At 43.1% G+C, this 72089-nt stretch overlaps 1 protein-coding gene and 1 pseudogene across 2 annotated transcripts; both read left to right on the forward strand.

Moving 5' to 3' along the window:
- Nucleotides 1-5457: 5457 nt before the first annotated feature.
- LOC139390196 (nucleolar protein 6-like) lies at nucleotides 5458-28346 on the forward strand (annotated as a pseudogene).
- A 9595-nt stretch (nucleotides 28347-37941) lies between these two features.
- On the forward strand, nucleotides 37942-51236 carry LOC139389406 (aquaporin-3-like). 2 transcript variants are annotated; one of them, XM_071136142.1, is made up of 7 exons: nucleotides 37958-38144; nucleotides 41851-41974; nucleotides 44652-44778; nucleotides 44966-45103; nucleotides 45255-45370; nucleotides 45476-45693; nucleotides 45964-51236. In XM_071136142.1, the coding sequence occupies exons 2-7, from the start codon at nucleotides 41963-41965 to the stop codon at nucleotides 46151-46153; spliced, it is 801 nt and encodes a 266-aa protein (XP_070992243.1). In that variant the 5' UTR covers nucleotides 37958-38144; nucleotides 41851-41962; the 3' UTR covers nucleotides 46154-51236. The 2 variants fall into 2 exon arrangements, with proteins under 2 accessions (XP_070992242.1, XP_070992243.1); XM_071136141.1 differs by lacking the exon at nucleotides 41851-41974 and having other exon boundaries at nucleotides 37942-38144.
- Nucleotides 51237-72089: the final 20853 nt, after the last annotated feature.

Raw genomic sequence — 72089 nt, forward strand, 5'->3', positions numbered from 1 at the left:
CACTCTGCTTGAGCATTACGGTTCCCACTTTGTCTGGTATTTTGTCACCGTGCCAGCGGTTCACGTTGGCTGGCATGCTGAGTAAAAGTCCGTGTGAATCTCCTTTGGCAGGTTTGGAGAGAAGGTCCCAATACCACTATGTTTTCTTAACCTGTTGCATTATGTGTTTTATGGCGTTTTGTTGCATTATGTGTTTTATGGCCGCGGGCCCAGGAGGAGCCTCGGCAGTTGCCTCTCAAACTTGTTTTCTTGCTGGACATTCAAAGCCTCTATGGCCTGTCCTGTGACACTTGAAGCATAAGCCCTCCTTAAAGCAGTACAACTGAGTTGAATGGTCTGAGGCCTTACAAATTCTTCAGGGACCAGCAGCTGTATTCGTTTGTGGCGTTCTGGCTGAAGTTCTACTTTGATTCTGTTCCTGGGTTGACAGGAGCTTTTCCTGAAGAGAAATCACTTTGTTCAATGGAGCCTGATCACTGTTAATGGGTGTAGCTGAATTATCATGACCGACTGCTTGTTGTTGAGTCATACACCAAGCATCGGGCGTCATCACAACTTCTACCTTGGCAGTACATTGCGCCCTGTGTCTGGCTGACTGTTTGTCTCTGTGATGGCTGTCAATCATTGCCTGCAAATCTCCAAAGGTCCAATTTTCAATAGGCCTGCACCTAAGAGCGGCATATAATGCTGGATCAGGGCAGTGCTCTTTGCAAGCACTCATTGGCAAGGTCAATTGCTTTGTTCAGTCTAACCCAATAATCCAAGCAGCTCTCTGACTGTCTTGGTAAGGTTTCATAGAAGTATCCTAATGGAATCGTTGACGAGATTGCTTCTCCAAAGTGCTGCCTCAAGATATTGTATATGGCTTCAGGGACTCTGCTTATGTCAACAAGAGGGTTTCCACAGAGCCCAATTCTGACTGTCTTTAGCCCGCCCCAAAGGTCTATCCTGTATCTCTTGCCCCTGTTCTGATATACTGCATCCCTTATTTTTCAAGTAAGCTTGCATAAGTTCTTGCCATTCAGTCACTGTTCACCGGTCTGTGCTATCACCCCGGAAGTGGGGTGGTTCTCTGACGTCTGACTTCAGAATTAGTATTTCTACTATTGGTTGGGGAGGGGGAGTGCTTGCACCAGCCCTTGCTAGACTAATTTCACTGCCCAGTTGTTTGACTAACTCTGCTAGGGCTTGCAATTGGGTTCGGTTTTCATTTTCACCCTCTATGGCTTTCTGGGACTCTTCACTGTTATCGTTGCCTGGTTGGCTACTGCTAACATGCTCTGGTTGGCTACTGCTAACACTTGGCACTCTAGTATCGATTGCTGGGTATCTAAGAGGACTGGCTCTAGAACTATGTTCCACCATACTGGCCAACTGAGCTCCCCGCCCCACCCCAGTGGCAATACCTTGTGGACCTCTCACAGTAACACCAGCCGGAGTAACATGCACATTGTTATCACCAACACCTGATATGTCTTCTCTCTCCTGTTCTGTAATCTCATACAATCTCATACAATTGAGGTGTCCAAAGTTCACCTTGCCCTCAAATGTTCTAAACGTGTGATGTCGATCCAGTTCTGTGTAGGGGTCCCCCGGCGATCTGCTGCAGCTGATCTGTTGATCCGGGTCACGGCACCAATCTGTCGCGGGTTTCTTATGTACCACAGGAGAACCAAGAAATGAAGAGCGACACCACGGCTGTCTTTTAGGCTTTTATGTTGATCTGCAATAGTATTGTGAAAAGACAGGACAGGAACACATCAGTCTCCAATGCACCATCTGACAAGTTGTTCTTTCTCTCGCAGTGTTTTCTCGGACTCACACAATCACACTCATACATAAAGCCATAATGTATACTATAAAATAATAACCAGTCCTTAATACAGAGAATGAATAATCTTAAATCTTAGACAATAGGACTATACCTGCAATAGTATTGTGAAAAGACAGGACAGGAACACAGTCTCCAATGCACCACCTGGCAAGATGTTCTACACAGGAGCATGAAGCATCCTGTCTCACATCCCCAATACATTGCTAGGTGCTTTCAGTGTTGACAGTACCAAAATACAACAACTCATGTACAAAAGGCTGCAACATAAACAAGTTACAACGTGAAATCGCCTCTATTCCATTCAGACTGTGGGGGACCAAACTACATCTCCCATAATGCAATGCCAGCACCAGTCGGCAGCTCAGCTAACCATCTGAATCACAGAAAGGCATGCTAGCTAGCAACAGCAGCACTTTTAACACTCTGTAAACTATATGAATAACAACAATAAAACTCTGAAAGTTACATGTTTCAATAGTCTCACACTCCCTTATAACAATATCTACTGCATTAACCTTGGGATGTTTAATTTATTTCACGTTATGGACTTCTACAGAGGAGTAATCTGCAACATATACCTTTCTCTCTCAGTGTTTTCTCGGACTGAGGAGATCGGGAGCTACGGGCAGTACCAGGGTGTTAGTAGGTGACACAAGCTACTGTAGCTGCCTACCTAACATCAACAGGCAGCACCAGTAGCGCAACAATTAAAAATAGACACCAAAAGAAAAGTTCCTGGCGATCATAGCGATCTGACTCCCTTCTGTCTGAACTTGGAATATTCCTGTTTGCGGGCTTTGGCCACTGACCTTCAACCTGGTTGTTCTGTTCTGCGTTGTGTACTATTCTAATCATTTGAAGTTTGATGGAATAACCATTTTAACTCTACTACATATGTTCAGGCATGCATGATCAAATCAAATGTTATCCGTCATGTACACAGTTTACTGACGGTATAAAAGGTCCAGTGAAATGCTTGCGTTCTAGCTCCATCAACACTTCAGTGCAATGTCAATCAAAAATAACAAGTCATTAAATGAAGTTGGTATGCACAGTATAAATTATGAATGTGCTATATCAAATATGACTTTGTTACAAATGTAAAGTTAGTGTCTTGGTCGAACAGTTGAATAAATATTATATAATAGAACAATAGACACAAGCACACACACAGTTAACGCAAAGGGTTGAATGTATGGAGAGTCAGGGAAAAGTTGTCCATGCCTGTATTTACGCACAGCAGCACATTTCAGGTCACTGAAAAAATGACAGCTACCTCCTATGCATATACATGTGTTAAAGGGCTACTGCACTTCCTGCTTTGGCCTCGTTTTAAATTTGGTTCATTATGAAATTCTAGCTGACATGCCTGAATTCAAACATAAGTGTGGTTTGATGTGGGTGTCTATTGTGTGTTCACAGGTGGGAAGAGTTGGCCAAATTATTTAGCAAATTAGCTTCAGCCGAATAGTGTGACCATGGCAAAGTTTGTTTGACTTTAGACAACATATCTCCTGGCTAGTTATGCACCATCAATAAATTGAACAATGTAAATTAGATTATTTTAGTTTGCTCATTAAATGCTTTCAATATTTGCATTTGAATTTTTACAGTTTATAGTTGTTTTGAGGTTAAGCCATTGAAATTTGGAGCTATTGGAAATTTTACATATTGCCCAATGTATATTGTGTAATTTATTGATGGTCCCTAACTAGCCACATAGGGATATCCAAAGTCAACCCTTAATTTTACTACGGGCATTGCGATTGGGTCAAGTGCTGCTGCACTCCAAATTGATGATTACTTGTGTGCTGCCAGCTGTGGGCAGGATTCAAACAAACCCAACCTTCCCAAATGTCACAAAACTCTGTTTCTAGATGAGAATACGTTTTTTTAGGGGCAGTAGCTATTTAATCTCCATTTTATCTCTTTGCCAATGCCAACAGATGGCGGAACTGCTGAAGGAGGAACTGCAGATGGAGGAACTGCTGAAGGAGTCTTGAGTGAGCGCAGGAAGCATCTGAATCGACTCTTTTGTCCAGAAAGTCACTGAGCAGCTCCACACTGTACCACAGACTCATGAGGTGGAGGAGGTATGTTAGTGACACTGTGTCCAGGGGATTAGAACTAATGGCAACTTGTTGTATTTGGTCTGAACTCAGTGACCTCCATAAATGTTTCAATGTCAATCATCTTTTTTTTTCTCCAGCTGAGGGACCTGTCATGGTTGTCAGGAGTAGTAAAGGTCTCCTTTCTCCTGGTGCCAAAGGCAGACAAAGGCAAGTTCCACATGGGCATCTACCCACTGGGAACTTGCACCAAACCAGACATCTCAGTCGATCTGGCAGTCACTATTCCTGCGGTACTTAACACCACAGTATTCACTCTGAAACATGGCAGTCATAATTCGATCATACAACAATAATGACATGCATCTATTCACATTTTCCTTCCAGGATGTCCTGCACCCTAAAGATGCCCTAAACCAGAGGTACCCACGGAAAAGGGTCCTCTCGTGACATTGGGATCATGCGGTTTTCATGTCTCCATGGCAACCGTCTCCGCCCCCTCCTGTTGCTTGCCCCTCCAGGTACCTAGCAACATACTATAGAACTACACTGTAGCATCTGTTACAGAAGGGTGGTATAGGAATGGAGCCAAGTCATGTAGTCTATTTCACTGTTTTTGTTAACTCAAAGTCAAAGGTTTGTTGGCTTTGCATGCAACCCATATTTTTATTTTATTTTTTATTTCACCTTTATTTAACCAGGTAGGCAAGTTGAGAACAAGTTCTCATTTACAATTGTGACCCGGCCAAGATAAAGCAAAGCAGTTTGACACATACAACGACACAGAGTTACACATGGAGTAAAACAAACATACAGTCAATAATACAGTATAAACAAGTCGATATACGATGTGAGCAAATGAGGTGAGATAAAGGAGGTAAAGGCAAAAAAAGGCCATGGTGGCAAAGTAAATACAATATAGCAAGTAAAACACTGGAATGGTAGATTTGCAGTGGAAGAATGTGCAAAGTAGAAATACAAATAATGGGGTGCAAAGGAGCAAAATAAATAAATAAAATAAATACAGTAGGGAAAGAGGTAGTTGTTTGGGCTAAATTATAGGTGGGCTATGTACAGGTGCAGTAATCTGTGAGCTGCTCTGACAGTTGGTGCTTAAAGCTAGTGAGGGAGATAAGTGTTTCCATTTTCAGAGATTTTTGTAGTTCGTTCCAGTCATTGGCAGCAGAGAACTGGAAGGAGAGGCGGCCAAAGAAAGAATTGGTTTTGGGGGTAACTAGAGAGATATACCTGCTGGAGCGTGTGCTACAGGTGGGAGATGCTATGGTGACCAGCGAGCTGAGATAAGGCGGGGACTTTACCTAGCAGGGTCTTGTAGATGACATGGTGCCAGTGGGTTTGGCGACGAGTATGAAGCGAGGGCCAGCCAACGAGAGCGTACAGGTCGCAATGGTGGGTAGTATATGGGGCTTTGGTGACAAAACGGATTGCACTGTGATAGACTGCATCCAATTTGTTGAGTAGGGTATTGGAGGCTATTTTGTAAATGACATCGCCGAAGTCGAGGATTGGTAGGATAGTCAGTTTTACAAGGGTATGTTCCTAGGCTCCATGTTGCTGGCCTACCTCCTCTGCTCCCGCAGAGTCAGCAACACCATGACCAGCTCCTCAACAGCTTGCACTTCCTGGGTAAGACGCATGGCGTCTCAACCTACCTGTCTGTTTGCTCCTACAGTTGGAGTAACATCGCATGTACCATAAATACTGTGCCAGATTAACATGAAGAAACAAAAACAAGAAGGGAAAAGAGGTTGATGTGTATAATTTGGGAATAAGGGAGGGATTTCCAAAGTCTTTGAGCAACTTTGGAGAAGGCCCTGTTGCTGATGCTCTGAAGGGTAGACCTGGGCACGGCCAGTTGGCCTGCTGAGTGAGATTGTGGGTTGGTAGGGGAGATGAAGGTAAGGGGGGGAAAGGTGGTGGGTGTTGGAGAGCCTTGTAGGTCAGTAGGAGGTGTTGATGCGGTGGGAGCCAGTGGAGTTCACCTAGGATGGGTTTGATGTGCTGCCAGATCTCAGTGTGGTCATATCATTATGTTTCTACATGTTTTCTTCCCTCTCACTTGTCATCCCTCTCTTCTCTTCCTCAGCTTCCACCGACCTGACGGAGAATGGAATTACCCTCGCTGAAGACCCAGATTCAACAGCGGTGAGACAGGACTAATCCAAATGTCCTTAATGGGGGGATGAGTGTTGCGTAACTTCTCAATTATGGATCACAATCACATTTTATTCCTTTCTTTCCCTCCCTCAGCCCTCTCTCGCCGAGTTCCACAGTGCTTTCCAGGTTGTGTTTGTCGACCCCTCTGGACACCTCAACATGTGCGCCGACATGACCAGCTGCACCTACAATCAGGTGTGTGCCCTGTGCCAAGATGGTTTCAAATTGGCTGGTTGGCAGTAACGTTTCCTCTGATTGGTACCCTATTTGGCTCTCAGGATCAGTACGAGGCGTCGCTGTCACTGCAGTTTTGGGACGGCCCCACTGTGGATGGATTCCACGCCCTACTCATGATCCCCAAGCCCATTATTAGGACCAGTGACCATGTCTTCCAGTAAGTACATTGTTCAGATACACACCCCTTCCACACACTTCTCGTTCTCTCCTCTTATGTGTCAACTTTCCAGCTGTGTGAGCTGGTGAAACTGCAGTGCTGCTGTAAGAAGCTCGACCTCCTCGGTGAACTCATGGACCACAGCGGAAACTACGTCCCCACTGTGCTCCCCTTTATCCTCTCCCTCCTGCAACGAGGACTAAGCCAAAGGGTCTGCCTCCTCACCCACTCCCTGACCCCCTGAGGTGAGCATTCTCCTGCCTGTAGGGCTGTTGACTGGAACAGGCCGATTCAGTACTTTTTTAGAGAGAACTGTTTTCTTGATAAAATTCTGAGTGGGTATTCTGGCTGACGTGTGTAACGGTGGTCGGTGGAGAGTGAAGCTCTGAAGCACAATGCCCAGCCGCCCCTGTCCTTTGGCCTGCTGCTCAACCCAGAACAGGATGCCTCTGTACTGGAGAGAGGACCCCCTCCAGCTGGCAGCTGAACGTACCTCAACTCCTAATCACTGATCTAGGATCAGATTGTGTGTTGAGGCTGTATGTTGTGGAAATACTGTTGCGCTATTCATCAACATTTCTGCATCTACACTTTTTGAATGGAAAGCCTCTTTGGTAAATGTCCACTATCTCTACCTTTTAAAAACATTTGTTTTATTAGCCGTATGTACCGGGATACACATGGTGTACACCATCCAACGACATGCTTGCTTGTAGGTTTCTTCTCAACAATGTGGACATAATAGAATACAAACATAAAAGTAAATGGTACAATATAATGGACATTTTAGCATAAGTATAATACAGGAATGCACAATTTTTACACATGTTTTGGGGAAGGGGGGTTTGAAGGGCAAGTGTATTTTAAATTGTGCAGTATTTAGCAATCATAATAAGAGTCTGGTTGCAACAGTTGTAATGTGTGTGTGTGTGTATAGGGCTGTGGCGGTCGTGACATTTTGTCAGCCAGTGATTGTCTTCCAAATAACTGATGGTCTCATGGTAGTTTATCGATTTTGTCACGATCGTCGTAAGGAGCGGACCAAAATGCAGTGTGGTATGTGTTCATGATGATTTTATAATTAAAGAAAGCACTGAATACAAAACAATAAACGAATAACGACCGTGACGCTATAATGAGAACTGTGCTGACACAAGCAACTAACACAGACAATCACCCACAAACAAACAGTGAAACCCAGGCTACCTAAGTATGATTCTCAATCAGAGACAACTAATGACACCTGCCTCTGATTGAGAACCATACTAGGCCGAAACATAGAAATCCCCAAAATCATAGAAAAACAAACAGATTGCTCACGCCCTGACCATAATAAATAATGACAAAATGAAGGAAATAAAGGTCAGAACGTGACAGATTTGAATAAACATAAATAAGTTTAGCAATTCCGGCTTCCATGCATAGCCTACAAGCCACTGATGAGGACATTTGGAACATCTACATTTTAAAAAGTCTAAAAAATCTATTTAACATAGCCTACACAATAAATCACAATAAATCCATTATTTTAGGCAGGTCTGATGAAACATTATGACATGCATCCTATTTCAGAAGAACGGAATAGCACTTTCTGAGTCGTGCATTCAGACCCAGCAGTCAGAGCCCCTTGACTGTTTGCACATTTTGTTATGTTACAGCCTTATTCTAAAATTGAATAAATCTATACACAATACCCCATAATGACAAAGCAAAAACAGATTTATAGAAATATTTGCAAAAACTGAAATGTTACATTTATATAAGTATTCAGACCCTTCACTCAGCACTTTGTTGAAGCACCTTTGGAAGCGATTACAGCCTCGAGTCTTCTTGGGTATGACGCTACAAGCTTGGCACACCTGTATTGGGAGTTTCTCATATTCTTTCCTGCAGATCCCCTCGAGCTCTGTCAGGTTGGATTGGGAGCGTCGCTGCACCGCTATTTTCAGGTCTCTCCAGAGATGTTCAAGTCCAGGCTCTGGCTGGGCCACTCAAGGACATTCAGTGTCTTGTCCCCAAGCCACTTGGGTGCCAGGTTTCCTACAGATGTGACGCTTGGCATTCAGGCCAAAAAAAGTTCAATCTTGTTTTCATCAGACCAGAGAATCTTGTGTCTCATGGTCTGAGAGTCCTTTAGGTGCCTTTTTAACAAACTCCAAGCGGGCTCTACCATAAAGGCCTGATTAGTAGAGTGTTGCAGAGATGGTTCACCTTCTGTAAGATTCTCCAATCTCCACAGAGGAACTCTGGAGCCATGTCAGCGTGACCATCGAGTTCTTGGTCACCTCCCTGACCAAGGCACTTTTCACCCAATTGCTTAGTTTGGCCCGGCGGCCACCAAGAGTCTTGGTGGTTCCAAACTTCTTCAATTTAAGAATGATGGAGGCCACTGTGTTCTTGGGGACCTTCAATGCAGCAGACATGTTTTGGTACCCTTCCCCAGATCTGTGCATCGACACAATCCTGTCTCGGAACTCTATGGACAATTCCTTCGACCTCATGGTTTGGTTCACTGTCAACTGTGGGACCTTTTTATATAGACCGGTGTGTGTCTTTCCAAATCATGTCCAATCAATTGAATTTACCACAGGTGGATTCCAATCAATTGAATTTACCACAGGTGGACTCCAATCAAGTTTAAGAAACTTCTTAGGGGGGGGAAAAACGGTTTTCGCTTTGTCATTATGGGGTATTGTGTGTAGATTAATATTAATTTCAACCATTTTAGAATAAGGCTGTAGCGTAACAATGTGGAAAAAGGGAAGGGGTCTCAATACTTTTCGAATGCACTGTGTACACTTAATTTAGCCATTTATGCAACTTTAGTTGTGATACAAAAGCCTATATATATTTATTTTTTAATACCTTCTGAGGTTGCATGATGTGACTAATGATGATTTGATAAAAGGTGCATGAAAGGCAAGCGTTCTGCTCTGTTTCTTGCGCAGGCTGCACACACTTCGTTCACAATATGACAAGCACTTGAAAATATTCTCACCCATCAGACTAGTCTAAATGTAATCTGTTTTTTACATAAACCTGCTAATACGTGTGGGATTTTTTATTTGATTTAGAATGGCGTCATGTCTGGAATAGCAAATGGAGGTTACGTGCAGTTACGTTTTTAATATGCCAGGTAGGCTACACTGCTTGCAAAACAGATTAATGTGTTTTTAATTTTGAAAGAATTGAGCAATAAATATAGCAGCACAACAAGGCTCTTGTTCTCTGTTTTCTTTTAAAAAAGGAAAAAAAATTGTCTGATCACAATTCTGTTTTCACACATGATTGTGCAATGACTGGGTTTATAAGAACACATGTTTCACTAGGCTCTGTAGGCTATGAACTATCCAACCGTGCCCCAGAGGTCTTGGACCTTTAGACTATATGTTATTTAGCCACTTTAGTTGCGGTACAAACCTTATCAAAACATTTAGGCCTATGGGCTAGGCTACATGATGCATGTGGCTATGATTTGAACAAGTCCCCCCCAAAAAATGCATGTTCTGTTTCTCGCTGGGCATCATTCACAGGTGATATTTTCACCCATCAGACTATCAATTTAGTCTTCTCTTTACATATACTGAAACAATTGTTTTGATTTACAATGGCCATTATGCACCTGTTGGAACTGGGGCAGGGTAAAAAAACAACAACAACAAAAAACATGGCATCCACATGCACTTGAATTGCGACTGGAGGACGCTTTTCCCCCGTTTCATTTTCATGCCAGTCAGGTAGGCTACTGCGATTTGGTAAAACAAAGGCAATGTGCTTAATTATTAGGACATTTGAGAAAAATTCCTTACTAATTAAAGCAAATGGCACCATTTTCTTGTTTAAAAAATGTACGGGGCACGCTCCAACACTCAAACTTGTGTTTAGTGAGGCTGCAGATCAGAGGCAGTAGGGATGACCACGTGTTCTCTTGATAAGTGTGTGAATTTGAATATTTTCCTGTCCTGCTAAGCATTCAAAATGTAACGAGTACTTTTGGGTGTCAAGGAAAATGTAGGGAGTAAAAAGTACATTATTTTCTTTAGGAATGTAGTGAAGTCAAATAGTAAAGTACAGATACCCAAGAAAATGACTTGAGTAGTACTTTTTAAAGTATTTCTACTTAAGTACTTTATTACACTGACAACAGGTGATCCTATTCCACTCAAACTCTGAATGCCAGGGCTCTCATGAAATGTTTGATTTGATTTGCATATGCATTGATGTCAGTGATTTAAAGGGACATTATAAACTGGGTGGTTCGAGCCTTGAATGCTGATTGGCTGACAGCCATGGTATATCAGACCATATACCATGGGTATGACAACATGTATTTAGACTGCTCTAATTACAGTGGTAACCCGTTTATAATAGAAATAAAGCACCTTGGGGGTTTGTGGTATATGGCCAATACACCACACCTCCTCATGCCTTATTGCTAAAATAGAGTGCTGAGTACTGGCCATTAGCAACTTGCAGCAAGTTTGGTAGGCTACTAATGACTGCATCAGAGCGCAGTTTTGCAGAAGCCCAGGTACCGTTACTCAACGGCCACATGGAATTTGACTGTGGTTATGATTTGTAACAGGCTCCTTTCTCCTCTCCTCAGCCATGCAGACATACTAGAAACCTGTGTGAGGTACGTTGGAGGGATGCTGGATGAAGTCATCAAAGTAGGACATGAGGTTGGTCAATTTTTCTGTAGTAGTGTGTCTTACCAGCAGGGGATGCTGGTGTGGTTTGATGACTCCCTTCATCCAAACCATATCTGAAACCTACAGCTGTGTGTGTGTGTGTGTGTGTGTGTGTGTTTTGTGTTCCCCAGCTGTGCAGCACAGGTGAGGAGGAGAGTCTGAAAGTGGTGCAGTCCTATGATGACCTGAGCAGGAAGCTGTGGAGGCTGGAGGGGCTGCCTCTGTCCCTCACCTCAGTGCAGGGGTCCCACGTGGCCCTCCGCTATACCCATTTAGACACACTCCAGGGTGTAGTTTCCCCTAGGTACAAATCTAGGATCACTGGATTGGTCGCCCAGTCCTAACCTTAATAGTGGGGGAAATGCAAAACTGTCCCAGGATCAACTTCAGACACAATCTACAGGCCTCATCTCCTCTTCAGCTTCATGCAGGAGATGGTCCATCATTTCAAAGTTTGTTTTGTACATTCTTCCTCCATCACACAGGTGTTCCCCTCCCCCAGTGCCCCTGAAGCAGGATTACTTGCTTTTAGACAGAGAAAAGTTGTCCCGGTTGCTGGTGCCCCAGGAGGACAAACCATGCCCTGTGTACATCGCGCCTGTCAAAGGTACCTCATCACACGGCGTGTGTGTGTGTTCTTCTGTACTATACAGACTAAACAGAAATGTGTTGTTGTGGATCCAGGGTATAATTCTGTTGTGTTTTTTATTGGGGCGTGTGTGTTCTACTATGAGCCCCTCTCTCGTTGCCTCCTGTTGTAGTGATTTGCCACATGGAGGGCAGTGGGAAGTGGCCTCATGACCGGGTGGCCGTCAGCCACATTAAAGCAGCCTTCCACATCGGCCTGGGAGAACTGCTGACCAAACACCACCGCTACACCTGCCAGCCCAGCCCCACACACCTGGACGTGTGGAAGGTAGGGGCCCTGCTTGCTGTCTGTGGGGGTGGGAGCTGGCCTCCACATTAACGCTTTTCCGGGACAAGTAAGTAGTCTGACAAGAAGAATATAGATTCAAGTTGTCGGGGAATGGACAAGTAAATCAAATATCATCACAATCTTCAACAATTACTCTGATCAGAATTGGATCAGAGAGGCCAACATTGAATATAGATTTGAATATTATTCCAATGTACATAAATAAAAAAGCCTACGTGTGAAGGTAATATCCATAGGCCTATTGGCTACAGCCTCATGTACCAACCGATGCTGACATGAGGGAGGTGCCAGAAAATGTAGCCAAACGTTAGACTATTAATTACATAAAAATCGACTAATCGGAGAGTCTTGTGACCATTTGTGCATCGCACATCACCCATCTTGAATCTGAGCGTAGGCGGTAAGCATTTTGAAACTATTCAACCATAAAACTTGTTTTAAACAACCAAGTTTACGTCATTTTATGATGCATGTTTTATAACAGTACCTTGTTTTAAAGTGGCCTAGCCAAAATACGACCATAGAAATGTTAAGATAATTATTCATATACCATTGAAACTAGTTATTTTTTTCAATGTTATTTTATTGTCCAGCAGCCAAAGGCAAAGTCCTAGTCAAATTACTAGTAACCTATGCTAGTTGATGCATCTTTAGAGCTCCCTGATTTCTTCATTTCTACAACTTTCTTCAGCGTGAAAACATCGTTCTCAAATGCGCACTGCACAAAGCGAGCGCTTTGTGCAGTGCGCATTTGAGAACGATGTTTTCACGCTAATTGTATTTTGGAACATTTGCACGTAGTTTACAGCCATGTGCACATTGCTGAACTTATACTATTAAGAGAGAGAACTTTATCAACATTTTAAGCTAAATTGTTTGATCTGCCTCATTGCTATAATTTGTGCAGCGGCCTTCCCTGGAGGGAATTATTTTTTAGACTTTTTAGCCGGTGTGTTTACGGACATATTCAATCAATCCCTATACCAGTCTGCTGTTCCCACATGCTTCAAGAGGGCCACCATTGTTCCTGTTCCCAAGAAAGCTAAGGTAACTGAGCTAAATGACTACCGCCCCGTAGCACTCACATCCGTCATCATGAAGTGCTTTGAGAGACTAGTCAAGGACCATATCACCTCCACCCTACCTGACACCCTAGACCCACTCCAATTTGCGTACCGCCCAAATAGGTCCACAGACGATGCAATCTCAACCACACTGCACACTGCCCTAACCCATCTGGACAAGAGGAATACCTATGTGAGAATGCTGTTCATCGACTACAGCTCGGCATTCAACACCATAGTACCCTCCAAGCTCGTCATCAAGCTCGAGACCCTGGGTCTCGACCCCGCCCTGTGCAACTGGGTACTGGACTTCCTGACGGGCCGCCCCCAGGTGGTGAGGGTAGGCAACAACATCTCCTCCCCGCTGATCCTCAACACTGGGGCCCCACAAGGTTGCGTTCTGAGCCCTCTCCTGTACTCCCTGTTCACCCACGACTGCGTGGCCACGCACGCCTCCAACTCAATCATCAAGTTTGCGGACGACACAACAGTGGTAGGCTTGATTACCAACAACGATGAGACGGCCTACAGGGAGGAGGTGAGGGCCCTCGGAGTGTGGTGTCAGGAAAACAACCTCACACTCAACGTCAACAAAACTAAGGAGATGATTGTGGACTTCAGGAAACAGCAGAGGGAACACCCCCCTATCCACATCGATGGAACAGTAGTGGAGAGGGTAGCAAGTTTTAAGTTCCTCGGCATACACATCACAGACAAACTGAATTGGTCCACTCACACAGACAGCATCGTGAAGAAGGCGCAGCAGCGCCTCTTCAACCTCAGGAGGCTGAAGAAATTCGGCTTGTCACCAAAAGCACTCACAAACTTCTACAGATGCACAATCGAGAGCATCCTGGCGGGCTGTATCACCGCCTGGTATGGCAACTGCACCGCCCTCAACCGTAAGGCTCTCCAGAGGGTAGTGAGGTCTGCACAACGCATCACCGGGGGCAAACTACCTGCCCTCCAGGACACCTACACCACCCGATGTCACAGGAAGGCCATAAAGATCATCAAGGACATCAACCACCCGAGCCACTGCCTGTTCACCCCGCTATCATCCAGAAGGCGAGGTCAGTACAGGTGCATCAAAGCTGGGACCGAGAGACTGAAAAACAGCTTCTATCTCAAGGCCATCAGACTGTTAAACAGCCACCACTAACACTGAGTGGCTGCTGCCAACACACTGACACTGACTCAACTCCAGCCACTTTAATAATGGGAATTGATGGGAAATGATGTAAATATATCACTAGCCACTTTAAACAATGCTACCTTATATAAATGTTACTTACCCTACATTATTCATCTCATACGCATACGTATATACTGTACTCTATATCATCGACGGTATCCTTATGTAATACATGTATCACTAGCCACTTTATACTATACTATGCCACTTTGTTTACATACTCATCTCATTTGTACATACTGTACCCGATACCATCTACTGTATCTTGCCTATGCTGCTCTGTACCATCACTCATTCATATATCCTTATGTACATATTCTTTATCCCCTTACACTGTGTACAAGACAGTAGTTTGGAATTGTTAGTTAGATTACTTGTTATTACTGCATTGTCGGAACTAGAAGCACAAGCATTTCGCTACACTCGCATTAACATCTGCTAACCATGTGTATGTGACAAATAAAATTTGATTTGATTTGATTTGATTTGACTTAAATACTGTAGTATTTGGTTGTAATTGTAATGCACAATATTTGATAGGCTTCAAAGGGTGGCCAACCATCCTCCGGGAGAGTCTCTTTTTTAAAGGGTCGTTGTTGTATTTTGAGTCATTTTTGTCTGATTCTCTACGGTAAAAAAGATTAACTTATTTTATTTCGTGAAATGATTCCTTGCATCATACAACGCCCCTTTAAAAAGACTCTCCCAGAGGATGGTTGGCCGCCCTTTGTAGCCTATAAAATATTGCAACATTAAAATTACAACCAAATACTATTTAATTCAAAAAAATATTTTCTCTCCAGGGAAGGCTGCTGCACAAATTATAGCAATGGGTGTATGGTTAGAGGTGATGTTCATTCATGACTAGTATAGGTAAAGGAAAGCATAGGCCTAATGGACAAAAATGAATGGCAACTTATTTCCATTGGGTGAACCATATACACAATCGCTTACAGCACTCAAATGGGCTGCAGATGGTGCAAAACATATTGCAAATGGGACATGGCAAATGCCGGGTGTAATAAACCAAAAATCCAAAAGGTGGCGAGCATGCTCCACCGTCTGAAAAATATATGGGAAATGGACAAAGTCACTTCTCAAGGGTGAAATGACAAACTTAAACTTTATAGAAAATGTGTTTTGGACCGATTTTATTTTTTGGGGATCCAATTATACATTTACTAAAGAACCGTATTGATATAGATTTGTCTTATTTCATGCAAGTTTGTACATTTATTTTTATTTAACTAGGCTAAGTCAGTTAAGAACAAATTCTTATTTTCAATGACAGCCTATGAACAGTGGGTTCAGGGGCAGAACGACAGCTGTCAGCTCGGGGATTTGAACTTGCAACCTTTCGGCTGCTAGTCCAACACTCTAACCACTAGGCTACCCTGCCGCCCCAAACATGGCAAATGTAAGGCCTATGTTATATCCATATCAGGCATATAATAATGCAAATGTCCACTTGTCACACATTATACTCCAAATGGGGTAAAATGTCAATTTGCCATATTTGATCATAGGAAGTCAGTTCCCAAACCCAAAAGTCAGATGGCTTGTATGATGACCAAATGATATAAACTCAGCAAAAAAAGAAATGTCCCTTTTTCAGGACCCTGAATTTCAAAGATAATTTGTAAAAATCTAAATAACTTCACGGATCTTCATTGTAAAGGGTTTAAACACTGTTTCCAATGCTTGTTCAATGACCAATAAACAATTAATGAACATGCACCTGTGAAACGGTCGTTAAGACACTAACAGCTTACAGACAGTAGGCAATTAAGGTCACAGTTATGAGATCTTAGGACACTAAAGAGGCCTTTCTACTGACTCTTAAAAACACAAAGAAAGATGCCCAGGGTCTATGTTCATCTGCGTGAACATGCCTTTGGCATGCTGCAAGGAGGCTTGAGGACTGCAGATGTGGCCAGGGAAATAAATTGCAATGTTCGTACTGTGAGACGCCTAAGACAGCGCTACAGGGAGACAGGACAGACAGCTGATCGTCCTTGCAGCGGCAGAACACATGTAACAACTAGAGGTCGACCGATTAATCGGAATGGCCAATTAATTAGGGTTAATTAGCGATTTCAAGTTTTCATAACAATCAGAAATCGGTCATTTTGTTCGCCGATATTTATTTTTTTACACATTTATTTAATCTTTATTTAACTAGGCAAGTCAGTTAAGAACACATTCTTATTTTCAATGACTGCCTTGTTCAGGGGCAGAACGACAGATTTTTACCTTGTCAGCTCATTGATTCAATCTTGCAACCTTACGGTTAACTAGTCCAACGCTCTAACCACCTGCCTCACGAGGAGCACTCCTGTTACGCGAATGCAGTAAGAAGCCAAGGTAATTTGCTAGCTAGCATTAAACTTAATCAATCATAATCACTACTTATGGTTGACAACTACACATGGTTGATGATATTACTAGTTTATCTAGCGGGTCCTGCGTTGCATATAATCGATGCAGTGTGCATTTGCGAAAAAGGACTGTCGTTGCTCCAACGTGTACCTAACCATAAACACCAATGCCTTTCTTAAAATCAATACACAGAAGTATATATTTTTAAACCTGCATATACAGTGCCTTGCGAAAGTATTCGGCCCCCTTGAACTTTGCGACCTTTTGCCACATTTCAGGCTTCAAACATAAAGATATAAAACTGTATTTTTTTGTGAAGAATCAACAACAAGTGGGACACAATCATGAAGTGGAACGACATTTATTGGATATTTCAAACTTTTTTAACAAATCAAAAACTGAAAAATTGGGCGTGCAAAATTATTCAGCCCCCTTAAGTTAATACTTTGTAGCGCCACCTTTTGCTGCGATTACAGCCGCTTGGGGTATTACAGTCGCTTGGGGTATGTCTCTATCAGTTTTGCACATCGAGAGACTGACATTTTTTCCCATTCCTCCTTGCAAAACAGCTCGAGCTCAGTGAGGTTGGATGGAGAGCATTTGTGAACAGCAGTTTTCAGTTCTTTCCACAGATTCTCGATTGGATTCAGGTCTGGACTTTGACTTGGCCATTCTAACACCTGGATATGTTTATTTTTGAACCATTCCATTGTAGATTTTGCTTTATGTTTTGGATCATTGTCTTGTTGGAAGACAAATCTCCGTCCCAGTCTCAGGTCTTTTGCAGACTCCATCAGGTTTTCTTCCAGAATGGTCCTGTATTTGGCTCCATCCATCTTCCCATCAATTTTAACCATCTTCCCTGTCCCTGCTGAAGAAAAGCAGGCCCAAACCATGATGCTGCCACCACCATGTTTGAAAGTGGGGATGGTGTGTTCAGATGTGTTGCTTTTACGCCAAACATAACGTTTTGCATTGTTGCAAAAAGTTAAATTTTGGTTTCATCTGACCAGAGCACCTTCTTCCACATGTTTGGTGTGTCTCCCAGGTGGCTTGTGGCAAACTTTAAACGACACTTTTTATGGATATCTTTAAGAAATGGCTTTCTTCTTGCCACTCTTCCATAAAGGCCAGATTTGTGCAATATACGACTGATTGTTGTCCTATGGACAGAGTCTCCCACCTCAGCTGTAGATCTCTGCAGTTCATCCAGAGTGATCATGGGCCTCTTGGCTGCATCTCTGATCAGTCTTCTCCTTGTATGAGCTGAAAGTTTAGAGGGACGGCCAGGTCTTGGTAGATTTGCAGTGGTCTGATACTCCTTCCATTTCAATATTATTGCTTGCACAGTGCTCTTTGGGATGTTTAAAGCTTGGGAAATCTTTTTGTATCCAAATCCGGCTTTAAACTTCTTCACAACAGTATCTCGGACCTGCCTGGTGTGTTCCTTGTTCTTCATGATGCTCTCTGCGCTTTTAACGGACCTCTGAGACTATCACAGTGCAGGTGCATTTATACGGAGACTTGATTACACACAGGTGGATTGTATTTATCATCATTAGTCATTTAGGTCAACATTGGATCATTCAGAGATCCTCACTGAACTTCTGGAGAGAGTTTGCTGCACTGAAAGTAAAGGGGCTGAATAATTTTGCACGCCCAATTTTTCAGTTTTTGATTTGTTAAAAAAGTTTGAAATATCCAATAAATGTCGTTCCACTTCATGATTGTGTCCCACTTGTTGTTGATTCTTCACAAAAAAATACAGTTTTATATCTTTATGTTTGAAGCCTGAAATGTGGCAAAAGGTCGCAAAGTTCAAGGGGGCCGAATACTTTCGCAAGGCACTGTAGCTAAAAGAAATCCAGGTTAGAAGGCAATATTAACCAGGTGAAATTGTGTCACTTCTCTTGCGTTCATTGCACGCAGAGTCAGGGTATATGCAACATTTAGGGCAGCCTGGCTCATTGCGAACTAATTTGCCAGAATTTTATGTAATTATGACATAACATTGAAGGTTGTGCAATGTAACAGGAATATTTAGACTGATGGATACTTTCCGTTAGATGAAATACGGAACGGTTCCGTATTTCACTGAAAGAATAAACGTCTTGTTTTCGAGATGATAGTTTCTGGATTCGACCATATTAATACCTAAGGCTCGTATTTCTGTGTGATATTATGTTATAATTAAGTCTATGATTTGATAGAGCAGTCTGACTGAGCGATGGTAGGCACCAGCAGGCTCATAAGCATTCATTCAAACAGCATTTTCGTGCGTTTTGCCAGCAGCTCTGCTGTTTATGATTTCAAGCCTATCAACTCCTGAGATGAGGCTGGTGTAACGATATGATGTGAAATGGCTAGCTAGTTAGCGGGGTGCTCGCTAATAGCGTTTCAAACGTCACTCGCTCTGAGACTTGGAGTAGTTATTCCCCTTGCTCTGCATGGGTAACGCTGCTTCGAGTGTGGCTGTTGTCGTTGTGTTCCTGGTTCGAGCCCAGGTAGGAGCGAGGAGAGGTACGGAAGCTATACTGTTACACTGGCAATACTGAAGTGCCTGTAAGAACATCTAATAGTCAAAGGCATATGAAATACAAATGGTATACAGAAAAATAGTCCTATAATTTCTATAATAACTACAACCTAAAACTTCTTACCTGGGAATATTGAAGACTCATGGTAAAAGGAACCACCAGCTTTCATATGTTCTCATGTTCTGAGCAAGGAACTGAAACGTTAGCTTTCTTACATGGCAGATATTGCACTTTTATTTTCTTCTCCAACACTTTGTTTTTGCATTATTTAAACCAAATTGAACATGTTTCATTATTTATTTGAGGCTAAATACATTTTTATTGAAGTATTATATTAAGTTAAAATAAGTGTTCATTCAGTATTGTTGTAATTGTCATTATTACAAATACATTTCAATAATCGGCCGATTAATCGGTAGCGACCTTTTTTTGTCCTCCAATAATCGGTATCGGCGTTGAAAAATCATAATCGGTCGACCTCTAGTAACAACACCTGCACCGGATCGGTGCATCCGACCATCACACCTGCGGGACAGGTACAGGATGGCAACAACAACTGCCTGAGTTACACCAGGAACGCACAGTCCCTCCATCAGTGCTCAGACTGTACACAGTAGGCTGAGAGAGGCTGGACTGAGGGCTTGTAGGCCTGTTGTAAGGCAGTTCCTCACCAGACATCATCGGCAACAACGTCGCCTGTGGGCACAAACCCACCGTCGCTGGACCAGACAGGACTGGCAAAAAGTGCTTTCACTGACTAGTGGCGGTTTTGTCTCACCAGGGGTGATGGTCAGATTTGCGTTTATCGTTTAAAGAATGTGCGTTACACAGAGGCTTGTACTCTGGAGCAGGATCGATTTGGAGGTGGAGGGTCCGTTATGGTCTGGGGCGGTGTGTCACAGCATCATCGGACAAGGCTTGTTGTCATTGCAGGGAAGACATTCTCCTCCCTCGTGTTACCCTTCCTGCAGGCTCATCCTGACATGACCCTCCAGCATGACAATGTCACCAGTCATATTGCTCATTCTCTGCGTGATTTCCTGCAAGACAGGAATGTCAGTGTTCTGCCATGGCCAGCGACGAGCCCGGAACTCAATCCCATTGAACACGTCTGGGACCTGTTGGATCGGAGGGTGAGGACTAGGGCCATTGCCCCCAGAAATGTCTGGGAACTTGCAGGTGCCTTGGTGGAAGAGTGGGGCAACATCTCACAGCAAGAACTTGCAAATCTGGTGCAGTCCATGAGGAGGAGATGCACTGCAGTACTTAATGCAGCTGGTGGCCATACCAGATACCGACTGTTACTTTTGATTTTGACAGTTCTTTTTTTGTTGAGTTTATATCACTGTGTTAAGCCCTGAATCGACCTAGAAGGTCTATTTGTCATGTTTGATTATAGGAAGTCAGAATTTCTTGTTGGGGTTGATTCTGCACGTCCATTTCATAATGGGAGGTCCTTATTGATATGCAGTTGAAGTAGAAAGTTTACATACACCTTAGCCAAATACATTTAAACTCAGTTTTTCACAATTCCTGACATTTAATCCTAGTACAAATTCCCTGTCCTAGGTCATTTAGGATCACCACTTTATTGTTAGAATGTGAAATGTCAGAATAATAGTAGAGAGGGATTTATTTCAGCTTTTATTTCTTTCATCACATTCCCAGTGGGTCAGACGTTTCGGCTCGATAGGTAATTCAGAGCCTGATCAGTGCAGAAAATTCACTTTTTTCTGGGGACCCTAAATGAGCTATTGGCCAGAAATGTGTTGGGTCCGTTTCTATGGGCCGAGGCAGTTTCAATGCACCTAGTCTTGTAATTCTCGGTCTTTTCTAAATGTTGTCATATTCTTGATGTTTTAAAATGAAATGAATATATTGCAAAGGGACAAGGCTGTTTCTCGTCCTGAGAACCTCCTAGAGCGACATAACTCACGGTGCACTACCGCTCTAGAACAGGTTTATAAAGTTTCAGAGCTCTAGGTCTGACGGTTCTTTGATGGTTTTTACGCCGGTAACATCTTAGCTTTGTGTGTGAGTTTTTCTTTGAGGTCTGATGGGCAGTGTGAACACTTGTGACACTAGAACATGTCTCTATGGGTGCTGTCTCTGTGTCCTGGGTTTATGGGGTGTTTTTTTGGGGGGGGGGTCTCAAAATAATATTTGAAGTACATGGGGCTGTGTGAGTCTGTCCATTTGTAATATGAAATATTTTCATTGGCAATATATCATATGGCAAATGGACACTGCCCATATGCAATATGAAAATGCACCTAACTTATTGCAGATGGACACGCTTCATACAGAAAATCGCAGAAATCATGTAGAGCTCCGAAACCTGCCTTAATGGATTCGCCTTAACACGCCTCAACTGGATCTATAATGTTTTTCTAATCCCAGAAAATGTGCATTAACTCAGAGCGTTGTGGCCTCGACTCCATCTTGTTTCTGGGCTAAAAGTACATTTGGCTGACTCTCTGCTCATGAGTTTCGTCTTTGAAGTCTGTTCCGTCTTTGAAGTCTGTTCCGTTTATGAGAAACAGCCATGTCCATTTTGGTGATGAAATTTGCCATGTAGTCAGTGGTGGTGTAATTCTCCGGTACAGCATAAAAAAAGTAAAATTCATTTTTTTTATATCTTTGAAACTGAGTGTCCTGGAAACTTGTTTTTTTTTTCTTCCTGGAAGACCAGGCCTTGGGGGGCAACCTGAGGCCGTCGCCTATTTGTTTTGTGCACCCGTGGACGTCTCATAAGGGGCTGTCCATTTGCCATGTGAAATTTCTCAACCATATGGCAATGTTAATTCATGACTAGTATAGGGAAGCACTCTTATCAGGCACCTTGACTAACTGTGGTGTGTGTGTGTGTGTGTGTGTGTGTGTGTGTGTGTCAAGGATGGCTTGGCGTTCAGGATACAGGTAGCTTACCACCGGGAGCCACGTCCTGAGGGAGAGTGTGTCCAGAAGGACTCCTTATCATCAGGGACAACAAGGAGGTTCAAGCCCTGGAGATGGCAACCATACACCGGCCCCTACTCACCTGCATGGGTCAGGCACTACCTTTACACTGGAGCGCTCCTTCTATCAGCTAACATTAGCTCTACATATTCTCTCTCCACATCACTCCCTTTCAGCTAACACTTTAGCTTTACACATTTTTACTCTGTCTCGCACTCAAACGAACACACGCATCTTAATGTTTGTGGTTGTGTGTTCTAGGCTCTAGCAACTCCACCCATACTTTGGGGCGGTGTGTCGCCTGCTCAAGCGCTGGCTGGGACCTCTTCAGCGATGACATAAGAGGACACTGCTGACCTGCTGGTGGCGTCCCTCTTCCTGCAGCCGTCCGCCTTCACTCCTCCAGGGTAACTAGCTACCTGCATATCAGTCTATCGCTGACCCTTTCCCTCTCTCTCTCTCTCTCTCTCCCTCGTCACCCTCATGTACCACATGACTGATACAACCCCTCTCTCTCCCTCTTTTCTCTTTGTTCATCTACCCCTTCTTTCTCTCGTTCTTGCTGTCTCTTGCTCACTCTTGTCTCACTCGTTCTCTTGCTTTCTTTCTCTTGTTCTCCATGTCTCTTTCTCTTCCGGTCTCTTTCTCTCAGGTCTCCTCCTTGGCTTCCTCCACCTGCTCTCCTCCCTTCGACTGGAGAAACAACCCCCGGTGGTCAACCTCAACAACCAGCTCACCGGTGAGCGCACACACACACAATGTGGATGTATATTGTATCTTATTAACATATACAGTGGGGAGAACAAGTATTTGATACACTGCTGATTTTGCAGGTTTTCCTACTTACAAAGCATGTAGAGGTCTGTCATGTTTAATCATAGATACACTTCAACTGTGAGACGGAATCTGAAACAAAAATCCAGAAAATCACATTGTATGATTTTTAAGTAATTAATTTGCGTTTTATTGCATGACATACAGTGCCTTGTGAAAGTATTCGGCCCCCTTGAACTTTGCGACCTTTTGCCACATTTCAGGCTTCAAACATAAAGATATAAAACTGTATTTTTTTGTGAAGAATCAACAACAAGTGGGACACAATCTTCTTCACAACAGTATCTCGGACCTGCCTGGTGTGTTCCTTGTTCTTCATGATGCTCTCTGCGCTTTTAACGGACCTCTGAGACTATCACAGTGCAGGTGCATTTATACGGAGACTTGATTACACACAGGTGGATTGTATTTATCATCATTAGTCATTTAGGTCAACATTGGATCATTCAGAGATCCTCACTGAACTTCTGGAGAGAGTTTGCTGCACTGAAAGTAAAGGGGCTGAATAATTTTGCACGCCCAATTTTTCAGTTTTTGATTTGTTAAAAAAGTTTGAAATATCCAATAAATGTCGTTCCACTTCATGATTGTGTCCCACTTGTTGTTGATTCTTCACAAAAAAATACAGTTTTATATCTTTATGTTTGAAGCCTGAAATGTGGCAAAAGGTCGCAAAGTTCAAGGGGGCGGAATACTTTCGCAAGGCACTGTAAGTATTTGATACATCAGAAAAGCAGAACTTAATATTTGGTACAGAAACCTTTGTTTGCAATTACAGAGATAATTTGTTTCCTGTAGTTCTTGACCAGGTTTGCACACACTGCAGCAGGGATTTTGTCCCACTCCTCCATACAGATATTCTCCAGATCCTTCAGGTTTTGGGGCTGTCGCTGGGCAATACGGACTTTCAGCTCCCTCCGAAGATTTTCTATTGGGTTCAGGTCTGGAGACTGGCTAAGCCACTCCAGGACCTTGAGATGCTTCTTACGGAGCCACTCCTTAGTTGCCCTGGCTGTGTGTTTCGGGTCATTGTCATGCTGGAAGACCCAGCCACGACCCATCTTCAATGCTCTTACTGAGGGAAGGAGGTTGTTGGCCAAGATCTCGCCATACATGGCCCCATCCATCCTCCCCTCAATACGATGCAGTCGTCCTGTCCCCTTTGCAGAAAATAATCCCCAAAGAATGATGTTTCCACCTCCATGCTTCACAGTTGGGATGGTTCTTGGGGTTGTACTCATCCTTCTTCCTCCAAACACGGCGAGTGGAGTTTAGACCAAAAAGCTCTATGTTTGTCTCATCAGACCACATGACCTTCTCCCATTCCTCCTCTGGATCCAGATGGTCATTGGCAAACTTCAGACGCGCCTGGACATGCGCTGGCTTGAGCAGGGGGACCTTGCGTGTGCTGCAGGATTTTAATCCATGACGACGTAGTGTGTTACTAATGGTTTTCTTTGAGACTGTGGTCCCTTTCTTCAGGTCATTGACCAGGTCCTGCCGTGTAGTTCTGGGCTGATCCCTCACCTTCCTCATGATCATTGATGCCCCACGATGTGTGGAGAGGTTGTAGTCTGTTCGATTGAGTGTGTGGTGAGGTGTCTTTTATACAGGTAACGAGTTCAAACAGGTGCAGTTAATACAGGTAATGAGTGGAGAACAGGAGGCTCTCCTCATCCCACACTCTCTCTCCTCATCCCACACTCTGTCCTGTCCTCATCTGTAGCGGCTGACGACACTGAGATCAAGAATGACTTCATCGTCTCCAGAGTTTCTGCCTGTCATGTTTGTTGCCACGCCCAAAGACGAGACGCTGTCAATCTGGACCAAACAGGCTCCATCTGGACAGGTTAGAACACGGACACACATCCAGTATAGTCACTAGTACAGTCATCCAATAGCATTGTACACAACAGCCCATTGTACACATAGTAACAGACTCAGACTTGAAAGAGAAGAAATAGAATACAAACTTGTTTCAAATGATTGAACTGTGGTGTACTAACTCTCACACTGTCAAAGGCCGGTAAAAAAAAAAAAAAATCCTGTCTGTGTATTGAGTAGTTTCGTCAAGGCTCTAAAGTGCGACCATTTTGGTCGCATATGCATCTAAATATTTTGCTGTGCTACCTACAATTGCAATTTTGGAGCACCAGTGCACCTACAAGAGAAATTACTCAGATAAGATTTTTTTCTAATGATTATACTTCACTCTACTGTTGTTTTCCGAGTGCCCTAGAGAAACGATTGAGTGAATATTCGTTAGCATCATGGTTGTACCATTTTTACAATAGCATTTTTTTGTATTGTTTCTAGCCCTAGCAGTCCAGAAGATATGACCCAAATTACCCGCACAACATTTTTTTCCTTCCTATCTGCGTTTTTACTTTCATAAACCATGTCTCGGGCCATTCTTAAGCTACTCGTGGGCCATTAATTTACGCCTTGTTCAGTCATGTTACCTCATTAGCTATCTAGCTAACAACCTGATAACTTTACCAGTATATTCAAACATTTGGAGGCACAGAAAGAAAGGAAAAGGTCTATATCTTTTTCAGGAGATCAATGATCATAGTAATGAATGACGGATCTCTTGCATGTCATCACACACAATGTTCTTAAAGGGATAGTTCACCCAAATTGCAAAATGAATCATTGGTTTCCTTATCCTAACGTTTTAGCATTTGTGGCACAAATCCCATTTAAGTCATGGGACCGATATGACATTTTTTCGCGCGTTATGTCCAAATCATCCGAAAGTCTCTGAAATCGAATGTGAAGCTCAACAAAGTAACTAGTAGATGATTTGAATTTGAAACATGCTAGCATCATTCCTCTGACTTTAATGGGATTTGTGCCACAAATGCTAAACCGTTAGCATGTGGAAACAGTGCCAGGGGAAACTGGATGCTGTCATACCTTGTCCACAGATCGCTTACAGGGTAAGGAAACCAATGTAATTTGGGTGAACTACAATTGTCCATGTAATGCATCTGTCACACCCTGACCTTAGTATTCTTTGTTTTCCTTGTTATTTTGGTTAGGTTATGACATGGGTGATGTATGTGTTTTGGCTTGTCTAGGGGTTTTGTATGTTTATGGGGCTGTTTCCTTTCTAGGTAAATTGTATGTCTATGGTTGCCTAGATTGGTTCTCAATTAGAGGCAGCTGTCTATCGTTGTCTCTGATTGGGAACCATATTTAGTTAGCCATAGTCTGTGGGTACTTTGTGGGTGATTGTCTATGTTAGTTGCTTGTGTCAGCACAGTTCTTATTATAGCTTCGCGGTCGTTATTTGTTTATTGTTTTTGTATTCAGTGTTCAGTGCTTTCTTTAATTAAAACATCATCATGAACACATACCACACTGCATTTTGATCCGCTTCTTACGACGATCGTGACAGCATCTCAACAAGAAAATTGTGCTTTTATACAATGTTGAAACCTAATATTCTACAAATGCCATTTTAGCTTTTTATAATTAATAAATATATTTACAGGGTTACATATGAGTTTCTAGGGCACAACATGTGCTTCAGAAGTAGCTAGAATACATGTAGGCCAAATACAGGCTATAGCAACCGTTACATTTTTAATTTTTTACAAATATTTCCGGTGCTCCTAACTTTTAGAAGTTGGGAGCACCAGTTTTACCAATGATTTTTTTTATTTATTTAGAGCTGTAACTATAGTAAATCTAAAAGTAGAGGTGCCATCATAAACAGCGGAGTAGAAATGAATTACATGGTCTTGTTAGTCGACAGTCAGTTTCCCTATCCTTGGACCCTTCCTCAAGGCACACTGCTCTCCTGCGTCACACTTTGAGGGTCCACACATATCGTTATCACTATTACTACTTAGTAAAAATGGTAAAGGTAGAAAGGATGTATCTCACTCACCATAGGCAACTGGCTGTTTCTTTTCATGATACGGACCCCTATTGCTTTTTAACTTTTCAAGCATCTCTTATAAATCACTCATCTGTAATGCCATGCACATTCCGTTTGTGACGTTATATCACCAATACAATATTACATTCATTCAAAATGGCATTAAGAATATTTTTTTCTCAATTTCTGCTGTTATAGACATACAATGGATATGGCTTATATGACAATAAAAAGTTAATTTAATGCTCAACAATTTGCTTTTTGTCCCTGTCCACTTCCGGAAGGAAATCAGTTGAAGATATTTTTTTCATGTCTGCTGTTTGATAGAGTAGGTTGAGAAATACGGCAGCACACCGCAACATGGGGTGATAAAGCTGGCAGCTTCCCATCTCTCTCATTTAGCTTCCCAGCTCCACCTCAACCACTTGATTACAATGCTCAAACTAGCTGTTCTCCAGACCTGGCATCTTTTTATGTGTTTCTGTTGAAGAGCTTCGAATTCAATAGTCCTACCTCGTGACGTGCAGAAGAAGCATCATAAACGAACATGTTCATGTGCCTGAGGAAGAACTTGTGCGTTTGCGCCATCTGCCACTTTCACATTGATGGCAAATGTGCACTTTAATTTTGGAGCACTGCAGTGCACCCACAGTGAATGAGACCGAAACATAGATTGAAATGCACCAAGGCTGCACGGTAGCACTTGCCTAATCAACTTATTAATTGAGAGGCAGATTGAGCCGAAGCACACAGGCACACGTATCAATGTAACAGCAATTAATTGTTCCATTGAAGCCCAAAGCCTTCAGCCCACTGCCTTCCAAGATAAAGACAGAAGAATCTCAATTTCTGCTTATACATTTCTGTGTGTACCCCCCCGGTCATTTGTCTCGCCCTCTTCCAGACCTCACAGATGGTGGCTCATCGTGTTGAGGTGAGTGGGGAGGCTCCTCACACTGTCCCCAACGTGGAGGCCATCAGGATCATGGGCCAGGGTCTGGTCAAGTCAGTGGAGGCAAGGACCGGTGAATGGGTGGTGTGGACTGAGCACGTGCGCAAACACACACACACACCCTCGCACACAGAAACACGTACGGTAATTGTATTTGAACTTAAACAATCACATTTTGAAATGGATTACCCCGTAGCCAGCAAAAAGTGTCCACTCGTTGACACTTTGATTGTCAAAATGAAATCAACATGTTGTAACACAGTTAGACATTGTATATCTAATTGTGTGCTAAACGCAAGCCATGCACATTTACTGGATAAAATAAACGTTGTAAGAAGCTAACCATGTGATGTCTTTTGTTTTCGCTGGTGCTTTAACCACGTCTGTGTTACTGTTTTGTGCGCACAGTGTGCTCCGTATGTATTGGGACAGTGACACATGTTTTGTCTCAACTCCAGCACTTTGGATTTGAAAGGATACAATGATTATGACATTAAAGTGCAGACTGTCAGCTTTAATTTGAGGTTTTTTTTCATCCACATTGGGTGAATCGTTTAGAATCTACACCACTTTTTACACATCACTCCCCTCATTTTAGGGATCAAAAGTATTGGGACATTCACTTGTGTATTAAAGTAGTCAAAAGTTTTAGTTTTTGCTCATATATTCCTAGCACACAATGATTTATATTAAGTCAATTCAACGGCTCAGACACAAGAGGCATGTGGCAGGGTCTACAGTCAATCACGGACTACAGGAAGAAACCCAGCCCAGTCACGGACCAGGATGTCTTGCTCCCAGGCAGACTAAATAACTTTTTTGCCCGCTTTGAGGACAATACAGTGCCACTGACACGGCCTGCAACGAAAACATGCGGTCTCTCCTTCACTGCAGCCGAGGTGAGTAAGACATTTAAACGTGTTAACCCTCGCAAGGCTGCAGGCCCAGATGGCATCCCCAGCCGCGCTCTCAGAGCATGCGCAGACCAGCTGGCCGGTGTGTTTACGGACATATTCAATCAATCCCTATACCAGTCTGCTGTTCCCACATGCTTCAAGAGGGCCACCATTGTTCCTGTTCCCAAGAAAGCTAAGGTAACTGAGCTAAATGACTACCGCCCCGTAGCACTCACATCCGTCATCATGAAGTGCTTTGAGAGACTAGTCAAGGACCATATCACCTCCACCCTACCTGACACCCTAGACCCACTCCAATTTGCTTACCGCCCAAATAGGTCCACAGACGATGCAATCTCAACCACACTGCACACTGCCCTAACCCATCTGGACAAGAGGAATACCTATGTGAGAATGCTGTTCATCGACTACAGCTCGGCATTCAACACCATAGTACCCTCCAAGCTCGTCATCAAGCTCGAGACCCTGGGTCTCGACCCCGCCCTGTGCAACTGGGTACTGGACTTCCTGACGGGCCGCCCCCAGGTGGTGAGGGTAGGCAACAACATCTCCTCCCCGCTGATCCTCAACACTGGGGCCCCACAAGGTTGCGTTCTGAGCCCTCTCCTGTACTCCCTGTTCACCCACGACTGCGTGGCCACGCACGCCTCCAACTCAATCATCAAGTTTGCGGACGACACAACAGTGGTAGGCTTGATTACCAACAACGATGAGACGGCCTACAGGGAGGAGGTGAGGGCCCTCGGAGTGTGGTGTCAGGAAAACAACCTCACACTCAACGTCAACAAAACTAAGGAGATGATTGTGGACTTCAGGAAACAGCAGAGGGAACACCCCCCTATCCACATCGATGGAACAGTAGTGGAGAGGGTAGCAAGTTTTAAGTTCCTCGGCATACACATCACAGACAAACTGAATTGGTCCACTCACACAGACAGCATCGTGAAGAAGGCGCAGCAGCGCCTCTTCAACCTCAGGAGGCTGAAGAAATTCGGCTTGTCACCAAAAGCACTCACAAACTTCTACAGATGCACAATCGAGAGCATCCTGGCGGGCTGTATCACCGCCTGGTATGGCAACTGCACCGCCCTCAACCGTAAGGCTCTCCAGAGGGTAGTGAGGTCTGCACAACGCATCACCGGGGGCAAACTACCTGCCCTCCAGGACACCTACACCACCCGATGTCACAGGAAGGCCATAAAGATCATCAAGGACATCAACCACCCGAGCCACTGCCTGTTCACCCCGCTATCATCCAGAAGGCGAGGTCAGTACAGGTGCATCAAAGCTGGGACCGAGAGACTGAAAAACAGCTTCTATCTCAAGGCCATCAGACTGTTAAACAGCCACCACTAACACTGAGTGGCTGCTGCCAACACACGGACACTGACTCAACTCCAGCCACTTTAATAATGGGAATTGATGGGAAATGATGTAAATATATCACTAGCCACTTTAAACAATGCTACCTTATATAAATGTTACTTACCCTACATTATTCATCTCATACGCATACGTATATACTGTACTCTATATCATCGACGGTATCCTTATGTAATACATGTATCACTAGCCACTTTATACTATACTATGCCACTTTGTTTACATACTCATCTCATTTGTACATACTGTACCCGATACCATCTACTGTATCTTGCCTATGCTGCTCTGTACCATCACTCATTCATATATCCTTATGTACATATTCTTTATCCCCTTACACTGTGTACAAGACAGTAGTTTTGGAATTGTTAGTTAGATTACTTGTTATTACTGCTAAGCTTGTGACTACACTTTGGTTGCATTTGCTGTTTATTTTGGTTACGTTTCAGATTATTTTATTGTAAATAAGAATAGAATATGTTTTTAAATACATCTACATTTAACATGGATGATTCCGGATAAGAATAAGCTCCAGTAAGATGGATAACTATTGAAAGATGGCTGATATGCAGTTTTCTACACGGTGCAACCTTTTGGTAGCGTTTGTATATCATAGGAAAAGACACCGCATTTACACAGATTTGCATGACCTCCAAATATATCATACTTTGACTAAAACAATGACTTATTGACATACATTGTTGTCGAATCAGGAGAGAAACACCATGTAGTACATTCTCCTGTATTAGTACATCCTAGCCATGCCAGGCTTTCTGTACCAGGGGAGGACGACTCATAACAATAGCTGGAACAGAGGGAATTGGTATCAATCGCATGGAAACCATGTATTTGATACCATTCCACCAATTCTGCTCTAGCTATTACCATGAGCCCACCTCCCCAAATCAGGTGCCAACAACCTGTGCTCTGTACATAGATTTTTAGACTAGTGTAACCAACACAGGGTACGAGCCCAGGTCTCCTGCGCACCAGAAAAGCATAGGCCTGCTAAACCGAAGCCTAGGCATTGACTCTGGGAGCCAAAGCAACTCTTCAGGTCTTAGGTAAGGCCTACTCATACATGTGTGTTAACTGAACCTCCTCCGTTACAATTCACCATCCTTTGACCTCTTCACATTGACCCATCTGAGCCACAGCATAAATATGAGTGACGGTTCGAACAAGGGTCTTCTGCACATCAGAAGAGCACATAAGCCCGCTAAACCAAAGCCCACCCTCTGGGCAAAAACTGGTTGAATCAATGTTTTTTCCACGTAATTTTGAAATAAAAATGTGATGTTGAATCAAAGTGAGAAACAGATTGGATTTGCAAAAAGTCATCAATGTAAGGGAATTCTGTATTTCACCCAACTTTAACCTAAATCCAATGAAAGGGTGATTTTTTTTTTTTTTTCATGTTGAGTTCTCTCTAGTTGCCAATTCAACCGAATGTAAACAAAACTACACATTGAACTGTGCCCAGTGGCTATAGCCAATGCAACTCTTCAGGTATGAGACATAGCCAAAGCAACTCTTCAGGTATCAGGTAAGATTACTCATTATGTGACTAACTAACCAGAAAGAAGTTGTTCGGTGACCACAAAGATGTGATGAGTAACTTTGCCTAGTGTTGAGTTTCTGCCTGAGACCAGAAAAAAAGCATTGGCTCCCCAGGCTAAATTACCTAAGAGTTGGTTTAGCAGGCTAAGATGTTCTTCTGGTGTACAGGACACCAGGTTCAAACCCCATCAGTTACACTAGTCTAATATCAATGGGCATAGTGTGTGACATGGCTAGGATATCACTGCATTGTGGTGTCATGTTGCTCTCCTGGTTCACGCCTCCAGGAAGCAATTTGCATACAGTTTGAAAATGAAAAGAGAAAATGCTCAATTGGGCGGTTGGAAAATGAAAACACACACTCCATTTCACTTTGCACATAGCAATTACCGTTTTCTGTTAACCTTTCGCCAATTTATTTACCATTTGTAATTATCAATTTTTATTTTAACATTGCAATTTCATTGTGGCATGAATCATGTGCACTAATATGAAAATATAAATGTGTTTATCATTTTCACATTTCAATTGAGCATTTAAGCATGGCATTTTTTGAACTGGCAATGACCCCTCCATGTATGCCTGCTAAATGTATTTTCATCTCAAAACTTTCTTTGGAATAAGCTCCTTGTGATTGGGATTCCTGCTAGTGCTATGTTCAGTTTAGCTCACTCAACTTCATTATCCCGCGGGGGATATTAATTTGGTCACCACACTGTACACAGACGTTGAAAAGCGACAATCACCATGGATGCATGTATAAAAATAAAAAATGTGTTGACATACTGACTAGATGTTGAGGAAATTCCAAGGAGAGGCGACGTGTTATACCTAATCAAGCTCCATTGTGTCCATCTCCCACATAATCATGTCACAATGGACAGATAATTGTCCGGACTTATTTTGTACTCGCCCAATGTTGTTAGCTATTTAATCATTACAGGATTTCCTGCTCAAATCGTGACTCCTCGCACATTGGGAATTATCTGGTTGCCTGGTTCAACTTTTTCAACAGTCTTGTCCTTTTACTTTATTTATTGTGTCCCCACAACTGCTTGCCTAACCAGCTGTGACTGAAGTTTGAACTCCCGTTTTAATGTGATAACTTGATTTTGTTTTGACTGTTGCATATTTTCCCATTTGTTTTTGTTTTTCACTATTCATCAGTGATTTATGTAGTTTTGTCGACAGAAACACTTAGAATGTTAGATCTGCACTGAATGTCTCCTGACCCCTCCTGTCTCAGCCTCCAGTATTTATGCTGCAGTAGTTTGTGTCGGGGGGCTAGAGTCAGGTTGTTATATCTGGAGCACTTCTCCTGTCCTATCCGGTGTCCTGTGTGAATTTAAGTATGCTCTCTCTAATTCTCTCTTTCTCTCTTTCTTTCTCTCTCTCGGAGGACCTGAGCCCTAGGACCATGCCTCAGGACTACCTGACATGATGACTCCTTGCTGTCCCCAGTCCACCTGGCCGTGCTGCTGCTCCAGTTTCAACTGTTCTGCCTGTGATTATTATTATTTGACCATGCTGGTCATTTATGAACATTATTCTGTTATAATCTCCACCCGGCACAGCCAGAAGAGGACTGGCCACCCCACATAGCCTGGTTCCTCTCTAGGTTTCTTCCTAGGTTTTGGCCTTTCTAGGGAGGTTTTCCTAGCCACCGTGCTTCTACACCTGCATTGCTTGCTGTTTGGGGTTTTAGGCTGGGTTTCTGTACAGCACTTTGAGATATCAGCTGATGTACGAAGGGCTATATAAATCGATTTGATTTGTCCCTTAATTGAACAAATACTTTGGGGGAAAATGAGCCCATCTATGGGATGCTGAAGTAGTGATGAGATGTGAGACCTGCTGAAGTGTAGTGTTGTCCAAAAAGGCTTGATCAGGGTGGGTAGTGAACCAGCTCCTAAGAGGCTATTTCCATCATCAGTCTGTAAGCGATTGCATTACGAAAACATGTTTCACAAAAATGTCACCTATTCCAAAAGTGGATGTAAGGCCATGTGAGGAATGACACACAGACACGCTCGATCTCAGGTTCACCAACCCTCCTATAGCCTCTTAGAAGGAGCTGGTCTAGCACTTGTCTGTGTGTAGTCAAGGTGAGGAACTCTATAGTTTTGCACTGTCAATGCAAAAGCTTCACAGCTGTTAAGGTTGAGATGGAGTTTTATGAGATGTATTGGTCTTATGGTAAATTCTACCCTAGTAAGGTGAGTATTTTTGCGTGCGTGTGTTTTGGATTCTAACTGTTTACGTTAACCAGTTTACTCAGTCATTCAGAGTAGGCTACGCAAACTACTCACCTGCAGTTCCTCACGTGGCCATACATCCAGTTTTGGAATAGGTGACATTTTTGTGAAATGTGTTTTCGTAAAACATAATGCAATTGTTTACGGATTGTGCAACATTTTTGTGCTACAGTATCTCATGACAGTGTTTGGAAAAATAGGCGTTTGATTATCAGGCCAAATTAGGGTAAGAACTTTCCTGAATGTCACTCGGGGAGAGATGGAGGAGTAGCCTTGTCTGTATGAATGAATTATATATCAAATCAAGGTCACATGCACCGAATACAACAGTTGTAGACTTTACTGTGAAATACGAGTCCTTTTGTAACAATGCAGACTTAAAAAGTAAGAACAATTTGCTAAATAAAAAAAGAAATAGTAACACAATAAAATAATAGTAACGAGGCGATATACAAGGAGTACCGGTACTGTGTCAATGTGCAGGGGTACGAGGTAATACCAGGGTAAAAGTGACTAGGCAATCAGGATAGACACAATGCTGCTCTGTTTATAGTCTATGTGTTTGTCATCAGCGTGTGTGTGTGTTTGAGCATATGTACTGTCTGTGTGCGTAGACTCCAGTGAGTGTGCATAGTGCAAGAGAGTCAGTACAACAACAAAAGCGGTCAATGCAAATAGTCTGGGTAGCCACTCGATCAACTGTTCATCAGTCTTATGGCTTGGATGCAGAAGCTGTTCAGGTGCCTTTTTGGTACCGCAGGGAGAACAATCTATGACTTGGGAGGTTAGAGTCTTTGACAATTTTTATCCAATACCGACTGGTATAGAGGTCCTGGGATGGCATGGAGCTCGGCCCTAGTGATGTACCGGTGCACACACACAATCCACTGAAGCAGTTGCCATAGTGATGCAGCCGGTCAAGATGCTCTCAGCTGTATAACGTTTTGAGGATCTGAGGGCCCATGCCAAATCTTTTCAGCCTCCTGAGAGGGAAGAGGTGTTGTCGTGCCTTCTTCCCGATTGTGTTGGTGTGTTTGGAGCATGATGGGTCCTTATTGATGTGGACACCAAGGAACTTTTAAGTTCTCAACCTGCTCCACTACAGTCCCGTCAATGTGAATGAGGACGTGCTTGGCCCTCCATTTCCTAAAGTCTACTATCAGCTCTTTTGTCTTGTTGAGGTAGAGGTTGTTGTCTTGGCACCACACTGCCAGATCTCTGACCTACTCTCTATAGGCTTTCTCATCGTTGTCTGTGATCAGGTCTGAGGGGCAGCCGTGTTGAGGGTCAGCATGGTGGATTTGTTGTTGCCTACCCTCACCACCTCCAGGGTGGCCCGTCAGGAAGTCCAGGATTCAGTTGTAGAGGGAGGTGTTCAGTCCCAGGGTCCTTAAGTTAGTGATGAGCTTGGAGGGCACTATGGTGTTGAATGTTGAGCTGTAGTCAATGAACAGCATTCTCATGTCGGTGTTGCTTTTGTCCAGGTGGGAAAATAGCAGTGTGAAGTGAAATAGAGATTGCATCATCTGTTGAACTGTTGGGGCGGTATGCAAATTAAAGTTGGGTTGAGGCTGTCTGGGATGATGGTGTTGTGAGCCATGACCAGCCTTTCAAAGCATTTCATGGCTATACATGTGAGTGCTATGGGGCGATAGTCATCTTGACAGGTTACCTTGGCGTTCTTGGGCACAGGGACTAGGTTCTGTTTGAAACGTGGATATTCCAGACTGGGTCAGGGAAAGGTTGAAAATGTCTGGTTAGAAACTTGCCAGCTGGTCGGCGCATGCTCAAATGACTTGTCCTGGTAATCCTTCTGGCCCTGCGACCTTGTGAATGTTAACCTGTTTAAAGGTCTTACTCACATTGGCTATGGAGAGTGTAATCACACAGTCGTCCGGAACAGCTGGTACTCTAATGCATCATTCTGTGTTGCTTGCCTTGAAGCGAGCATAGAAGGCATTTAGCTTGTCTGGTAGGCTCGCATCACTGGGCAGCTAGCGGCTGGGTTTTCTTTTGTAATCCATCCTAGTTTGCAAGCCCTACCACATCTGACCAGCACCAGAGCCAGTGTAGGATTCAGTCTTAGTCCTGTATTGACACTTTACCTGTTTAATGGTTCATCGGCGGGCGTAACAGGATTTCTTATACGCGTCTGGATTAGTGTCCCGCTCCTTGATAGCGGCAGCTCTAGCCCTTAGCTCAGTGCAAATTTTGGCTGTAATCCATGGCTTCTGGTTGGGATATGTACGTATGTCACTGTGGGGACCATGCACCTATTAATGAAGCCGGTGACTGATGTGATAAACTCTTTTATGCCGTCGGATGAACCCCGGAACATATTCCAGTCTGTGCTAGTTAAAGAGTCCTGTAGCATAGCATCCACTCCCTCCGGCCACTTCCGTATTGAGCATTTCACAGGTACTTCTTGTTTGAGTTTTTTGCTTGTAAACAGGAATCGGGGATAGAGTTGTGGTCAGATTTACCAAATGGAGGGGTAGGGAGAGCTTTGTAGGCATCTCTGTGTGTGGAGTAAAAGGTGCAAAAAAAAATGTTTGCTTCTAGTTGCACGGGTTACATGCTGGTAGAAATTAGGTAAGACAGAATTCAGTTTTATTGCGTTAAAATCACTGGCCACTAGGAGTGCCGCCTCTGGGTAAGCATTTTCTTGTTTGCTTATGGCCCTATATAGCTTGTTGAGTGTGGTCTTAATGCCAGCATCAGTTGTTTGTGGTGGTAAATGGTATGGTCTACAGCTTATAATGAGGTATCACAACTCAGGCGAGCAGACCCTCTAATATTAGGGAAGTCTTGATTTAAGTAGACTACTTTCACACTGTGTGCTTTGCTACTTCACATCAAAATGTTATATCGTGTTGCAATCAGTGTTGGGGAGTTGTGAACTACATTTAGTTCAACGACAAATGTATTTACATTTTACAGTAGCGTGGTGGTAGTCTTGGTATTGTTTTCAGTAGTTAATCACTTTTTTTTCCATGTAGTGATGTAGCTAACTACTGGAAGCACACACTACTTTTTTTTGCAAAAACAAAATATTGGTGAAGTAGGCAAGAATGTCTTCTTTTTTGATATCAGACCTGCCTAATTCTTACTTGAAACACTTTTTGTGTGCCTAATTCTCACTTTTTGTCTTTAATTGGCTAAACTAACATTCTGTTAACATCTGACTCCAGAGTGATCTGTTCTTGCAATTTGTAGTCTATGACATTTCAGATTTAGATATGATGATTTTTGACAAAGTAGTTTGTGCATCGTGAACTACTTTCTCTAAGTAACTTCACTTATCTTTTTCTTAATAATTACTCTTAAAGGTAACTTTAGTGAAGTTTACTTATTCCAGTGTGAAGTCATTGATAGCTTGGTAAACTATATTTTCAGAGTATCTTCCCCAACACTGGTTGCAATATAAAATACAATGTTGGGATATAGCGGATAACAGAACAAAACATGAAGGTAGATCATGTTTGAGCAAGAAGTGAATGCTATCTGTACTGTCAGAGTCAAGTGGAATGCAATGTACTCCAGTGCCTCAACAGAATAGACTAAATGTTATTAATGTTAGAAGCAAACCTTTTGAGCAGTTAAGGGGATATAATGACTCCCTCCTCTATTCAAACCAGACAAAGCAGCAAAAATACATGGTGATAAAGTTTCAGGTAGAGAGGAATAAAACAGGATGGACGAAAAGGAGAAGAGAGTGAGAGACAGACAGAGAGAGGGTGTGTTTGAGTTTGAATCAGTGAGAAAGATCAGAGGATGTGGGAGTTACGAGAGAAAGAGAGAGAGAGACGGAGGAAGGGAGAAGAGGGAGAGTGAGTAAGAGCGAGAGAGTAGGGAGGGCTCGTGGGGGCTGGCTTTGGCAGGAACCACAGGAGGTCCAGGTCCTATAAGAGGAGGCCACTGCATTAGCCATCACACACACACACAGTAGGACCTACCTACCCGCTGTCACCCAGTCATAATACAGGAGGTTAGCTGAGCAGCACTGAACCATGGGAAAACAGAAGATATTCATGGACAAGCTGGCACAGACTTTCCAGATCCGTAACTTGCTGCTGCGCCAGGCCATGGCAGAGTGTCTGGGTACCCTCATCCTGGTGGTAAGAGCTCTGCCATCTTTTCACCTCACTTACATCCTAATTTACCATATCGATGTTCAAGTTATCCTCACTCAAGTCTTTCTCAGATGAGTAGATTGCACGTTTCACTGTGATGATTCGTTGCCACAAGAAATATTAGTTTGTGCGTATTCAAACCTGCAGACAAAATACTACTGGATTAACAAGAACCTGTGTATCAACTATTGTTGTTATGCCTAGATGTGAGAGTGATGGATACTGGTAAGTGAAACCAACGTTAGTGAGCTGCTCACAATAGATCTTCCTCCATGGCCCCACACCGGTCTCGAACCGGTGTTCCTCTGATCATAAACACGTGACCATCCTCCTTGACAACGTAACAACCATTTGAGTTATACCAAAGGATCTAATTGGGTTGCTCCATCGGCAATATTTCAAGCTAGATGTGGAGTGAACGTACTCTACGTTCTTAACCCCATTAGATACGTTCAGCATGGCTTTACAGCTTGTGCTAGCCTTTGCACTGCTAGCCTTTGCACTGCTAGCCTTTGCACTGCTAGCCTTTGCACTGCTAGCCTTTGCAAGTTCTCTGGGGTCGGGAATGTGAGCCTCATAGGCACCTATAAATTACACTCCTTGAGTGTGTATGAAAATATGATTGCTCTTGTTGACGAGAACATGGACACATGATCTTTACTCTGCATAATGATCCAGGATTCACCTTGCAAACCCGTGCTCTCCTGCAGTCGTATTTGAGGGGTGTGCAATGTTTACAGTCCCTAAGGAAATAGTCTTTCACATTTTTCTGCCTTAAAATGAAGTTTAAAAAGGGGGAAAAAAAATTAGATTTTATTTTCTCTTGCGATAAACACAACCTACCCTACATTTTCAAAGTGAAAAAAAATATATAAAAAAAGTTACGTTTTCAGATGATTTTCCCGGGGTTTCCTCTAACTTTTTACCTGAGCTTTTCTCCTTTCTGTGGATATGGCCAGTGCAGATAGGCCATACAGATAGTACGGGTAGCCATTGATTAGCTCTTCAACAGTCTAATTGCTTGATAGAAGCTGTCTCCAAGCATGTTGGACTTACACTATAAACATTTTGGCAACATGATGTTCAAATAAACATCTTTATTTGAATGTATTTTTAGCCTCAGCTTTTGAATTATTCCTGCAACATGCGGGTCTCGATCTCTTCCGGTATTCTCATTTTGATTCCTACGCACCTGGAACCGAAAATATTTAGTATGAAGGACCTTACAGTAGCACAAACGGTCTCCTATCATTTACATTCAACTGGTAAAAGTTGATTGTGATATGATTAAGTCTTTGGCAATTTTCTGGACCTTTCTTAGACACCGCCTGGTCTAAAGGTCCTGGATGGCAGAGAGCTCGGCCCTAGTGATGTATTGGGCCATCCGCACCACCCTTTGTAGAGCCTTGCGGTCAAGGGTGGTGCCGTTGCCATACCAGGCGGTGATGCAACCTGTCAAGATGCTCTCAATGGTGCAGCTGTAGAACTTCTTGAGGATCTGATGTCCCATGTCAAATCTCTTCAGGAGGAAGAGGCACTCTTCAAGACTGTGCAGGTGTGTGTGGTCCATGTCAAAGGGGTAATTCATGTCTTAAGGTCCATGGTGACAGAATCCACAATAATCCATTATTTACTTCTGGCTACAACCTGGAGTTAGCATATTAGCATCGTCAGATTTCATGAATGTAATAAGACAGACCGATGTTAGCAAAGCTGCACCCGCAAGCCAAAACGTTAACAAATACTCACAAAGAACCTGACCGTGTTTAATTCCCTTCGAGACTGTAGTTATTTCTGCAATAAAAGTCACATTTTGATAACTTCTATGTTTACTGTTCAGTTTTGTTCACACCTGGTAATCAATCCAAGTCTATTTCCTGCCCCAGGGGGAGTGTCTTTACTAGCATCACTTTTAGCTAGCTACGCCCCATTGTTTGGACATTAGAACCTTGTTTGTTAGGGAGAGATAATAAACGAAAGAACTGAGATATGCCTGACTACTTAGAGGAAGAGGCAGAGCCCCCTCCTGTTTCCTGTACTCCACGTTCAGCTCATTGGTCTTGCTGATGTTGAGGGAGAGATTGTTGTCTCTGACCTCCCTGTAGGCTGTCTCATCGCTGTCGTGCTACCACCGTCGTGTCATCGTGATGGTGTTGGAGTCATGCGTGGCCACGCAGTCGTGGGTGAAAAGGGAGTACAGGAGAGTACAGGAGAGGGCTAAGCACCCCCCCCCCCCACCAGTGTTGAGGGTCAGTGTGTAGAGCTTTAAATTGGCTTTAATGGAACTGACAGATACAATCTTCCCTCGGTTACTGACAGACCTTAGCCATCCGCCATGTTAAATAAACAAACAAGAAAAACTAAACAACCCTGCCATTTTTTGTTGTTATCTTGCTCTAGCAGTAAATGGCCACTTAAGAAAATGGATAGTAGTACTTTAAGCACCTACCAGATAATACAGCCAGTGTAGCCGACAACCTGCAGGCTTTTTAGGCAGTTAAGTTTCACTTTCTTTGCTCAGAGAGAAAAGAGTTGTTAGGGAGATGACTCAGTCTTACTCACTGTCACAGGCTCTCTCACACCTGTTTTACAAAGCGTTTCTTCATTGCCTAATGTTATTGCAGTACATTCTCTCACGCTGCGACAGGACCTCTACCATCGACGTCCATCTAGAAATGGCCTTGCATTTTTATTATAAGATTGTTAATGGACGTAGACAGGCGTTGCACTGCTAATTGAACAATGATGTAAATCTCCAGCAGGAGCATGGATGGAAAAGCACTGTGTATTAAACCTGTTACGTCTATGTCTAAGGCACTAGTAGCAGGTGTGGCATGTCTATTTAATAAGTGCTATGTCAAACATGGACTGCAGTATTGGGAGTGACAGCAACAGCGCAATGGGTGAAACCTGAACATGCCAAATATATTCACGCCCTCCAGGACATATATAGACGTCACCTGTCGTCAAGATATACTAATGACTGAGTAATGTAATGACTGCGTGAACAGACAGGCGCTCTCGACTGATACTCAGGTAAAGGGAGGCGAAGGAATGAGCAGGGTGTGTTTATGTACGTGTGTGTTTGTCATGCACAGAGCTATAACCCTGCATATGGAGAACAGATCTCAGCAATGGCAGGATTTGGATTTACAAAAAGTAACGTACATTTTTTTTTAAAGTTGCTTTTTCACACAACTTTGAACCTAAATCCAATGTCATGGTGACATTAGTTGTTGATTTCGTGTTGAATTCACCTGAGTTGACAACTTAACCAAATGTTAATCAAAACTAAAAGTTGAACTGACGACTGTTCCCAGTGGACTAACCTTGTCACCTTTGTGTGACAGGTGGTTGGACACATGTCCTTCTGGCCCCAGCGATGGTGTGCATGTGCACCATCCAGGGAACAATGCAGTCCTTACATAAACCGAAGAGATAAGGGGGGGAGAAAACAACAGCAATAAGCTTTCTCTTTATATGAAAGAGTCATTGTGTGCTATTCTTTGCTTAAATTGAAGGGATGAGACACCACATGCTGCCACACGAAACCATGGCTTACCACCCCAAATCATGACTTTCCATACCATGTTACTAGGAGTGATGCTCCACTGGGAAAAGTTTGACGACTTCTTCACACAGTATTTTATTCACACACTTCACTCTTCATTTCCTTTTGTCCCAATAACAGTTTTAATGTATCTGGATGTTGGAAAAGACTGGCGGCATCAAAAGCTACCCTGGAATTTCCTCTCCCTGTGACTTCTTCCCTCCCTCCATTGCTGTTCACTAAAAGGGAACGCATGAGTGACCAGGTGTATCGGTAGACACTCAGAATGAGGACACAGCATGAACTGCCTGACAGTCTGGGGGAGTAAGTGTGCAATGTATTCATGTAATGTCATGGCGTAATGCTGTCATGACGTGCTGCCGCTATCACCACCAGGCCACTTAGAGAGCTGTGATTTAATTTAGGTTGTTATCCTGTTAGATGCCGTCTTTTAAAGTCATTTCTTACGGCGTCATGAATCTTAGTGAATAACCTTTTGGTGGAATTTGATCAGGCTAATTCAGTTGGCATTTGGCTCCATACTGACATGTTATCAGATGCTTCTGACATTAAGATCCCTTTGACATTTAACTTAATGTCTAACTAAAGATGGGCCCCTCTGAAGATGTTGTATTTTTCCAGCCAATCGGAAGCATGAGGCCCGCGGGGCTAATCAGGAGCCAGAGTTTACATTGACCCCAGCGATGTTAAACCACCCACTAGATGCTAAGCCTTCTGTCGAGACGACAGTTCCTTGCAGCTCATCTCAACCAATGTGCCCTGTGGTCTGAGAGCAATGCATCTGCTTCAGGGGGCCTTGCGACAGGCTGTTTCAGCACATGCCACACACTACTGTTATCCCCATAGTAATGGACACACACGTGCACATATATACAAGTCGGCATGCAAACCCACAATGCGGTATGACCACCTTGGCACCTCTATAGCTTCTATAGTTTCCTGCCAGCATATTCATTTCAGGGCGGAAATATGTAGTACACTTGTTTTTATCAGATACATCGGTCTCTGAAAAATGGCCATCATTTGGCCTGGGACCATCAAATGTCAACACGGACGACAATTTCACAATTTCCTCCCCTCATACCTGTTAATACACAATAGAGCCCATTTAAATCATCATGGCGACCAGTTTCACTGATTATGATCGTATCCCCTTTCTGACCTGCACATACCTTCAGGGATGAAAAGTAGTAAATCTAGGATATCCATTTGTGTAACATGTATACTGACAAAGCCTCGAGTGACCTCTAGAGTGGCTTGCGAAAGTATTCACCCCCCTTGGCATTTTTCCTATTTTGTTGCCTTACAACCAGGAATTAAGAGATTTTTTTTGGGGGGGGGGGGTTGTATCATTTGATTTACACAACATGCCGACCACTTTGAAGATGCAAAATATTTGTTTATTGTGAAACAAACAAGAAATAAGACAAAACTAGCCACTGGGATTTTTGCCCATTTCTTCGAGGCAAAACTACTCCAGCTCCTTCAAGTTGGATGGGTTCTGCTGATGTACAGCAATCTTTAAGTCATATCACAGATTCTCAATTGGATTGAGGTCTGGGCTTTGACTAGGCCATTCAAAGACATTTAAATGTTTCCCCTTAAACCACTCGAGTGTTGCTTTAGCAGTATGCTTAGAGTCATTGTCCTGCTGGAAGGTGAACCTCAGCCCAAGTCTCAAATCTCTGGAAGACTGAAACGGGTTTCGCTCAAGAATTTCCCTGTATTTAGCACCATCTATCATTTTTTTTCAATGCTGACCAGTTTCCCAGTCCCTGACAATGAAAAACATCCCCACAGCATGAGGCTGCCACCACCACGCTTCACTGTGGTGTTCTCGGGGTGATGAGAGGTGTTGGGTTTGCGCCAGACTAACGTTTTCCTTAATGGCCAAAAAGCTCAACATTAGTCTCATCTGACCAGAGTACCTTCTTCCATATATTTGGGGATTCTCCCACATGCCTTTTGGCAAAGACCAAACGTGTTTGCTTATTTTTTTTCTTTAAGCAATGGCTTTTTTTCTGGACACTCTAAAGCCCAGCTCTGTGGAGTGTATGACTTAAAGTGGTCCTATGGACAGATACTCCAATGTCCACTGTGGAGCTTTGCAGCTCCTTCAGGGTTATCTTTGGTCTCTTTGTTGCCCTCTGATTAATGCCCTCCTTGCCAGGTCTGTGAGTTTTTCCCTCTCTTGGCAGGTGTTGTGGTGCCATATTCTTTCAATTTTATGGTGCTCCGTGGGATGTTCAAAGTTTCTGATATTTTTTTATAACCCAACCCTGATCTGTACTTCTCCACAACTTTGTCCCTGACCTGTTTGGAGAGCTCCCTGGTCTTCATGGTACCGCTTGCTTGGTGGTGCCACTTGCTTAGTGGTGTTGCAGACTCTGGGGCCTTTCAGAACAGGTGCATATATACTGAGATCATGTGACACTTAGATTGCACACAGGTGGACTTTATTTAACTAATTATGTGACTTCTGAAGGTAATTGGATGCACCAGATCTTACTGAAGGGCTTCATAGCAAAGTGGGTGAAGACATATACACGCACCACTTTTCCATTTAAAAAACAATAATATTAATTGAAACAAATTATTTTTCAATTTTTTACTTCACCAATAGGGACTGTTTTGTGTATGTCCATTACACAAAATCCAAATAAAAATCAATTTAAATTACAGGTTCTAATGCAACAAAATAGGAAAAAACTCCAAGAGGGATGATACTTTTGCAAGGCACTGTACGTTAACTGTATGTGTGTTTACATAGCAATGAGTGAATGTTTGGCTCTGCTCTGGCTTTAAACACACTGAATGCTCCTCATATGCAGTCTTTACAATCTTTTTTTACAGGCAATGTTGATGATCATTGTTTGTTGGTACCCATGTTATTTATTTTTGCTTCTTCCCTCTCTTGACAGATGTTTGGTTGTGGTGCAGTGGCTCAACTGGTGCTTAGTGGAGGATCTCATGGCATGTTCCTAACTGTCAACTTTGCTTTCGGCTTCGCTGCCACCCTAGGGATCCTGGTCTGTGGCCAGGTATCAGGTACAAACCTCATATCAGCAATACATGCACATGAATTAACACACCAACATGTTTAGGTGTAGAGGTTCTCCTTGAGCGGATTTGTTACCATGAGTTATTCCAAGGCTGAGTCATGTCTCTAAGTCGTGATCCTAAATGTCTGTCCCGCTTTAATGTTAACAATCAGTCAACATGTGTTTTTTCCTAGGAGGCCATCTCAATCCGGCAGTAACCTTTGCCCTCTGCCTGCTTGGGAGAGATCGCTGGAGAAAGTTTCCAGTCTACTTCGTCTTCCAGACACTGGGAGCTTTCCTGGGCTCCGGGATCATCTTTGGTCTGTACTATGGTGAGTCCTCGGAACTGTCCACGAATGGACAGGAAAGCATCTGTCGGAGTCAACTCTTTGAAAAGTCTTAACTTAAGGTTGAATCTGTGTATAGCGTAACACATCGTTACAGTTGATGTTATATCATAATGTGTGTGTGTTCTCCTCTCAGACGCTCTGTTGAACTATGCTGGAGAACTCATTGTTACCGGGCCCAACGCCACCGCTGGCATCTTCGCCACCTACCCTGGCAAACATCTCACATTGGTCAACGGCTTCTTCGACCAGGTAAGCCCCGTTCTTCCACATACAACCCCCAAACTGGTTGGATCAGGAATTAGAACTACTAGTATATTCGGAGTTCTCCATGCTAATGGGGTATCTCTATCCCAGACGATTGGCACTGCAGCATTGATCGTCTGTATCCTGGCCATCGTGGACCCCCATAACAATCCCATTCCCCAGGGCCTGGAGGCCTTCACGGTGGGCTTTGTGGTGCTGGTCATCGGCCTGTCCATGGGCTTCAACTCTGGCTACGCTGTCAACCCTGCCAGGGACCTGGGGCCACGCCTCTTTACCGCTCTGGCAGGCTGGGGCACCGAGGTCTTCACGTGAGTCCTCCCACAATCCTCTTTCACTCTCTGCATGCATCTGGTTCTCTCTTCACCTCTCTGCCCTCTTCACATGTATTCTACCACTCGGTGTCCATTTCCTGGTTAGAGGTTTGTGCATTATTGATATAACGATGAAACAAAATGGGAGATGGTGACGATGGATCAAATGGGTAAATGCAGAGGAGGCAAAGATTAAGAAAGAATCTTCTCTCTCGCACAACTTCTTGGATATGTCTCTCTCTCACTCTCTCGCTCTCTTTCTCTCAGTGCCAACAAGTGCTGGTTCCTGGTGCCCATCTTCGCCCCATTCCTGGGCGCCATCATTGGTGTGGTGGTCTATCAGCTGATGGTTGGCTTTCATCAGGAGGGAGAGGTTCGTGACAGGAAGAGCCAGGATGAGAGAGTTAAACTGACCAACATCAACTCAAAGGACGTCCTAAAGGAAGAGATGTTATGAGCCTCAAAACCTCCAGCATCCTCCATTCTCCACCACTACCACTACCAGCATCCTATACCCCTAAACTCAGCCTCAGTGGGGTACAGTATGGTCTCCTTGGGGGCCGGTGGGTCCCTTTTCACTTTTAACTCTGACAGCTGTGTGTCTGTTAGTCTGTAAGGAGACAACTACAGTACGCACACACATTATGGACCTCAATCCTTCTCTATAATGTTGCCACAGTATATCTATCTCTAGGCGTCCTTTGTCTTACATTGTAGCTGCATAGTGTCCTTAAGTAAGAGGGGAGGAAGTAAACACTCAAACACAGAATTATATTAATTCAAAATGTTTGGAAATAATCAAAGTTTATAGCCTAGTGTCTTTATCTCTTCTGTTTGGACCGTATTTGATGTTTTATACTAACATAGCGTTTTAATGATTCCGTTGTATTTATATGCTGTGGACAGATAGTACATGTGTCCCGATCAAATTAAATGTGTACGTTTTAGTGAGTCCATGAATTTCAATGTCAACCAGAGGCCTCATGCCATACGATTTTTATACTTTATTTTTTATGAATTACTAAACTTCATTTTTAAGCCCACGTTTTATCAGAATTATTCATAAAAAGATCTGTCAGTGGGTTTCTCCCTAGTAAGCGTTTGCTTCCAAGGTGCACCATGGCGCAAAGATATGCTTGGCAGGATGCTATATACTCTCGTGTCTGCAGACAGTATCGTCAGTGGAGGAGGAGAGGGGAATGTTGAATGACACACACAGATTTGATTTCAGCGGCAGGTGAGGGGCAGGACTTGATTATAAATGAATTTGATCAAGCTATGTAGCCTATTGATTCCTTCTTGATGAATTAATTCATCTCTGTAATACTAGCCACATAGCAATTTTATTAACTTGCTTTAGCTAGCCAGCTAGAAAGGTTCCCAATCTCCTCCCAGCCCCATAACTAGCTACCAAGCCATTTCAGGCTATCAATCAAGTTAGAGTAGCTTGTCTATCTTAGCTGGCATGCCTGCCGACAAGGTTGCTAGTCTTTAGGGTTATAATACTATATACCAGTGTGGCAGTTGTACTAAACTCCTAAGGCATAAAAGTTCTAAGGAATCAATGAGCATCATTCATTAAAATGCTAATTGAACAGGTAAAGAGGTATACTTAAATAACCTATGTAGAACAATATACATATTTTTTTATAATATATTTTTACATAGAATTAGGCATAATGATTATGCCTCTAGATTGCAGGAAAAAACTGTGTCAGGTGTTTGAAAAATGTTGTTTAGCAGATGTTATTGTGGGTGTAGCGAAATGCTTGTGTTCATAGTTCCAACAGTGCAGTAATCTCTAATAATACACACAACTCTAAAAGTAAAATAATGGAATTAAGAAATATATAAATATTAGATTGAGCAATGTCGGTGTCCGGAATATGTGTGTATATATACAGGGTTGGGGAGTAACGGATTACATGTCATCGGTTACATGTAAGGGACCCCCAAAAACTGTAAATGTACCAGTCAAAAGTTTGGACACACCTACTCATTCAAGGGTTTTTCTTTATTTTTACTATTTTCTACATTGTAAAATAATAATGAAGACATCAAAACTATGAAATAACACATATGGAATCATGTAGTAACCAAAAAAGTGTTAAACAAATCAAAATATATTTGAGATTCTTCAAAGTAGCCACCATTTGCCTTGATGACAGCTTTGCACACGTTTGGCATTCTCTCAACCAGCTTCATTAGGTAGTCACATGGAATGCATTGAAATTAACATGTGTTTCTTGTTAAAAGTGAATTTGTGGAATTTCTCTCCTTCTTAATGTGCTTGAGCCAATCAGTTGTGTTGTGACAAGGTAGGAGTGGTATACAGAAGATAGCCCTATTTGGTGAAAGGCCAAGTCCATATTACGGCAAGAACAGCTCAAATAAGTGCTGGTTCCTGGTGCTCATCTTTGCCTCGTTCCTGGACGCCATCATTGGTGTGGTGGTCTATCAGCTGATGGTTGGCTTCCATCAGGAGGGAGAGGTTCGCGACAGGAAGAGCCAAGAGGAGAGAGTCAAACTGACCAACATCAACCCAAAGGACGCCCTAAAGTAAGAGATGGCATCCCCACCAGCATATGTGGGAACTCCTTCAAGACTGTTGGAAAAGCATTCCAGGTGAAGCTAGTTGAGAGAATGCCAAGCATGTGCAAAGCTGTCATCAACACAAAGGGTGGCTACTTTGAATAATCTCAAATATATAAAATATATTTTGATTTGTTAAACACTTTTTTGGTTACTACATGATTCCATAGGTGTTATTTCATAGTTTTGATGTCTTCACTATAATTCTACAATGTAGAAAATAGTAAAAATAAAGAAAAACCCTTGAATGAGTAGCTGTGTCCAAACTTTTGACTGGTACTGTGTGTGTGTGTGTGTGTGTGTGTGTGTGTGTGTGTGTTTTCTGCATACCTCTTTACCTTTTACCTGTCCAATTATCCTTTTAACGAGGGTGTCATTCTGACTGTTGTCAATCACACATCTCAATGCACTGCACTAACATGACTAGAATATTACATCCAAATTGCAACACAGTACATGGGATCATAACACACATCCTCAATACATGTGGTATATATCATGGCATCATAATTGATACACAAATATCATGATATTATCATAAGGTGGCAGATTACATTTTAAACAAAGCCTTTTTCTGAGCTGCCTGTATGTTACTGATCATCCGTGTGTCTTTTTTCATAGTTTTGATGCCTTATTATTATTCTACAATGTAGAAATAGTAAAAATAAAGAAAAATCCTTGAATGAGTAGGTGTGTCCAAACTTTTGACTGGTACTGTATATATATATATATATATATCCATTGATACTTGAAGAATATAACTTATAAATGCCTCATGAGCTTAGTTAAACTGTCACACTCTATGAGAACCCAAAACATAAGCTTGTTTTACTCCAATGTTTGTAACATGGTTAAAACTATACTTTTTATATAATGGATGGCCAGTCCTTTCATCAATAGCTCTGTCTCTTCATCTGAGAGTGGTTATAATTCTCCAGGCCCATCCCTCATCTTTTTACCAAAACAGAGGCGGGCTGACCGTTTTGTTATTGTTTCATCTGTGGATTTGCCCTTTAATAAATCCTCTACTGACTCCCCATCCCACATGCGGGAGCGTAATCATCGCCTGACACTAATTAGCATAACACAACGGACATAAATATCCCTAGAAAATATTCCTATTCATGAAAATCACAAATTAAATATATTGAGACACAGCCTTTTGTTAATCACCCTGTCATCTCAGATGTTTTGATTTTCAAAATATGCTTTACTGCCAAAGCTAAGAGCATTAAGTGTATCGATAGCCTAGCATAGCATTTTGTCCAGCTAGCAGCAGGTAACTTGGTCACGGAAATCAGAAAAGCAATCAAATCGTTTACCTTTGATGAGCTTCGGATGTTTTCACTCATGAGACTCCCAGTTAGATGGCAAATGTTCCTTTTTTCCAAAAATATTATTTTTGCAGGCGAAATAGCTCCGTTTGTTCTTCACGTCTGGCTGAGAAATCGCCCGGTAATTGCAGTCACAAAACGGCGAAAAATATTCCAAATTAGCTCCATAATATCGACAGAAACATGGCAAACGTTGTTTATAATCAATCCTCAAGGTGTTTTTCAAATATCTATTCGATAATATATCCATCGGGACAATTAGTTTTTCAGTAGGACCGATTGGAGTAATGGCTACCTCTGTATTTTACGGAGAATCTCTCTGGGGGCATCAGGTGACCACTGACCACTTACGCAATGTAGCCGCCTACAGCTATTCTTCAACATAAATGCGTAAAACTATGTCACAATGCTGTAGACACCTTGGGGAATACGTAGAAAGAGTAATCTGTTTGATAGCACATTCACAGCTCAATAGGGATTCATTGGAACGCAGCGCTTTTAAAATATGGGGCACTTCCGGATTGGATTCTTCTCAGGCTTTCGCCTGCAACATCAGTTCTGTTATACTCACAGACAATATCTTTACAGTCTTGGAAACGTTAGAGTGTTTTCTATCCTAAGCTGTCAATTATATGCATATTCTAGCATCTTGTCTTGACAAAATATCCCGTTCAAAAATAAAAATACTCCCCCTAGAGTCGCAACAGGTTTTAAACAGCTGCAAATTATCAAGATATCAAAGTGTCACCAAATAAAAGGTAAACAAAAGGCCTATAGCAAATGCAGCAGCATATGGCATTCATTTTTCACATGTAAATAGCACTTTTCAGTAGTGCTCAAAGCATGCCATTCCATGAGTGCACATTTCTTTTTCAACTCGAATCAATGAGCCCAATCAGTCCTTCATGACAACAGAGTAGGGTTGGCTAATAAATCCTTAGTTTTGGGGTCATGCTCAGGTAAAACAATTTGGCTAATCTATACTTCCATATTTCCAAGTGGTATAACATTTATTTGGCATAATTTATATTATATGTAGTAGAAAGTGCTGGGTTAGAAGAAGCCCACACAACCAACCCATAAAGTAAAATGTAACATCCTTATATGGCCAGCTAGGTAAACTTTAACATTGATTTATCCTGCAATAGATGTCATTCAATTGGTAACATACATTTTGTCTTCTTCTAATGCCTCTTAAGGGGAAAGTAATCTAAAAGTAACAGAATGTAATCAGATTGCATTACTGACTTTGGGTAATCAAAAAGTTACGTTACTGATTACAATTTTGGACAGGTAACTAGTAACTGGAACGGATTACATTTAGAAAGTAATCTACCCAGCCCTGTGTGTGTGTGTGTGTGTGTGTGTGTGTGTGTGTGTGTATATGTGTATATATATATATCTCCTTTGATTGTTTCATGGCGACACAGCCCTTTGACATCTCATGGGTCAGAGAGGTGATTACCACTCTGTTCCGTTCCTTCATCAGCCAAACCTGATGGCTTTCCCAACATATGAATACAATTGAGTTCATTGGGTTTGATTGCCAGCATTTCTTGCTCGTGAATATTTGCAGTATTAAGACATGTCAATAAAACCATTGCCGTGTGACAACTTTATGTGTACTGTTTTTTGTAGTTTCATGTGGCACTCTACATGTACTATTTTTACAGTCAATCAGTTTGTGGTCAAACTGTTGAATTCTGTCCTCTGAAAGCAGAAAACACATGACCTGTAACTCTTCATCTGGCTCTTGGTTTTCAACTGGAGAATCTGTGCCTTGTGTGTCACTCTATGGTGCTAAATGCCTGTGTTGTAAGGCCATTTGTATTTTGTTAGTTGGTCCAGGGATATTTTTTTTACTGTCATTATAGTAAAGTAATTTTTATCATGTAAATGTAGGTAATGGGAGGTAATGTAGGTAATGTCTTGTCCTGTTCTCTTCTTCTTCTCCTTTCTGACATCGGGTACTCACACATGACTGTCTGCTCACTCTGCTGCGTGGCAGATAAATGTTGTTGCTTTTTGTCTAAACTCACCCGACGTCCCGTGTTTCTTCATTGTCTAGAAGTATAACACTATTCTATGAACATCCATTCATTTCAACTTCATTTCAATTGAGTGAAAACTGTAGTTTGCTGTGTCAAACCCAGTAAGTCAACCACCAGTTCCTTCTTACTGCAACTTGTATCCCAAATATCCGTAACAGTAAAGGGACTGGTTATACCCTGCACTTCATTCGTAAAGGCACTTCCATCATCTGTCCTAAACTGATCTGAATACAGATATTACAGACATATGCTTTCCCAAAGGGCAACGGAAGATGACATGGTTCCTGTTAACTCTTTACTACATTCCAACTGAGCTCAAGTTTTCCATAGAAGTGGCACTAAACCGTAGTATACACCTTGCTGATGTATCGATGAGGTTATTGGATAACGAAAAGTACTGGGGAGAAGAATATAATCCCCCTGAATTTGTATGATTGAGGTTTTGGCTTGGCAACAGGTCAGAATCATGGTATAACTCATAAAATGCTACAGGTCTGAGCAGAAGCAGATACGCACAGGTCATCTGGTGATGTTATCGCAGATGCAGGGAAATTATTATGATTCTAGCTCCAACTGGGCAGTAATACCAAACAATACCCATAAATCCCCAAAATGCAAATGAAGAAATTTCAGAACGAGCATTGTCAGAGTCCGGAATGTTTATGATGCTGAGAATGTACATTATAGGAATAGAAAAGATATAGATATACTATAGGATGAGCCTTGACTAGAATACAGTATATACATATGAAATGGGTAAAACAGTCTGTGAACATTATTCAGTCTTTAATACATGGGGCAGCAGTCCCTAAGGTGCAGGGTAGAGTAATGGGTGGTAGCCGGCTAGTAACAGTGACTAAGCTCAGGGCGGAGGCCGACTAGTGGTGACTATTTAACAGTCTGATGGCCTGGAGATAGAAACTGTTTTTCAGTCTCTCGGTCACAGCTTTGATGCATCTGTACTGTCTCCGCCTCCTAGATGCTAGCGGGGTGAACAGGCCGTGGCTCGGGTGGCTGAGGTCCTTGATGATCTTCTCAGCCTTGCTGTGACACCGGGTGCTGTAGATGTTCTGTAGAGCAGGCCGTGTGTCCCTACAATACCACAAGTGTTGCTCTCAAACGATCAAATTAATTTTAAAGTCTGGCTCATACTTGGATTTCTCCCCTGCTTCTTGTTGACCTACAAAGACACAAAGTGTGTTATTGCAGAATGGGATCTATGCTGTTACATTTTAGTGTTGGTGAATCCGGTAAATAAAACAAACAGCAACCTGTAAATAAATGATATAGAATAAGAGGAAAGCGGAATAAGTGGCTAATGAGACAACGGATACAAAGATGATCAAATTCACTTTTACATTTCCATCTTACATCTGTGATATGTTTTGTGTTTGTTGGGTCCTGCTGTGTGGTGCACAGGTATGGAATAAGGACAATACGCCTGATGTATTTCTTCCTCTGTTAATGCTGTTTGAGTAGAGCAGCAAACACACACACACATACAATCTCTCTCATTCTCTATCTCTCTCTCTTATGTGACAGACACATATTTGGGTCAATAAGTCTGTCATCTTTGTGGCCTGCATTTGGACTGAGCCATGTATCAAGTTAGCTGTTCACTAACAAGATCACTAACATATGACTCGATGGTAAGGTGTAGTAAACTCTGGGTATGATACAGTAGTTCATTGTGTTGCATGCCATGTATGCCTTCAGAATGTTTTAAACAGGCATATCAGCTGAGCTTCTCTTACTAACCTCATATCACAGGTGACTGGTGGCACCTTAATTAGGGAGGATGGGCTCAAAGTAATCAAATAAATGTAATGGTATCAAACACATTGTTTCCATATGCTTGATACCATTCCATTCACTCCATTCCAGTCATTATTATGAGCCGTCCTCCCGTCATGAGCCTCCTGTGCCTAATATTATATTTATGATCTCTTCTCCTTTTGGTAAATGTAGCCTGCCACCTTTCAATACAGTGTATCCACCAGCTCTCTCTCTCTCTCTCTCTCTCTCTCTCTCTCTCTCTCTAAGCCCAGCAAACCTGGATTCATCCACTAACCGACTGCTACAGTAACTGACTGCCTGTGGTGGGGTTGTGTTCTCCATCATAAGCAGCATTTGCTCGGATGCATATCTCCGACTAGATAAGACTCATAACAGTGTTATGCATACCTCCGACTAGACATCCGATATGAGTCGTAACAAATTGTGTGTCACTGCAAGTTACATTCTCACCCAGAGGTGGAAAATGCTCATCCAGAGGTGGAGTTCCTTGTGGCCAATGATTTTAATGCAGGAAAACTGAAATCCATCTTACCTCATTTCTACCAGCATGTCACCTGTGCAACTAGAGGCTGAAAAACTCTAGATCACCTTTACTCCACACGCAGAGACTCCTACAATGCTCTCCCTCACCCTCCATTTGCAAATCTGACCATAACTCTATCCTCTTGATTCCTGCTTGCAAGCAAAAACTCAAACAGGAAGTACAAGTGACGCGCTCAATACAGAAGTGGTCCGATGAAGTGGATGCTAAGCTACAGGACAGTTTTGATAGCACAGACGGAATGTGTTCCGGGACTCAGCCGATGGCATTGAGGAGTTTACCACACCAGTCACCGGCTTTATTAATAAGGGCATCGATGACGTCGTCCCCACAGTGACCGTATCTTGGATTACAGGCAGCATCTGCAGCATCTGAGCTGAGCTAAAGTCTCGGCTGCCGCTTTCAAGGAGCGGGACACTAACCTGGATGCTTATAAGAAATCCTGCTACACCCTCCGACAAACCATCAAACAGGCAAAGTGACAATACAGGACTAAGATCACATCCTACTACTGACGCTCGTCGGCTGTGACAGGGCTTGCAATCTATCACAGATTACAAAGGGCAACCCAACCGCAAAATGCTCAGTGACACAAGCCTTCCAGATGATCTTAATGACGTCTACGCTCACTTTGAGGAAATCAACACTGAACCATCTGTGAGAGCACCAGTTGTTCTGGACGATGTGAGTAAGACTTTTAAGCAGGACACATACCAGGACTACCAGGACGCATACTCAGAGCACGTACTGACCAGCTGGCAAGTGTCTTCACTGAAATGTTCATCCTCTCCCTGACCCAGTCTGTAATACCTACATGTTTCAAGCAGACCACCATAGTCCCTGTGCCCAAGAATGCCAAGATAACCTGTCTAAATCACTACCGCCCTGTAGCACTCACTTCTCTAGCCATGAAATGCTTTGAAAGGCTTGTCATGGCTTACATTATCACTATTATCCGAAATACCCTGGACCCACTCCAATTCGCATACCGCCCCAACAGATCCATAGGTGACACAATCTCCATTGCACTCCACACTGCCCTTTCCTACTTGGACAAAAGGTACACCTACGTGAGAATGCTGTTCATTGACTACAGCTCAGCATTCAAAACCATAGTGCGCTCCAAGCTCACCACTAAGCTAAGGACCCTGGGACTGACCACCTCTCTCTGCAACTGGACCCTGGACTTCCTGATGGGATGCCCCCAGGTGGTGAGGGTAGGCAACAACACATCAGCCACGCTAACCCTCAAGACGGGGCCCCCTCAGGGGTGCATGCTTAGTCCCCTCCTTTACTGGGGGAGGCAGGGTAGCCTAGTGGTTAGAGCGTTGGACTAGTAACCGGAAGGTTGCAAGTTCAAATCCCCGAGCTCTGCTCCTGAACAGGCAGTTAACCCACTGTTCCTAGGCCGTCATTGAAAATAAAGGTTAAAATAAAAAATTACAACTCCTTGTTCACCCACAATTAGTGTGGCAATGCATGACTCCAACACCATCATAAAGTTTGCTGACGACATGACGAAGGTAGGCCTGGGCCCTCAGAACCTCAAAGAGTTATACAGCTGCTCCATTGGGGCTATTTTACCTGGCTGATCACCGCTTGGTATGGCAACTGCTTGGCATCTGATCGCATGGCGCTACGGAGGGTGGTGTGTACGGCCGATGCTGGCACTAAGTAGTTCTGTTGTTCATGTACCCTCAGTTTACAGTAATCAGACCCTATTTTCACCTGCAATGCAATACCATAACCTTAGCTCGGGCTTGTATTTCCCTTAGGCCAGGTTGTACCAGCCAAGGAGGTTGTCTGATCAAAGTATTTTCACCTGGCCTAATGTCAGCATTGTACAACACGTTTATAAGCCAAAGAGATTGTGGGAAAAACGTATATTTTTTAAATGTTCTTCAAGGTGACTTTATTTCATCAATCAGAGCATAAGAAATACATGAAGACAGAAGCTTACCCACCTGAGAATGCATTGTTCTCAAACCTCTCCTATAAACGTCTAAATGATTCACTGTAACCTTTCATGTCAAAGGCATTGTACTGGCAACTGTAAACTCATACCATTGGACAAATTCTATGTTTGAGTTGCGGGGGGGGGGGGGGGGGTGCCACATCACAACCTAGTAGGTTCTCCCTCCTGATTTAGGAGATTTGCATCAATGTACTAGGTCAAGAATGTGCCCTTAAGACAGGAAGTGAATCCAATACCATTCAGTAACAGCGTGATGTATCTTTTAATAACCTGTGAATGTGTTCTGTCAAAACTAAATTGTTATCTCATAGCTACTAACGACTTGCAGCTCAGACCACAATTTCCAATTGACACAGAGTATTTCGAATCAGCTTCACCCTACCTTAGTCATTATATTGCTTTCTGTTTTGGCCTGTAAAAACATGTTTGTGTTGTTTAAGTGGGTTGTCTCCCGTTTAAGTGGGTTGTCTCGCACAGTCACTGCTCCAAGCAGCCTCTCAAACCCAGTTGGGGGGGGGGGGGTGTAGGATGTAGGACGCCATGTGCGGGCCATGTGTGCTGACCCAAAAATCCCTCTGTACCAGCACTCTGGTGCTATAATACACATCAAAACCCTGTCCAAGAGCCAATGGAAAGAACAGGGAATGAGTGAAAACAGAGGCAGTCATCTTTGGCCATTTGACAGGTCAACTAGTCAGCGTACCTGTACACAAAAGGGTTTGGCCTTTGGGTTTGGCATGCAAGCATTAACAGTAATACTTTGGAAAGCAGCACGGAAATTCTTTCCCACATGTGTTCACTGATATATAGAGTGTGGTGTTTTGTTTGTCTGAGAATTCCGGGCAATTCCTGTAGTCCGCAAGTGCAGTCTAATTTCGCCTTTTTACCATGTGAAGAACTCTGCTCACTGAGTGCACTCTCTCTGTAGTGTACTATAATCCTTACATCCCTCAGAGAGGACGATCCTCTCTCAATATGAAAGTCGAATGTGTCCTCCGCACTGTGTCAAATATGGTGCCTTCCATTATTGTTCTTATGAGAGGGACTTTTGAGAAGCACATACGTTCCCATAGCATTTTTGTGGGGTCTGGTCGTCAAATTGGTAAAAGTCACACAGATAAGATGGAGGTAAACCACCAAGAACAGGGGCAAGAGTTCACTTCCTTTTGCATTTCTCTGAAAGAAATCTCACCTGACAGTTCCGTTGTGTACCTCAGAACACAGGTCTTTCTGAACGCTGCATGTCTTGCTCACTGAAGTAGTGAAATGACCAAAACCCTGTGAGACCGAACCCTTATTTTCTTAGGCGCTGATTCCAATTTAGGAATGTAAGCCTTTCTTATGCATGCCTTTCCCCATACACTTCTCAGTATTTGGTGTTCAGACTTACCTTATTCAGTCGTGTAACGCGCTCTGCAGGTGTGGCTACCTTGCGGGCTCTGAAGAAATGTCATTCAACCACTGAAAACACATTTTCTCGTGGAGTTTTCATTCAATAGGGTTTTTCAGTAGATGTATCTTAAGCCATCCCTTTAAATATGGTTCACCTTTTAGTTTCTATTTTGTCGACGGACTCGAGAGAACGGTTTCAGAATATTAAGGATCAATGGAAGAAAGGCATCTAAATATATGCATATTCGTCTCCGTTTCAGCACCAATCTCAGGTCAATTTCAAAAATACTCTGATCTTGTAGATTTTTTATGTTTAGGGAAGTATTTATGAATCATAAAAAAACGGGTTTGGAGAGCCTTTTACGCACAAAATAAAGAAAACGGTAGTTTGATTAGTTCAGTTGTTCAACCCACGGCAATGTGGAAAGATGAGTCTACATACAGTAGAATTATAATAGGGAAAATAGTGTACAATAGTAGGCTATACCACAGAGTTTCTAAACCCAGAGGTGCAACATCGCAAGACTTCCGGGAGCACTGGCAAAACAGACCAAGCAGACCAGGCTGTTGTTTGGGGTTTGAGAGGTCAATGAGAGAAGTGAAAAAGGATTCCTTAGTTGTACATTTTCTCAATCTGAAGGCACAACCTAGAATCAAGCCATTGTCTTAGGTAGTTGAACAAGTTATCACTCCAACCTCGTGAAGGTGACAAACTGACACATTTTCATTTTCGCCAACTGCCTGCACTAACCATGGAATTGTGTGACGACATGGCCAAGTATCACACCATGTATTTGTTTTTATATTATCAACCGTCACCAATGATCCTCAGCAACAACCACGCAGCGCGTGACTGCATTTACAGAGGAAGGAAATTAAGATAAACTAAACAATGTAATTAAATGTAATTATCATGTAAGCTATACCAACTGAAGGGAACTAAGAGTACATTGGCAGTTGAATATGTGTTGTCATTAGGCCTACTGACGGTCAAGACTGATTGTGGCTAATATTTAACATGATAGAAATAGGAAACAGAGAGTCAGGGTAGTCTACAATTAAGACATTCGAGAGTGCCCGTCCCAGGCAAGTTAAAAGGCGGTATAATTTCATTTCAATTCTGCATAATGGCACAGCATTTCAACCTTGAGGTATACTGAACAGCCTACTGAGTCATTGTTGGGCACTATGTTGATATGCTGTTATGCTTCAGTTTGCTGCCATTAGTGTCATTCATATTTACACTTCCTTATCCAAATGGATTACTCATTTATCTAGCTCTTATCAATAGCTCTTATCAAGCTGGAAATTACAGTGCATGGAGAAGGGTGTTATTTCTATTGAAAATAATAAAGTAGATGTTATTCCCACGTGGATCCGGTAGGTTCACGAGGCCTCATTCATGGTTTCCTCGCACACAAAAGTGATGAAATTATTAGGGAATTAAGTCAAGGTCAGAAAGGGCGTATCAGTAGACGCACCTCGGCCACACCTTAATTTATTCAATCTCCACACTAAATGAATTATGGGTGAATAGCATGCTATTCTCATGCTTAAGTTCAAAGGTCAGAATACGCAGAGAGAGAAAAGTGCATAAAAAAAGGGAGTTTATGTTCCATTTACGTGCTCTTAACTTGGGTCAGAAATGGGCCCATAGTGACCATCTCTAGACCGTGCTGCATTATGTGTTTGATGGGAGGCCCTGATTGTAGAAAGAGACAGAGACGGTCCCGGGGAAAGATAAGAGGGTGACGCAGGGGGCACGAAGGAGGAAACGAGACTCCATCCAACTCCAGTCACGTCCACACTGACTAGATCTGAAGTGATCTCAGTGGCCCAGGTTAGAAGCAGTCAAAACGAATAACTAATCACACTGACTGTTGCCTGGCCTGGGGACTGGACATGCTCCTAGAGGAAATTTTGGGAAGAAGGGGGAAATTAAATTGGGATATTGAATTAGTGAGGCCATCTTGGAGAGTACTGAAACAGGCTGACGTCAATGACCAGCCTTGTCCACGCTTTTCTCAATCAGATAGCCATTCAGCATAAACTCTCTGGGAGGAGATGTTTACAGTTCATTGGCAAACTTCAACTGAATCAGTGAGTGGGGAATTTTCTGTGATTTTCATGATAATTAAATGAAGTTTTACAAACTGGAAAGTGCCCAACAATGTCTGACTCGGTAGGCTGTTCATTATACCTCATGGTTGAAAAAAAAAACAACCCTCAGACTCAATCTTCCTCACACACCTCTTAAACACATAAGTGCCACACCTCTCTGCTCCAGCTGGAATCACATGCTAAAGAAAACTGGGGGTGTGCCACCTATGACAATATACTCAGTGCATATTGAAACAGCAGGAGAGAAAAGGGACAGTGGGCATCCCCAAAGTGTTACTGTACTTTCTCCACCACAAGGTCAAAGTGCACCAGGGGAGTAAAACGTCAGAGGTGGTGATGATGGAGATGATACCTACTTCTGTGGGAAAGGACAAACACATTCCAGCTGTAACATCTACAGTATAAAATGGCATGTTGGGCTCAGAGAACTCCTCTTTACTGTTAGCATTTTTCAATTTCCTAGAATCAATGCTTACGCCTTTAAGCCCGCCCCTCATTCCTCAGTAATGCTAATTATTAACACAAATTATTCAATATTAAAACAACAAACAACAACATAGAGAAGTAAACTGACTCCTCCTGCTGGGAGCTGGGAAACTTCCGTGCCACAGGGAAATACACACACACACACAATCTCTCTCATTCTGAGAATTGAGGAAGTTCTGCGGTGGAAATGGGGTTGAACTCAATATTAAGAAGGAGTTGCAAATGTTTTGTACACTCAGTGTATATTGAAAAAGCAGGACGGGTATTCCCAAGGTAGAACTGTACTTTCTCCACCACAAGGTCAAAGTGCACCAGGGGAGGAAAACATCGAAGGTGGTGATGATACCTACTTCTGTGTGAAAGGACAAACATTCCAGCTGTGACATCTACAGTATAAACATTCCACAGGGAAATACATACACACACACAAATCAAATCACATTTTGTTTGTCACATGCACAGGTGTAGACCTTACAGTGAAATACTTACTTACAAGCCCTTAACCAACATTGCAGTTAAAATATTAATAAGTGTAAAGTAAAAATAGATAAGTAAAAAATAAAATAAAAGTAGCTAATAATTAAAGAGCAGCAGTAAAATAACTGTAGCGAGGCTATATACAGGGGGTACCGGTACAGAGTCAATGTGCGGGGGCACAGCTTAGTCGAGGTAATTGAGGTAATATGTACATGTAGGTAGAGTTAAAGTGACTATGCATAGATAATAAACAGAGAGTAATCAGCGTAAAAGAGGAGGCAAATAGTCTGGGTAGCCATTTGATTAGCAGTTCAGGAGTCTTATGGCTTGGGGGTAGAAGCTGTTTAAGAAGCCTTTTGGACCTAGACTTGGCGCTCCGGTACCGCTTGCCGTGCGGTAGCAGAGAGAACAATCTATAACTAGGGTGGCTGGAGTCTTTGACCATTTTTAGGGCCTTCCTCTGACACCGCCTGTTATAGAGGTCCTGGATGGCAGGAAGCTTGGCCCCAGTGATGTCCTGGGCCGTACGCACCACCCTCTGTAGTGCCTTGGGGTTGGAGGCCGAGCAGCCGCCATACCAGGCAGTGATGCAACCAGTCAGGATGCTCTCGAGAGCCGCCTCCTCTGGATGAGTGTTTTCCTGTCTGCTTATGGCCTTATACAGCTCATTGCGTGCGGTCTTAATGCCAGCATCCGTTTGTGGTGGTAAATAGACAACTATGAATAATATAGATGAAAACTCTCTTTGTAAATACTGTGGTTACAGCTTATCATGAGATACTCTACCTCAGATGAGCAAAACCATCGAGACTTCCTTAATTTGGTGTTAGGGGGCAGTATTTTCATTTTTGGAAAAAAAACGTTTCCGTTTTAAACGGGATATTTTGTCAGGAAAATATGCTAGAATATGCATATCATTGACAGCTTTGGATAGAAAACACTCCAACGTTTCCAAAACTGTAAAGATATTGTCTGTGAGTATAACAGAACTGATGTTGCAGGCGAAAGCCTGAGAAAAATCAAATCCGGAAGTGCCCCAGGTTTTGAAAGCGCTGCGTTCCAATGACTCCCTATTCAGCTGTGAATGTACCATCAACGAGCTTACGCTTTCTACGTATTCCCCAAGGTGTCTACGGCATTGTGACATAGTTTTACGCATTTCTGTTGAAGAATAGCAGTAGGCTATGGTGGCTCCGAGAGAGAATCTCGCGTAAAATACAGAGGTAGCCATTACTCCAATCGGTCCTAGTGAAAAACGAATTGTCCCTACGGGTATATTATCGAATAGATATTACACCTTGAGGATGGATTCTGAACAACGTTTGCCATGTTTCTGTCGATATTGTGGCGCTAACTTGGAATATTTTTTGGCGTTGTAGTGACCGATTTCTCAGCCAAACGAGAAGAACAAACGGAGCTATTTCGCCTACAAAAACGATCTTTTGGGAAAAAATTTACTTTGGCTGTCTACCTGGGAGTCTCGTGAGTGAAAACATTCGAAGTTCATCAAAGGTAAACTATTTAATTTGATTGCTTTTCTGATTTCCGTGACAAGGTTGCCTGCTGCTAGCAAGGCATAATGCTATGCTAGGCTATGATAAACTTACACAAATGCTTGTCTAGCGTTGGCTGTAAAGCATATTTTGAAAATCTGAGATGACAGGGTGATTAACAAAAGGCTAAGCTGTGTTCCAATATACAGTGCCTTGCGAAAGTATTCGGCCCCCTTGAACTTTGCGACCTTTTGCCACATTTCAGGCTTCAAACATAAAGATATAAAACTGTATTTTTTTGTGAAGAATCAACAACAAGTGGGACACAATCATAAAGTGGAACGACATTTATTGGATATTTCAAACTTTTTTAACAAATCAAAAACTGAAAAATTGGGCGTGCAAAATTATTCAGCCCCTTTACTTTCAGTGCAGCAAACTCTCTCCAGAAGTTCAGTGAGGATCTCTGAATGATCCAATGTTGACCTAAATGACTAATGATGATAAATACAATCCATCTGTGTGTAATCAAGTCTCCGTATAAATGCACCTGCACTGTGATAGTCTCAGAGGTCCGTTAAAAGCGCAGAGATCATCATGAAGAACAAGGAACACACCAGGCAGGTCCGAGATACTGTTGTGAAGAAGTTTAAAGCCGGATTTGGATACAAAAAGATTTCCCAAGCTTTAAACATCCCAAGGAGCACTGTGCAAGCGATAATATTGAAATGGAAGGAGTATCAGACCACTGCAAATCTACCAAGACCTGGCCGTCCCTCTAAACTTTCAGCTCATACAAGGAGAAGACTGATCAGAGATGCAGCCAAGAGGCCCATGATCACTCTGGATGAACTGCAGAGATCTACAGCTGAGGTGGGAGACTCTGTCCATAGGACAACAATCAGTCGTATATTGCACAAATCTGGCCTTTATGGAAGAGTGGCAAGAAGAAAGCCATTTCTTAAAGATATCCATAAAAAGTGTCGTTTAAAGTTTGCCACAAGCCACCTGGGAGACACACCAAACATGTGGAAGAATGTGCTCTGGTCAGATGAAACCAAAATTGAACTTTTTGGCAACAATGCAAAACGTTATGTTTGGCGTAAAAGCAACACAGCTCATCACACTGAACACACCATCCCCACTGTCAAACATGGTGGTGGCAGCATCATGGTTTGGGCCTGCTTTTCTTCAGCAGGGACAGGGAAGATGGTTAAAATTGATGGGAAGATGGATGGAGCCAAATACAGGACCATTCTGGAAGAATGGAGTCTGATGGAGTCTGCAAAAGACCTGAGACTGGGACGGAGATTTGTCTTCCAACAAGACAATGATCCAAAACATAAAGCAAAAATAACAAAAATAAACATATCCAGGTGTTAGAATGGCCAAGTCAAAGTCCAGACCTGAATCTAATCGAGAATCTGTGGAAAGAACTGAAAACTGCTGTTCACAAATGCTCTCCATCCAACCTCACTGAGCTTGAGCTATTTTGCAAGGAGGAATGGGAAAAAAATTCAGTCTCTCGATGTGCAAAACTGATAGAGACATACCCCAAGCGACTTACAGCTGTAATCGCAGCAAAAGGTGGCGCAACAAAGTATTAACTTAAGGGGGCTGAATAATTTTGCACGCCCAATTTTTCAGTTTTTGATTTGTTAAAAAAGTTTGAAATATCCAATAAATGTCGTTGCACTTCATGATTGTGTCCCACTTGTTGTTGATTCTTCACAAAAAAATACAGTTTTATATCTTTATGTTTGAAGCCTGAAATGTGGCAAAAGGTCGCAAAGTTCAAGGGGGCCGAATACTTTCGCAAGGCACTGTATTTCACTTGTGATTTTCATGAATAGGAATATTTTCTAGGAATATTTATGTCCGTTACGTTATGCTAATTAGTGTCAGATGATGACAACGGTCCCGTTCACGGGATGGGGTGTCACTACAGGTTAATATTCAATTTTGTTCACCAGCTGTTGTCTACAAATATACGCACACCGCCACACTTTGTCTTAACGGAGGCGGCTGTTCTATCTTTCAATGCAGCATAAACCCGCCATCTGTATGTTATCCATGTCGCCGTATTTTCTTGCCCCGTGCAGATTCGTCATGTCCACAAACTGGTGGAAGGTGGACACGATGTCGCGGGTGCGAGACACGGCATAGGCCGTGGGACCCAGAGTCTCGTCCGGCCCGGCGTGGCCGATCGCACTAGCCCTGCGGCGGCGGCGGCCGTAGGCCACTGGGGACCATTTGATTTTGCCGTTTTCCGACAGCAGCGGCGTCGTCTCCCTTTGGGCTCGAGCCGAGGCCATCTCTTCCTAACATTCATCCTCGCGTTCATCCTCTGGGGCTTCATCGCGTTCATTCTCGCGGTCGTCCTCGTATTCGTCCTCGGGGGCTTCCTCCGGGTCATTCTCAGAAGAGCGCGAAGGCGCCTGGTCGGCCTCGCTCTTGGGGTTGCATTCCTCCGCATCTTCGTCTTCCGAAACCTCTTCCCCCTCGGAATCGGAGTAGTCTTCTTGGTCGACGCCGGAGAAGATCTGTTCTAGGACCTGCGCTGCGGTGAAACGCACGGCCATGGTGGCTCGGGTCCACCGATTGGGTCCACTGAGCAGCGGCGGGGGAGAGCACGCGGCACGGGGGGGGGGTAATGATGACTTTGTGTTCCGATGACAATATTAGTGTCCTCTCTATGGCCAGCTTACGCTGGAGACGACGTGAATAGACGAGGCCCCTGTCGCGCCCCTGTCGCGCGTGTAGTCGTGTGTGCAGTTCACCCATGCACCACTGGGCTGTCCTCTGGCACACACACACACACACACACAGCGGGGCATGTCTGGACGTGTGTAGCCCTGGCTGGGTCGAGCACAGCGGGGGAGTCCCAAATTCACACAGTACACACAATAACACACACACCTTGCTAGTGCTGGCTGGCTGGCTGAGCAGATGGGTCACGCTGACCCCCAGGACGGTGCAGCGGGGGAACCCTCGAAACTCAGGGCCTGGGTCACTCTGACCACCAGGACCACGGCGCAGCGGGGGGAGCCACCGCACACGGTACACACAATAACACACACACCTTGCTAGTGCTGGCTGGCTGGCTGGCTGGCTCGGCGGATGGGTCACGCTGACCCCCAGGACCACGGCGCGGGGAGCCACCGAACACGGTACACACAATAACACTCACACCTTGCTAGTGCTGGCTGGCTGGCTCAGTGGTTGGGTCACGCTGACCCCCAGGACCACAGGAGGTTTAAACTATCTGAAAATAACAATAAAACATGAGATGTATGAGTAGCTTCAATTTATAGCTACAACGTAAGTAATCAATCTTCTTGTAACGGCTCTCATTGGTAGAAGGAGACCAAGGCCCAACGTGGTTGGCGTACATCGTATTTTTATTGATGACACCAAACAAAATAACAAAGACAAAAAAAAACGCATGCCGTTCTGTAAGGCAACAGCAACTAAACAGAAAACAAGATCACACAACCTGGAAAACAGGCTGCCTAATTATGATTCCCAATCAGAGACAACGATAGACAGCTGCCTCTGATTAGGAACCACACTCGGCCAAAAACAAAGAAACAGAAAACATAGAATTTCCCAGTCACACCCTGACCTAACCAAACATAGAGAATACATAGGATCTCTAAGGTCAGGGCGTGACACTTCTACTCTTCTAATTGTTTGTTTTTAATGTTTAATGTTACAAGATATTTCTAGATTTTAATAAAACGATCTGAATGAAACGAGACAATGTGAATATTTTATCCTGGAGTAGTTCTCTAGACACAAGACAGTTCATTTAAAATAAAAAGGAGTAAAATGAAAGTATTACAGTGTGTGTGCAGGCTGAGCATGGTGTGTTGAGCATGTTCAGGATCTGTGTTTACTGGCATCTCTTGTTATGTGACTGACCACAGACTCACAGAGACATCAATGCCATTAGGCCTTTTCTAACATTTGCGGCAGATGATGTTGCGTTGTCAGGTGCGTTATAAACTGGTGGTTGCTCAAGTCCCTCCTGTCATTCGATTCTCCTGCGTTCCTCATCCCAGGGATGAAGGTGTCCGCCCCATGGATCTCACAAATGTTTTGGAGGACACAACATGCCTGAACAATTTCAGAGACCAGCGCAACATTCACATCTACCTGCTTTATGACGCGACGCCACCTGCCTTTGAGCTAACCAAAATCATTTTCTACAAACACAAGTGGTTTGAAGTCCTTCTCCGATTCGTTAGATGGGAATCCTTTGGTAAGCCACCTCTTCAGTGGGCAAGCTGGATCGCCAGTGATGACCATGGGGACCTCAGTCCCACCAACAATCTGTGATTTATATAAGTAATACATGAAACAAAACAAAATATGTAATAATCAAGCTGGCTACTCCATGAATTTTGCTTAGTGACTAGTTATTTTCAGGTAGGCTACCAGTCCTCCCCCATTTAACCCGCCTAAAATGCATCCTATATTGTCCATTGGTTGGAACGGGAATTTGTCTTCTGCCTTTCCCAACACCTGTAGATATGAGGGGTTAAATGTCTTGCTCAAGGGCACAAAGGCATAAGATGATACGTGGGATCAGAGACCAGCAGTCTAACTAAGCTACTACTTGTGCACGTGGCATTGTACTTGTGCACGTGACATTAAAACTTCAAACTTATACAGTAAGCACAAAGCCCAGTAATAATCCCCTACCTCCTGTGGGAAAATGTAACTGTGGCGATGTTCCTCTGCCAAAATGTACAAGTCAGAGTTAAGAAGTACTGTTGCATCGTGGGTCTTGCCAGGCCATCCAACATAGGTATCTGTGAATTGTATATATTGTATACAATTACAGTTGTATCACTGTAACATAGGCTAACGTTGCAAAATATTTGAACATATATATTAATCTTTCAAAATGTAGCAATTTGTTATATGAGTATTGACATTTTGCCAATGGGACTCAATATGAATGAGTGTGATTGATATGGTTGTTAACATAACCAGTAATAATATTGTGTATTGAGTGAATAGTAGTGAATAGTAGTTGTTTACCAATATGTGTGAGGACGATTGAGTGCCATCCTTTTTTTGTTGTAATAATCAGCCTGATTTTCTTTAGGGGCAATAATTGGTATGTGTTTGCCATCTATAGTACCGGCACACATAGGAAAGCCTCTTCTCTGGAACCCTACTATGGTTCTATCAAGTTGAATACCCGTTGGCAATTTGATCTATGTTTATTTAGTATTTTTTATTTATCCCCTTTTTCTACCCAGTTTCGTGATTACGATCTTGTCTCATCGCTGCAACTCCCAAACGGGCTCAGGATAGATGAAGGTCGAGTCATCTGCCCTCCCGAAAAATGACCCGCTCACTTAACCTGTCAGGAGGAAACACCGTTGCACTGACGACCAGAGTCAGCTTGCAGGTGCCCGGCCCGCCCAAAGGAGCAGCTAGAGCACAATGGGCCAAGTAAAGACGCCCCCCGGCCAAACCCTCCCCTAAATCGGACGATGCTGGGCCAATTGTGCGCAGCCCTTATGGGACTTCCGGGCACGGCCGCAATACTGGGATGCAGTGCCTTAAACCTCTGCACTACTCGGGAGGCCATTGATGTATGTTTTGTACATTATATAATTTACCACCCTACAGACTTTGTGCGCTAGACCACCTGATGCTGATATGCCAATGCCAACGAGAGTTGCCAAGGTCCGATATTCGCAAGTAGTTGTGAGCCACCACAACACAACGGCTATGTGCTTCTAATAGCCAATGGCATTTCTCCATCTGGTGTTCTGCTTTTCAATGTATGGGGCGAAACTGGGATGCGAGGTATTCAAATGACCTTTCCGACGTCAGACCACAGGTTAATGCAGTCATATTTATGTAAATCATCTTCCTCCTCTAATTCAGCTTGTAGGTGTGAAATCCAATCAAATGTTATTTGTCACGTGCACCGAATACAACGGGAGACCTTACAGTGTAACGCTTACTTACTGTATATGCCCTCAACCAACAATGCAGTTTTAAGAAAAAGTAAAGTAAAAAATAGATAAGTCAAAAAAGTTGTGTTCTCTTTGTATTAAAGAATGCACGTCTTCTGTTCCTTAACTGCACATTGTTGGACGCGTGAAGGTAATGCAGTCGAGAAATAAAAAAAGACTGAGATTGGGAAAGCAAAGACAAAATAACGAATAATGGATCCATTTTCATCTCCAAATCTTCAGTGGGTGGCATGTTTCTCGAATTTTGGAAATGATATTATGAAATAGATAGCCTAAAGGCCTAAAACTTCAATCAGCAACATTTATTGTTGTCAGGGAAACAATACAGAACATTCTATGCGGGAGCAGAATTCCACGCTTCAGAAGCTCCACTTTTTTTAATTGTCTGAATTGTTGCTATGGACCTGTTACTGTAGCGATGTCTTGTACGGTGCAGTGGAAAGTATTCAGACCCTCTTGCTATAATGACAGAGCAAAAACAGGTTGTTAGAAATGTTTGCAAATGTATAAAAAACAAACAGAAATATTACATTTACATACGTACTCAGACACTTTACTTAGTAATATGTTGAAGCACCTTTGACAGCAATTACAGCAATTACAGTCTTCTTGGGTATGACACTACAAGTTTGGCACACCTGTAATTGCGGAGTTTCTACCATTCTTCTCTGCAGATCCTCTCAAGCTCTGTCAGGATGGATGGGGAGCGTCGCTGCACAGCTATTTTCAGGTCTCTCCAGAGATGTTAGATCGGGGTCAAGTCCGGGCTCTGGTTTGGCCACTCAAGGACATTCAGAGACTTGTCCCGAAGCCACTCCTGCGTTGTCTTGGATGTGTGCTTGGAAGGTGAACCTTCCAAGCCACAGTCTGAGGTCCTGAGCACTCCGAAGCAGGATCTCTCCAGACTTTGCTTTGTTAATCTTTCCCTCGATCCTGACTAGTCTCCCAGTCCCTGCCGCTGAAAAACATCCCCACAGCATGATGCTGCCACCATTTATTTAACAAGGCTATAACGTAACAACGTGTAAAAAGTGAAGAGGTCTGAATACTTTTGCGAATGCACTGTATATGAAAAATGTATCAGTTAGAGGGAAAGGCTGTTTGTCCAGTTCATCTGGGGTTTGTACTATAACGTAACGATACTTCAACCAGGCCCAGCTATATCTTCTAGCAGGACTTCTTTGCTACCTTTCATCTCAGTTTGGCCAGATACTTCTGAGGGAACTCAGTGCTTTCCAGACATTCCATGAGGTGCGTGTGTTGAAAATGTAACATAACCACCATGCCGACTCACATCAATAAACTTCTTGTGGAACCGATTATTGAAATGCAATGCAATGAAATGTGTGTGCTCAATGTGTACCTCTCAGATTTTACAATAGATTCTCAGATTCCATTTGTTTCTCTTTCCTTTCACACAGGCACAAAGACACACACACACGGACACAGTTGTCCTTCTGTCAGCCAGGTAACAGTTGTGGTCGAACAACGGGGTGAGGGTTCCGTCCTTCCACTCGATCGCGGATGAGTATGACAGTCCCCAGCACCAGCACGGTCACTTTCCAGCCAAACTCTATACAACACACACACATATGGACAAACTCTCAGAAAACAGTTCAGACTCAACAAACATTTTTAAACTCTAAGCAAGCTTCTGGACCCTCATGTAAAGGTCTTTCGAACTCTGGGATTCTCTTCACTAGCGCCACCCTATGGTGGTTAAGTGACAGAGTAGAAGGCCCCACAGTCAATCTGGGCAGAGAGGTGTGTTTTGCTCTTTGTTTTGCTTTTGTTTTTATTTGAAGGTATGCTCAATGCAAACCCATAAACGTTACATCTGACTTTCAAGATTTTATTTCACGTGAAATGGTCTCGACAGGTTTATAAAGGCAGTTATCGTTTTCCTTCCACACCCTTCCGTAAAGGCTTTGTTTTTTACATTTATTTTTTGAGGTTGGACTTCAAGACGTATAGCACTTCAGCACGTAGGGCGCACCGATTGGTGTCACCTCGTCAGTCAGTTTGTGTTTCACCTGTGCTGGTTTTCCATCTCGTTAGTGGGAAGGTGATTCGACTGCGCTGGTCCAGGTGCTATTTAACAGTGTCTGGCCCAGTACTCCAGTTGTCTTGAGAGATGTGGAGGGTAAAAACCTTCCTTTGTATGATTTTGTTTTGTGCCACTTTTTTGATTTGCTTCCTGTCTTTAAGCTTGGTGAGGGTTTTTCGTTTGTTTGGTTTCTTCTTGGCCAAATTTAGTGGGCGCTCATAGTGGGTGCCTTTCAGGTTCCACTTGTTTTTTCTAGTCAACTTTAAGTGGACACCCCCATGAGTATCTTTCAGAACCCCTCCTAAAACCCCACCTGTTTCTTTTTGGTTATTGGTCAGTGACTTTGATAGTTCCCGCTTCTGTTTGAGCAACATTTTTGATTTTCTTTCTGGGGAACATAACAAAATGTGGGCTTGTCCAGGATGTTGTTTCCCATGAGAAGGGTAGTCTGAACCTTCTCTGAACCTCCGCCGTTCCCAGATATGAGTGTTCAAAATACACTTGTGGTAGTTTGTCACTGACATCCACCCAAAAGGGTTATACGATTGTGAGAATTGTTTTGAACGTTGCAAAGACTAAGACAATGAAGCCATGGATTTTAAGTCAGAAGTGTTTGTGGAAAACCCTACATGGGAGTTGCTAGATAAATGTACAAAGGTGAATCTGCTCACCATTGCAAAGCGTTATGACAAAGTGGCATCTGGTGATCCAAAAGCTGTAGTCATAGAGTTGATCGGTACCGCTTTGGTGGAGGAGGAAATCCTTCCGGAGAGGGAGGTTGATGAGATGGGTACTATGGGTAGTGGGGGGTAAGTCCCATAGACGTGCAACTGAGGGAGATATAACTAAATGCAAAGTTGGAGCAACACAAACTGGAGTATGAGCACAGGGAAAGACAAGGCTGGCTTCCGGTTTAAGCGGGCATTTGTGTCAAGAAGCAGTGCGGCTTGGTTGGGTCTTGTTTCGGAAGACTCACGGCTCTCGACCTTCGCCTCTCCCCAGTCCGTACGGGAGTTGCAGCGATGAGACAAGACTGTAACTACCAATTGGATACCACAAAATTGGGGAGAGATAGGTCTGGAAGCACTCTGAATCCAGTCAGGCCATCCTGCACCCCAACAGAGTTTGATCGTGTGTCGGAACAAGTACCGCCTTTCAACAAAAAGGAGGTGGATGTATATTTGACTTTGTTTGAGAGGATTTCCACATCCCTAAAATGGCCACGTGATATTTGGTCACTGCTCCTCCAAGGTGGTCTTGTGGGAAAAGTTCAAAAAGTGTACGTCGCTTTATCTCTTGACCAGAGTTCAGATTTTGATACTGTTAAAGTTTCTATCCTTTGGGCTTACGAGTTGGTCCCAGAGGCATACAGACTACAGTTCCGTAAATTACGAAAGACAGAATCACAAGGCCATGTTGCGTTCGCAGGGGAACAAGCTTGTCTTTTTGATCGGTGGTCTGGAGGGTGTTTTGCCTTTGTCTGACACCTCAGAAAGTGGCTACAGTGTGTTAGTACAAGGCGTGGAGATGGGTTGCATGGAAGTTCCATTGTATAATAATGTGGAACTCGAGTCTGATCTTATTTCTAGTTCCGTTGTCGTTGGAGTGAGGCCTAGCCTACTGGCAGGGTCCGAAATGAACACCCGCCGAGCACAAAATGAGTAAATCTCAGAAGGCTATCCGCCACACTGGCAGGTAAATGTTTGTACCAAAATAGTCATGTAATAAAATATCTGGCATGATGGCTCGGAGGAAATTACTCATGTTTGCCAGCCACAGACCGTCTCTAGTGCTCCTAGTTTCATGGCACTGTTTACCATACGGGACATCAGCTACTCGACATCGCTCACTTGCCACGGGTCTGCTGCTAGCTACTGTTCATTAAATAGCTGTTATGTGGAGACATTTATCTGGAGTAAGCCAACCTTTGAAACAAAAACCCACACACGAAAAGGACGAATCACATCAAAAAAGAACGTTTTGTGAGAAATGGAGGTTTGGAGATAAAGGAGTTTCAAGTGGCTGGTATGATACGGAGGCTGTGGTGATGAGTTGTTCTGTGTGTCGCCAGTATGCTAAAGCTAA

The sequence above is a fragment of the Oncorhynchus clarkii genome, chromosome 30, assembly GCF_045791955.1.
Source record: "Oncorhynchus clarkii lewisi isolate Uvic-CL-2024 chromosome 30, UVic_Ocla_1.0, whole genome shotgun sequence".
NCBI lineage: Eukaryota > Metazoa > Chordata > Actinopteri > Salmoniformes > Salmonidae > Oncorhynchus > Oncorhynchus clarkii.

Excerpts from the sequence above, each read along its gene's own strand:
- LOC139389406 (XM_071136141.1), top strand. The coding sequence starts at position 38,037 with ATGGGAAAACAGAAGATATTCATGGACAAGCTGGCACAGACTTTCCAG. Across the intron at positions 45,104-45,254 it reads CATCTTTGGTCTGTACTATG|ACGCTCTGTTGAACTATGCT; the intron begins GTGAGTCCTCGG and ends TTCTCCTCTCAG. Across the intron at positions 45,371-45,475 it reads TCAACGGCTTCTTCGACCAG|ACGATTGGCACTGCAGCATT; the intron begins GTAAGCCCCGTT and ends TCTCTATCCCAG.